The sequence below is a fragment of the Aptenodytes forsteri genome, unplaced genomic scaffold (genome assembly GCF_000699145.1).
Source record: "Aptenodytes forsteri isolate BGI_AS27 unplaced genomic scaffold, ASM69914v1 Scaffold273, whole genome shotgun sequence".
Taxonomy (NCBI): domain Eukaryota; kingdom Metazoa; phylum Chordata; class Aves; order Sphenisciformes; family Spheniscidae; genus Aptenodytes; species Aptenodytes forsteri.
In genome coordinates this window covers 4,385,631-4,440,165 of record NW_008795041.1, presented here as the reverse complement: position 1 = coordinate 4,440,165, position 54,535 = coordinate 4,385,631, and the positions used below count along the sequence as shown (strand labels likewise).

General features: G+C 40.6%; 2 protein-coding genes across 6 annotated transcripts; one reads left to right on the top strand and one right to left on the bottom strand.

Annotated features, from left to right (window-relative positions):
* The first annotated feature begins 4,651 nt into the window (after positions 1 to 4,651).
* On the top strand, positions 4,652 to 34,743 carry APOO (apolipoprotein O). Of its 5 annotated transcripts, XR_002086152.1 has the most exons (10): positions 4,652 to 4,787; positions 7,162 to 7,281; positions 10,018 to 10,072; positions 11,133 to 11,228; positions 14,049 to 14,140; positions 19,722 to 19,829; positions 30,836 to 30,931; positions 31,993 to 32,015; positions 32,481 to 32,509; positions 33,908 to 34,743. XR_002086152.1 is itself a non-coding variant. In XM_019471432.1 (8 exons), exons 2-7 carry the CDS (start codon positions 7,255 to 7,257, stop codon positions 30,902 to 30,904), a joined length of 447 nt encoding a protein of 148 aa, XP_019326977.1. In that variant the 5' UTR covers positions 4,652 to 4,787; positions 7,162 to 7,254; the 3' UTR covers positions 30,905 to 30,931; positions 33,908 to 34,743. The 5 variants fall into 5 exon arrangements, 2 of the variants coding, with proteins under 2 accessions (XP_019326977.1, XP_019326978.1); XR_002086153.1 differs by lacking the exon at positions 31,993 to 32,015; XR_002086151.1 differs by lacking the exon at positions 32,481 to 32,509.
* A 17,257-nt stretch (positions 34,744 to 52,000) lies between these two features.
* SAT1 (spermidine/spermine N1-acetyltransferase 1) lies at positions 52,001 to 54,481 on the bottom strand. The gene is made up of 5 exons (XM_009276916.1): positions 54,429 to 54,481; positions 54,256 to 54,339; positions 52,945 to 53,046; positions 52,818 to 52,858; positions 52,001 to 52,506 (listed from the first exon to the last, which is right to left on the bottom strand). Exons 1-5 carry the CDS (start codon positions 54,457 to 54,459, stop codon positions 52,336 to 52,338), a joined length of 429 nt encoding a protein of 142 aa, XP_009275191.1. The 5' UTR covers positions 54,460 to 54,481; the 3' UTR covers positions 52,001 to 52,335.
* Positions 54,482 to 54,535: the final 54 nt, after the last annotated feature.

Below are 54,535 nucleotides of genomic sequence, written 5' to 3'. Positions count from 1 at the left end.
GCTCTGGCCCGGCAGGGCTCCGTTTCTCCCGCTTCCCGTTTTAAAGCAGGTTTTAGTTACTCGGTTGGGTAGGCGCGGTAGCGAAGACCCTGGCCTTGTTACCAGCGAACGATTTTTTTCACGTTCGAGCTAAAACCGTTCTAACATCTGTATCGCCCGGCGGCAGCTGTACCCGGGGCGTTTTGGAGAGCGTGGTCTGTAGCTCCCGCCAGCTGTTCGACTCGCACTTGTTGTAGCTCCGTCACCTCTCCCTTTCAGATTTCAAAATTGCGTGCCCTATCTGCATCGCACAAAAAGAAGCGCACGAACGCCACGTTCCTTATTTAAAATTACTTCTTGAATACGGCAGCATGGAGCTGCGAGTTGGTGTTCTTGCAGAGTTTGGATTCCTACAGTTGCGAAAGCCCTCGTCTTGAAAGTCTCCCTTTATTGCATGTAGGGAGTCGGCGGAGTCTGTGAAAAAAGGGTGAACGTGCACGATCTGGGCTTAAATCAGATAATTGTCTCAAAGGTCTTTGCCTCTGATAAGAAGAGCCCCAGATCCCTTCAGGCCAAAAGCAAGCTGTATGTTTCAATCAAATTGTTGTCATGACTACTCAAGAAGCAGGAGTTTTTTGAAAAAATGCTGACACTTGGTTTTTTAAATTCGTTCTCTTTTGCACCTTTTTTATTTGTCAAATATTGATAGTATGTCGGTATATTGATAGGCTGAGCAGCCTATGCTTGCTTTACTGTTGTCGCAACTTCGTTTTTTTGGTACTGTAACGTTGGGGCAATTGCTGGAATTCTTACGTAGGGATTTTATCTCATAATCGTCGTGAATTCCGCAAGTGACGCTGAATTGTCATTAAAGGGGTTATGCGTGAACCCGTGGGTTGAGGTACTATGCATAATATTACTACTTTTATACAACCACTGAGGTTAGGCAGATTCCAGTGCTTCAGGCCAACCCGAATTTTTGCCTCTAAGAGCAAAAGGGGAGGTGGCTTCTTGTCCATGATATCTGTGCTTCAGGGAACAGCAGTGCGCGCAAGAGTTTGTTTTTTGGGGTTTTGGATTTTTTAGTTGGGCTTGAGAAATAGGGGAAAGAATGGAAAAAGAAGAGAAAAATGAAGCACCTTCCTACATGAGGGCAAATATCAGCCTTCAGAAAAGTATGATTAAGGATTTTTTTCCTTTTATTGCTTCTTTCCCCAGTTTTGACAGGCTGACAATAACAGTAACAAGTGAACTGAGAAACCACAGACGAGGAAAAAAAGACAAAAGTTCTAGTTAATCTTTAGCTCTTTTCCCCCCCGTTTGTATTGAGAACTAATATGGGATTTATTCTTCCCACAGGCATTTTTTAGTTAAGAACTTTGAGAAAGACAGTAAAGCAAGACAACGGAAGATGAAATGTGATAGTCTTTTTCCCTCCAGCTTTCAGATGGAATTTGCTTATGAGTGATCTCGTGTCTACAGATAAAGTTGAGTTCTTCAGCTAGAGAAAGGAATAAACTTAATATCTTTTTTTACTTAAAGTAAATGCAGAGCATTGCCTAGAGAGAAGAACGTCAGCTCTACTTTTTTGCTATCAACTGAGTGGCTGTAAGACAGGCAGACTGAAAGCACAGCTCAATCAAAATGTTTTACTAAACCAATTGGTTTAGTAATACGTGGTTAATACGAAATTAAGAAATGAGATCCTAAAGTGAATTTTGGAAACAGAAAGTAGAATGGTTAATCTTTTATACTACCGAATAAACCTTTTAGTGGTACTTTAGTACTGGTTGTATCTGTAAGTTTATGTGTCCCGCAAACTTAGCTGAGGTAGAAAACCATTGCAGTATAGCTTGAACAGTGCATTGAAGGAGAGATTATTCTTGCACTATTAGTGGTTAATTTTGTTTTGTTTAAAATGTAAAGATGAAACCTTTGGAAAATGTTTGCACTTCAGTGTTTTGATAATACGGTGTTTTCAGTATGCGTAGTTCTGTCATCACTGATATTTGTTTGTGAAACCAAGGTGGTTCCATTCTTATGCTCCGCTGTTTGCGTGTGTCTTTATATACAAATCTCAGATATTTACAGCATTTGGATTTACTGTTTCTGCTGGTGACATTTAGATAATTTTCAAACAATATAAATGGTGTTGAATAGCAGCAAAACCCACAACTGTTGTTTAACGCATCAGACTGGATTTATTTTTCCTAAACAGAGGTTATCAATAATGAATTATACTTTATTAAAGTATTATTTTTGATGTTGCTGTTGGGTTTTTTCTTTTTTTTTTTTTTCCTTACTGCAAGGGACACTTGTAGAAATGTTAAATAGAAGATGTGAAAACTCTGCACGTGTATTCATGTAACAAACTTTTGCCATATTCAGGAATTAAGTTTTAGACACTTGTCTCTGAGTGGCTCTCGCTGAAGTTGCGTTTTTTAGGGCTTATTTCAAAAGCCTTCTCTGCTGCTAACCTCTTTTGGGTGTAGTATATGCCACTGATTTAGTAGTTGCTCTACCAAAGCTATCTGTAGTTTTGGACTTGTTTGAAATTTGGGCTCACATGAAATATTTGCACTGAATGTGGCTGTTCAGGTAACTGGTAGCTGTAGTTTAAGTAAACTTGAAACTGCTTTGAGGAAAATGGATGGAGTCGTGAATGTCTTGATGTCTTTTCTAGCTGTGTGTTTCATTCCTAAATGTTCCAAAAATCACAGGAAGTAATATTTTACCGAAAGCATATTTTTCAGAATGAAAGTGCCTTGTAGATTTTTGCCTTTTCAGTGACAGAACAGTTTTGCAGTGAAAAAAGGAAAGAATGAGGAAATATATTCTACAGTTACTAATGGTTGGTGACGTTCACGTTTTTATCTTGGCTAATAAAAGTATGTGAAAAATCTTTGTTTAAACAAAGATTATTAAAGATTGTTCATGTCTTTCCTTGGCTGTGAAACAGCTGATCCGGTCATTGTGATGTTTCATTATAGTGCTGTAATAATAAGTCCGTAAATACAAATAAGGAAAAACTTCCATTTTAAGCAAGTTTTTCCATACCTTTTGATCCATCAGATCCCTTACGCCTTTCTGAAAATAAATCCTATGACCTAGTTCTTGTGTGCTGTTTCTCTACACGTAAATGAACATTTTCAGGAAGTTGGACAACTATAGAGTCTAGTTTTGAGTTTGAGAACTTTCTTGGTTACGTTTAATAAATATTCCACCCGCCAAGCAGTAGAAGAAATTTAAGCTGCAAATGCTGATCTGTATGCAATGAGCATATAGTCTGGATAATTTTAAAGCTATTTTCTAACAGTTCTGCAATGGGCAGAAACAAAGTTTCAGAGTAATTGTCCTGATGCTAGGTCAGTTATCATCGTAACAGCATGAAGGATGTATTGGTTTGACCAAGACTTCAGTTTCACAAGCAGCTAGGTCGATGTAATGTACCCTTACTATTTCTGAAAAGGAAGAGGGCTTGCTGCCTTCTCCTTTTTCATCCCCTCTTCCCTGGCCACACAGTTCCCCTGGTGCCTGTCAGGCTGTTTCATGGATGGGTTCGACTTACTAACCCCGCACAAAGCTCTCCGCTTCTTTTTCAGGATTAATCTTTGGCCAAATTGGCGAGGTGAATTGCCTCGCGGTGGAAGCGTCCGGCCACCAAAGCTAGGGCAATATGAGCAGCAGGACTTCTGGGAACAGATGCCACGAGCAGAGCCAGACCTCTCCAGTTTGGCGGCCGCAGGCTGTTAGATTCACTCACGCTGTAACTTGATACAACGAACCACAGGTTGTTGTAACTCTGCACGTTTACCTGAGCAGTAATGTGAATATGAGACATTGAAAGGTTTCCCATTGGAACTGCCGTTTCTTGAGTTAAACGTTGCTGTTGATAAGGATGTGCATTTGTTGGAAGATGCTTTCTGTGCATTCTTGATTTGCTACACAGCTAAGATTTTTATCTTCTGTTTTTTTGAGGTAAAGCAGTCTCTCCTGTTAAGAAATACAATTTAGTGTACGTCCTGAATATAGGAAGAAATATATTCACCTTACTCATGGTGGTTGTGTTGTATGACTGGATTGAATCTTAAGTATTCAAAAACAGTCAAGCATCTGTCACGATGCGCTGTAATTCATGTTTCTCCCAGAAAAGTAGGAGACATTCCTAAAATTCTTAGAAAGCAGTGATTATGGTCTGATACTTTCAACTATAGGGCTCATATTTTTCCTAAATCTAGATGCAGACAATAACTAGAAGTAATTGTCTTCTTGGTACTTCTTGGGACTAACTATGGAAAAATGGAGGTGTTGCAGACTTTCACAAAGTTGTTTAAAATATGAATATAATGTTGTTAATATCTATACTAAGAAAGTTGACAAAAGTTATGTTCCAAGTGAGAGAAAACAGAAGATCTTTTTGTGAGATGAAAACTGATGAGATTAGCATTTATACCTACTGTCTCCTTTAGCCTTGGGCTTTTCTAAATACCGTCTGAATAATTTAGGTGTTATCATTTGAGTGCCCGAGAGCATTAGATTGTGTACCACTGACTCTCCTTTCTCCTACCTTCTAAGCATCTTAATATATCACTTATTAACATATACGGGAACATAAACATTGTCTACATGGATGTGTTCAACCATGTTGCCATTTTGTTTAACTTAATGATTTACATCTCTTCCTGTAATGTTTGTAGGTAATTCGGCTGGGGGCCACCCCTGTTAGCCTGAGCTTGCTCTCTATCCAGGTTTATGCTTCCTCTTCAGAGAAGGAGACTTCCAAAAAGGAGTTGCTGAAAATTGAGGAGGTAAGTATGGTTAGAGCCCTAGTGCTGTTCTATCTGTACGGAAATATCTATGGAATTCTGAAAGACATTACATTTTGATGCGTGAAAGCATTTAGGTATGTCTCTTCACCCTTTGTATTCTTGCCTTTAAACTTGCTTCTCTATTTTTAGTAATAGAGATGTCGATATGGTTTTGCTTCTTTTACCTGAGGGTTGCATTTGATGCCCTCTGCTTGAAAGCGACAGGCTTGCTTGTGTGCAAGATCTTTTTCCTACATTAAAGCCTTCTGTTCATTCAGAAATTACCTTTTCATGTTTGTAGATTTACTTGTGATCACATTTGAAATCCCCAGGAATATTTTGTTTGCTTTTTATCCAGGTAACGCCATGTATTTTTTATTACAAGTACTGTTGGCAAATTCTAATAAAATTTCATTTATGCTCTCCAGTAAAACAGCAAATGAAAAGTTTTTATTTCTAAAAATATTCTCTTTTTTACAGGCAAAATTCTTCTCTGGCATTGCTTTGAATCCAATATAGTAGCCTACAGAATTTTATCAGTTTTCCTTTCTTTACAGCATTCAGACCTAAGCAACAACAAATACAATAAGTAGTGATAATAAAAGCCTGTTACTTTATTGTTTCTCTAGGGTGTTTCAAATGTCTTGGTTATATCATAAGTAGAGCTTTAAAACACCCTGTCAAACTGTAGACTCACCAGCATTGTTGCATAGGCTTTTAACAGTCTCCACCATTAAAAAAAAATAAATTGTAGTTCATAACTAAATACAGCTTTATATCCATGAGAGTTTGTAGATGTTTAGAAGTTTTAAGTGCGTCAAACCAAGCTGAAGTGTTGCTACCTTAGCAGTGAAACTAAATGAAACTTAATTTTTCCGTATACTTGGGTCTTTTGGATATGTCTGCATGTGCAGTTCACTTGCATAATACGAGACGAGCAATAGTTGAAGCAGTCTCCTGGCTTCACCCCAGTGAAGTAACCTTAGCTTGGGCCGCTGCGTGCCCTACACCACCACTGGCATGAGTCAGTAATGGGGCAGCAGTTACATATGTGCTGAATAATTGGCTTGCCCATCAGCTTCAGCAAAGCAGAATGTGCAAGCTGTGGAGTTTTGGCTGCTTTTCTTAAAATTCACAGTGTATGTTAGCTTGGATCTCTACTGTCAGCTGTCTAGTTTCATAAAATGTATGGGAGTTTCCTTATCTCTGAGACTTCTATCCTTGTGCCAGACGTGGCTGTTAGGTTGCCTAACAGGATCAAAATTAAACTGATTGTGACTATGATTGCCAGAGTTGACCAGATTTCTTAGGGAAATGAGACTTAAAATGCCTGTCTTTCAAAGTATTATGGGAAATCCAGCTGCACGAGTTACTGAATTATTTAACAAATTCTATGTCATTATATATTTTGTTACAGTTAGCGGCTTTTTTTATTATGATAGAGATACAGTTGTTTTCCAACTTACCTTGAAAAGAGGGCTAGCTACACTTTGATGCAACAATATCTGTAAACATCAGTTTATAATAAACTACTAAAGGTAGTATAAATGTGGTATAAAATATAAGCGCTTTATACTGAATATCAGCGTAGTATATAAACTGCTAGGATTTTTAACAGGCTTTGTTTTGATCTAAACTTTGCTGTTCATCTTCAGCAGTATAGACTTTGGTCTTTTTTTTTTTTTAATGGAATACAATTTTAAATAAGTTTAGGTAATTTTAATAAATAGGTTGTGAAGCTAAACCCTAAATACGGTCTTTTAGTATTTATTATGTGAAGATGCCCATTGCTCTTCAGGTGGATGTTACAGTTCTTATTTGCTCAGCCCCATGGTGCTATTAATGCTGTCAGTTGCTGATGTGGTTAATGACTGCAACATTGGGATGTTGTACCATTTTCCTGCTCAGTAACAGACAGACAAATTTGTATCGGATGCTACCTTTGTTAGAAGCTGCTTAGACTCTTTAATGATGGCTTGTGCAAATATAGGAAATGATCGATTGTGATTTCAGAGTTCTAGTACATTTAGCATGTTAACTGGGAACCAGAAGTGCTGATTAAGACAAGAAACATTTTTCACAATTATGTTTTGTGTTCTTATTAAACTAGTTTAATATTAATTTATAACCTGTGACTTGGATCATGTAGCAGCTATGGATGAATTGCATAGCAATTAGAAGTCATCTTCATCGTAGTATATAATTAAACTTTGCTCATAATGGTTGTCTCACAGCTGTGCCTGAATTTTTATTATGCATTGTTTATGTAGTAAGCCCGGTGTTAGCTGTTCTCTGGTTAGACTGTTCATGCCCTGAAGACCTACTTACACAATTACATCTTTGTTTTTAACCTCTTGTTTGCTAATATTCACAGCTGTCACTCTACTCCTCTCCAGCTCGTGAGACTAAATATGTGGAGAATCCACAAACCCAATTGGAAGAGGGGGTTTCGCGTTTACGGCATGTTATGGAACCATATACAGCCTGGTGTCAGGTATAATGGTTTTATATCACATCTGGTAGTGGTTCAGTGATAAGGGTTGAGCTGGGATTTTTTTTTTTTAGGGACAGAATTAATAGTTAGCAGCAAAATAAAAGTTGATAGCTGTACAAGCATTTTTCTAAAATGCTGCATTACTTAAAATTTTCCACAGTTCGGGTCATAATTTTTACCCCCTCCTCACACAAAAGCAGTAGTTTCTTTCTACTGATTTGCTGAACTAAACCCCTGCTTTTTCACATTTCGTATCCCTCCAAAAGAATTAAAAGAAAATTAACTAAAGCTTAGAATCATTATCTGAAATAAACTTTAAGCTTAAAGATATCTGGGGATATCTGGATTTGGTACTGTCCTGTGACTGAGGAAGACAGGAGAGTGATTAAATTTACATTTCCCATGCTCAAGGAGAAGGCCTTAAATTACCAAGCAGTGTGTTTTGGAGCAGCAATACCGAGTTGTCCTCACTGCAGCTTGACAAAACACAACTTTGCAGAAAATAAATCAGTATTTGCTGAACTGGAATGTTGAAGGAAGGAACGTGGCTCTCTGGAAGAGAAGAAGAATCCCAGGCCACTAGTAGTGGCAAACCTAGCCCCCAGACCTTACCCCAAAATTTTCTTATACGTTTTATTAGGTAGCAAGTTTATACTAAACAGTCATTAAATACAAAAATAGTCTTTGGAGCACAGAGGAACACCAAGGTCTTTGTAATCAAGGCCTAAATTACTGATATTAGATTGCAGAATCATGTGATGGCTTTCTTGCTCTTTCCTGACCCAGCGAATGTTGAGGCTTACTTTGGAAGCAAGGGCATCCTTGCCATCTGATTGCCTCTTGGCAACTTTAGGCGATTCTCTACTTTGCAAGCTGGCTGTTGTGAATCCTCTTCTTAAGCTGCAAGCTGGTTTTCCAGTTATCCATAGAAAGCCAAGCTGTTCAGATCAGGGTGTCCTTTCTGCCTAGAAGTTCTGTGTTGTGGTACCAACCTTTAACAGTACTGAAACATTTTTTCAGTCTAGTGACGTGTTTCTAAAGTGCCACCAGCAGGGGTACTGACTTCAGTTTTGAAGGAGAAGGGGGATTTTCCACAGTACAGTTAGAGCTCTGACCTCCTAAACACATGGGTTCTGTTTGGTTGCCTGTGGGTACCCATAACTGGGAATGAAATCTGAGATGAGGTTAAGTTGCCCAGTTGGACTGACTGCAAGTAAGCCTTGAGCAGTGCTTTATGTCTCACTGGCCTGTTGTCTTCCTATTTGCTTTCTTTTTTGTCTGCGTGGTGATCATTTACATAAGATGTGCTCTTCTGCTCACACACAACAAGCCATTTCCTGGCAGTGGTTTACTGACTCATTTTATGAAGTGGGCATGTAAACTGTATGGATTTGGGGTCATCTCGCTTGCTTAACTGTAGTCAGAGATAATTTTGGTTTTACACCGCCTGCACCCCCTGATATGTTAAAGAAAATAACATTTTAGGTGTGTCTCAGTTGTCTTTAAAATTAAAAACATAACCCAAGATAATGAGAATAAAATTGGTTAAGTTTGCATATCCATTTTACTTTTTCAAAATTGCTTGCTTAACTGTAGTGGAAAGTCAGTTCAAAACACAGGTGTAGAAATGAGCCAGTTATGTGTGAGCTGTGACAGAAGATCAGAGTTAGCCTCTGGGGTCTTCAGAGCATGTTCTTTTTTCATTGGCTTTTAATAAGACCAACATCCATTTAGAGTTATGTTGTATGTCACATGCTAACGCTTTTTTTTGACAAGTTTTTTTTTTAAGTCATTCTTGCCAGTGAGGAAATGAAAGTTCTAAAGATATTATCCCCCATGCAGTATCCTAAACAAATGCTTTCACTTCTGCACAGATACCGCTCAAGTGGTGTTGCGAGACCATTCTCTGCTTTAGCTTTGGGCATACATGTTTATGAATTTGTTCCCTAATTGATAGACAGTCTTACACTGTCTCTCCGAAGGATTATTAGCATAATAACAATTAGCAGCGTTGCTCTTACTGAGATTTTTTTTTTTCTACTTTGGTGAAAGGCAGTGTGAATTCTTTACTTCCTGCATATTTTCAGTCTGAGGAAAAAAAATCTAGAACTAGTTTGTGGGGTTGATGCAGTGCTCTTTGATTTACTTGGGACATTGTATGGGCATTGATGCAGTGTTCTTTGATGATTTGCTTTGGACATTGTATGGACATCTCATTTTCCAAGTCACTTCAAAAATGCAGTTTGTTAGCCTAAGATAGTCTCTTGGAGAGTAGAATTTATCACCTTGCAGAATGTGTCATGTACTCCTGTGAAGTGCTAGGAAGGAGTTTATTACAGTGTTGTACTTCCTTTCTTTGCATCAGCTCAAGTATTTTTGTGATACATATGTACACTGAGAAACCTGAGAGAATCCTGAGTTTCAGCTACCTGATCAGGAACTCAATGAAATATTGAAGTTGACTTCTGTGTTTTGAGGTACTATATTTCACCTGTGTCCAAAGACTACTTTGAGAAAAAGCTGTATGTTATGCCAAATGTAATGTTGAGCAGCATAGCCTTGTAGGTGAAGGATGGAAGTGGGAATAAAAAGATGTTATTTTAGGGACCCAACACTTTTTTTTTGTCTTCTTTTTTCTTTTTTTTTTTTTTCCCGTCAGGTCAGTTACCATCTGTAGTTAATATTTTACTTACTTGGTATCTATTTACTGTTGTTTTCTTTTCTTTTTTTTTTTAGGATCTTTATGCCAAAGCTATGCCCAAATTAGAAAAAGCTGTTGAGCATGGTAGAGGTAAATCAGTTTAGTTTTCTTAACTAGCAATTTAAAATGCAGGACTGTACTATATCTTCTGTTAAAAGGGAATTCCATTAAGCATCGTTATATATATAATTTCTAATGCATTTAAGACTACTTTATTTTCACTGTATATCTGTTTAAATTTCCTTTGTAGGTCATTATGACACTACATTTCTAAACAATTAAAATCTGAGACCTGCATCTATGTTGACCAGTGTCACTAAAAATGACAGTTATGCAGGAAAAGAAGGAAAAAAAGCCTCCCAATTTGTTCCCAGTCGGTAGTATTTGCTTGACCCAGCCTAGTAACTGAAACTTCCTGCAATATTTATTACAAACAAAAGACCTAACGCTTGCAACAAGTTATGTTTAGCCTTTTCATTTTGGTTTACTTCCTTGGATGTCCTAAGAAGTTTGAATTGATCCAAAATAACATGTATTTATTTTTGTTTTTGGAAGCATCTTTTCATACTTAAGCTCATCAGGACTGAGCATGGATGCTATCTAGAGCTCATTTCAGATACTTTGCCTCTCTTCCTTAAACTTAACAGTCTCAGTCTTTTGAACTCCTTTGTATGGAAGGTTTTTCATGGTTTTCCATTCCCCCATCAGACTCCCATCTTGGAGTGAGCTTTGTTTATGCTGTGTCTTCCCTTTGTTCTGTGATTTGTTTTTTGTACAGTGTTTTACTGAAACTAATTCATGTTAACATGTAAATGTATGAATCCATTTTGCAAAGGTGTTTATCACTAATTTGAAAAAGATATAATCGAGATGCAAAAGAGCAAAACAAAACAGATGGCCCAGGAGCAAAGGCAAAAGCTTCTATGAAAATTGGTAAATACAATACGATGTTCAGTTTCATTCATGTGTCACTAGAGAAGATCTCAAAGGCTTTGAATTTTATGCCAGCAGATCAAAAATGTGCATGATAGTTAAATGTGTTTTGATAACTCTTTATGTTTTGTAACAATTGCCAGCATGTAGTGATGATTCCTTATCACAAAAACACTTTCACATTACATTAAAGCACTTTGTTCTGACTTCTTTTCAGAGGGCTGTGAATTTCTCCAAAACCCCCCTGCTGGATTTTATCCAAGGCTTGGTGTGATAGGTTTTGCTGGAATTGTTGGATTGTTTCTTGCTAGAGGTAAGTGGGAACCTTTTGAACTGCTTATATTATGATTTGGGATAACTAATTTATTTGTGTTTTTTGGATACTAATTTTTAATTGTGACGCATGAGATCTGACTTAACTGTACAAGCATGTTTCTACAATGTTCCTCCAATTATAAAGAAACTTCATGTAAAAGGTGTGTAATAACCATCAATTATTGTTTATGAATACTGTATTTGTTAGTGGAATCTAGTCTTTGATCTTTTCCAGTTCTAGATTATTATAGCAAAAGTAGGAAAGGATTTTTTTTTAGCCTAAAAATCTTTTTAATTACTTAAGTTCTTGATCACACATGTCGCTGTAGAAACTGTAGAGGAATAAATTATGGTAAAATACAGAGGTTCCTGAACTATGATACGTGTACAATTAGTTGTATGTTCAAGTTCCTTCCAAGTATTGCGTGTCCAGGCACAGAGCTGCTGCAGATGGTGATATTCAGCAAAAATACGTCTGAACTCTGGGTGTACTATAAATACATGCACGTTTTGTGCTTTAGAAATGTGAGACAGTTAATTTCATCACACTAGTTGAAGAAACTGATATGTTTATGCTTTCATAGAAATAAATGTTGTTTAAGAAATGTTAATTGTGAAAAAATATTTTGTGTTTGTATTGAGATATAGTAACACAAGAAGAAAACTTGTAAAGAACTGTAAAGTTCTAGAATTTAAATACTAGTGAGGACTTGCTTTGGATAAAAATACACCTTTGTGGGGCCCGTACATGTTGAACAAACTGGAAGCGTGTGCTTGGCTATGTAGAAATGGAAAGCATTCTGTGAATATATGCACTTATATATGCACTCCTCAAAATATTTAATTTTCCAGTGAAGATGATGAAAGCAGTACTCTTTTTTTTTCCCTAGCATTTTTTTTTTTAATGAAAATCAAGGTCTCCAACTTCACTCATTTGAAGTTCTTTCTCTTCAAATTCCTGCTTCTTGAGTTACATTGTTATGAATGAGATCAGCTTCCAGCCTTTACGACTGTAGCAAAACTGGGAGAGGGGAAAGTGCAGTCTTGGGGCTGGATCTGAAAGATTAGAGGGTCCTAAGTTTAATAAAAATCCCTCATAATACAAATGTCTGAGTTGTGAGTCTTTTAGGATGGAGCCGTAATTTTAAAACTTTTTGTCTGTTTATAGTTTACAATACTGGCTGTACTTTCCAGAAAGTATTCAAACTGTAGAAGGAAGTGCCCCTTAATTTTGATGCTGCAGAAAGTTAGAACTAAATGTCCTCTTTTTTTATCCCTTCCCCCCCCTTGGTCTCACTGGAAAAATTGCCCTCTTGGAAGGTACAGATAAAATCTTCCAGGTCTAACCATAACACTTGAAGATGCAGCTGCCCACAAAGTAGAAAGTACAGTATTCAGAGTTGAATCATGTGAATACTGTGCAGTCGTCCAACTTGGTTTAAAATGCTGTTGAAGATAATTTGTTCTAACCTTGTTGAGTAGTACTGGAATGGACACGGGAGTATTCCTAAACTTCTCTCTAATGGGTTTCTCCAGCAGCTAGCAGCCTGCTGGAAGGCATTAATATCTTCAACTTTTACCTTTATTCCTGAAGTGATATTGTAGGCATGCTGATAAGCTATCGCTAAGGAAGATTTCGCCATTCCCAGAAATTCCAACAATAGTGTAGTTTTTCTTGTTGTAGAGATGCAATGAAGCTTGCCTTTTCTGTGCTTTCTTATAGCTAATTGGTACCAAGTTCCCTCTTCACAAGACTAGCAACATCGCTTTATGAATGTCTCGTTTACTGCGAAGTTTCTCGTCTCATCATGAGCATACGTTAGTGGAAACACTAAACACTTCTAATATGCATTTCCTCTTCAAAATTCATTATTCCTTTATTTAGAAGCATGTGTGGCTTCGCATATAGAACAGGCTGTTCTATGAGGAACAGAACTACTGCGCCCTGACTCCTGTACGTCTGTTCTATGACCTTTTTTTTCCTGTACTGCTTGCTTGTCTCCTTTACCTGCTCCCTTCTGTGTTCCTTTCTGACTGGATAAACTGCAGCATGCCCTGTAACGGATTCAGTGATGCGTATTGTCACTGGCTGGCCAGGATACACAACCTGTGGCCAGCTGTGATAAGAGGATGAACTTTTCAGGCAGTTAAATTATTTTAGACTTGTATAATTGAATAGAGAGTTCAAATTGATTAAAATGTTCAAAATTTGGTTGGGGACTCAGCAATAGGCATATAGCATAACTGTAAGTACTTTAGTTCAAAAGTACTTTCAAATGCTTTGCAAATTGCTATAGTGAATCAAGAAAAATTATTCATAAGAGCAGTTGTGGAAGAATCAATATTTGTGAGTCAAGGTAACTTATAAAGTTTGTATTGGAACGTCTCTTGTTCTGCTTGATGTATCAAAAGAATGCTATCCTAACCTTTCTTTGCCCGAGTTGTTCCTTTTAGTTTAGAAAAGAATATCAGTTGGTATAATTCTCTTAAATATCTCTTAACTGTGGCTTTTACTTCATTATTCAGTACTGAAATAAATTAAGTATTACTACAGTAAATATAGTTGTAAGGTAATTTTCACTATGGAAAGATGTTAATAAAAATATTCTCTTGAAAATGTAATAATAAAGAAAAGAATAATTACTGATCAGAGTAACCATGTTTCTTCAGAAACCAGTAGGACTGAACAGAAAATATGCTAAACTGTATTTAATAAAATTGTTTTGATTATAAATAAAGGGTAGGGCCATTCAGCTGTCCTGGTTAACATATACTCTAACAATGTTTTGGGTTTTTTGTTGTTGTTGTTATGAAACAGGCTCCAGAATAAAGAAGTTAGTATATCCTGCAGGTCTCATGGGTATTGGTGCCTCCATGTATTACCCTCAGCAGGCGGTTTCTATTGCAAAGGTCAGTGATGATACCTTTCTTTGGAGAAGTGTTTTTTACTTTGATTGTTGTCTCCTACCTTCAAATTAACTGGTAAGCCATTTTTAAAAGCCCTGTCAGTGTGCTTGGCACTTAACAAAATAATAGTTATTTTGTCAAAGAACATGCACTCTAGGCTGAAAGACAGTCAGATACTCTGTTTCTTTTACTGGCTGTTTTTTTTCCCCTGATATCTGCAATAGTGTCTTCAGTTTGAGGAACGTAATTTCCTTTCTGAGTCTCTCACGTAGTTATAAATTAATGTAAATATGCTTATAAGTGCAGTTTGCACGTTTCCTTACAATACTAAGGAAGCCTGAAATATCTTGAGAGCAAATGAAAACAGCGTTTGAAAGAAAGAAAGAAGAGAAAAAAAAAAAGGGGACATTCTATAGAGAAATCATAGGAACAACATTCTGAGGTAAACATTGTTATTGAAGTTTTATGCTTCTTGTTGGATAGTTTTTTAAGAAAGATAGCATGCACATTCTGGAATGGGGTAAGAATTCTGCTGCTTATTGGATGCCTTTCCTGTTTATGCATTTGTTGTTTCAGGCACATAAGAAACATGATAACTTACAGTTGCTTCAGTGGGTTTCCTGTGAAAGAAAGAAGTGAAGAGACCAGTCAATTGCTTACAGCCCCTACTGATGTCAGTTCATGTGCCTTGCTGTCCACACTTAATTGTACTGGCAGATTTCTCAGTTCTCCACCACGTTCTTTTTCAAATCCAGCTTTTAACCACTCATGGTGCACATATTTTAGTGTGTCAGAAATATTTTATATTTCAGGCTTTGGTAAATTGGCTATCCAGTTATTGGTACCTTGTGAATGACACTGAGATGACAGGATGAAAATGTGATTTTCTCAAGAACATATGATGTTCTTTGAAAACTGAAAGGTCATTGATTTAGGGAGAGTCAAAAACGCTGTGTTTGAACTCTGCCAGCATGGTGACACGCTGATCTTTGATGGAATCTTTTTTTAGTGCTTCCAGGATTCAGATGCTCTAAATACAGATAGTTCTGTTGACTTATTTTCAGGGAGTGAAAATTATGCAAGTGGCAGGAAAAAAAACATCAAAATTTAAGAAGCTTAGACATTTCTGTTGGAAACTGTGTATTGAAATTCTAGTTGCCTTCTGAACGGTGGAGTGGGAATTGATTGAATGGTGTTCAAACTGATGTTACTGTTGTTAAAGAAGCTCAGTTCAGTCTTAACTATGGATTTGCTACTAACAGCTTCACAATACCTTGTTTATTTTGCGAAAACTTTGAAGTGCATGATTGCCCTTTGATTAATTCACAGTTCTTAGTTTGACTGTAACAAAAAATCTGATATGAGACCATGAGCCTGAAACTTGACTGGAATAGGTTTAGCTTTGTTGACTTGGTCAGGACACTAGACATATGAGTTTGAAAACTTCTGTGGAGAGAGTGATATCCTAGATACTGTTTTGGTTCTTCTAATCTCTCTTGCGCTTTTCTTTTCTTAAAGGAGCAAAGTTTTAAGCATATCGGATCTTACTATCCATAATTTTATGCTTTAATCTGAAATTGGAAGCACTTTTATCTCTAGTAATTATTTTGAAATGTTTCATAGGCCTTTCAAAAAATTTCTGTAAGCCTAGAAAGGGATGCCGGCAGTGCAAAGCTCACTTGCCAAGTTAATAGAACAGTATAGGAAGTATTCTGGAACATAAATTTTACATTTTTTATTTATTCTTAGGTTCTTTTTATTTTTCTTCCACATTTGAGTACTTCATCACAGCTTTTCCATTTACAGTGGTATAGTTCCCTTCGTGTGGTAAACTTTCAGATTTGACCATACTTTAAAAGACTAAAAAAGTTTTGGGTGTTGTTTTTTGTTTGGGGTTTTTTTTTCCCCTTCCCACCTTTATTAAAGACTTTCCATTGGAGAGTTCGAAATAAACACAGCAAAATATATTTGCAGTTGAGGTGCAACACTTGATGCATCTGTCTGAAGAAAAGTTTTTTTCTTTAATTAAAATGTATGAGTTGCTGAGTGAAGTTATAGCAACAGAGTTCATCGTTGCTAATAGGTAGTTTTCAGACACTGTTCATCTAACTGGAGGTGGAAGAAATGCACAGACTAATTTTTTTTTTCCCTGCTTTAGTAATCATTCTAATAAATCACAAATTTGTAAGGGATTTATTTCCTCACTTCTAGTATTACTTTAATTTGTATAACTTTGAACAAATGGTCAGACTGTATATGTGGTAAGGGAACTGAATTTAAGACTAAAGTTTATTTTGTTCTGGTGGAACTTCAACTACTGTTTTGGAACTGTATTGCTTTCCAGCTAATCATAATACATTCAAAATATTTTGTATTTACTGTGGCTTATCTTCCATCTGGAAAAAACTTTCCATTATGAAGTTACTTAAATCAGTCTCTTTATCATTAGAATTAATTTTTGTTCCTTGTTATTAGAACTTCACAAATTTCCTAAAGTAGTATGTGTTATGCTTACCTTCTTCTTGAAAGAAAGAAAAGCTTCCTAATACGTGTTTCTTTCTTTGACAACAAACTAAATTATTTCTGTCTTTTGAACCTAGACCTCATCCCTTGCCCAGTTCAGTCCATAAGGCATAAACAGTTGTATTGGCACAACTGAGAGCGTGACACGATTACAGGAACTGTGGGTTGAAAAGAAGGAGTTGGAGTCACTTGGTCCATGTTTGCTGCAGAATGAAATGCTTGTGAAATTGCACTATGACTACTTTGTTAACAATATAAATGTAGAAAAGCCAGCAGATTCTCAGTTTGGTTTCTCAGCATGCAATGTAGATAAAGCATTGCTAGCCATAATTCTGCTTGATGATCTTGACATATAACGTACGGTATAGTCAATATTATATGTTTATGGTCCTGTGTGGAATTAAAATATGGGAGCTTGTTTACATGCACATTAGGCCTTAGAGATGGCTGATGCTACCCCAGTAGCGCCTAGTACGCGTGTTTGTGGCCCAAGGTCACTTTCAAACTATTTCAGAGTCCCTGCTGAGAACCACTCAGTCTGACTTTTGAACTTGTTTGTTCAAATTTTAGCATACAAACTTACTTAGTGTTGAATTGAACAGAGGTGGTATTTTAGCATGTTGTAATTTAACACAAACAAGCTGGGAATTGTTACCTTCCAGAAATTAAGAATTCCAGATGACTGAATGGAAAAACTTGTCCCTCTTTGAAAGGCACTCTTTGTATGAATGTTGAAATGAACACTTTGAACAATTGAATGAACTGTTTGTATTACGATTGTTCCTTTTACTTTTCTTGGTTGGAACTGCCACTCCCAAGAATAGTGGTGGCAACTGCAGTACCCACCTGCTTCCTCTTCAACTGCACCATGAGAAAGAGAGGTATAAAACACAAGCCTAATGCATGACTCTTGTGTTGTGTTCATGAGAGGATGCATTGGTTGGTTATAAAAATTTCTTGGCTGTGTTCCTGTTGACCCTGTAACTTGCAGCTTACAGTCTGTCTAGAATTGTATTTTTCAACCCACGTGAGCTGTGAATGTGTGTGTGGGTCCCAGCTGTTGGGAGGTGTGTACAGTGTTGAAACATTGGTTGACTGTGGCAGACTAAACTATCTGGGTTGCCGTACCTTGTGATGTAGCTACTTTACTCCAGCAACGTGAATGACTGGTTTCTCATTTAGTGCAATTCATAATTCACTTGGTCATATGACTCCTATAATAAGAATATGTTTAAGTTTATTCTGTTAGGTATTTAGAGTGTTTTTAAGTATTTTAATGGAGTATTTTTAAGCAGGAACAAGAAAAGGCTTATGGATAGTTGTTGGTTTTTCTCATTTTGTGTTGATAGCTGTCCTCAGTAACACTGCAGACAAAAAGCACCTCTGTTTGTTTGTTTGTTTATTGTGGTGGTTATTCAGTCCTGGTAGGTTTGTACTGCTTGCACAACTGATAACTATTTTTCCAGATGAGCCATAGGCTCCTCTGACTTTCAAAACTAGTTTGTTGAAGTACTTGAGAATGAACACTCCTGATACTGAAAAAGAAGGTAACTGTTTATACCTGTAATGTTTGAATTGAGGGATTTTGGAGATTTAACACATTCATTGCTGGAACAGTTGGTGTGCTTTTTTCTGATGACATTTATCACCTTCAAATATAGAGAAAACTCAGTGCATCATACAGACTTGTTTATAACCAAAATACAACTGTAATTGTCAGATGTGGTGACAAATATGCTAGCTCTTCGTATTTAAAACAGCCTACGTTTTGGATTTAGTTGTGACTCGGAAATGTAGTTGCTGATTTGGGTTTGTTTTCTTTTAATTCTGATTATTAAATAGCCTCTTCTGTAAGGTAGTAACACGATCTCTGCCCAGAAGCGCATCTCTGACCATTGTGGTACGTAACCGGTGTACTTAATTTTGTTCAGACAAACAAAGGGAAGTGGTTCTTTGTACCATGTGTGCCCAGTGGTAGAACTCCTTGGCACAGGATGTTGTGGATGCTAAAAATTTGCATGGGGTTCAAGGGGAAGTGCAACAAGTTCATAGGAGGGAAATTCCTTGGGCATTGTTACACACACAGAAATCACCTCTGGCTCAGGAAATCTCTGAGGAGCAAATTGTTGGAGACTGGAAGAAACCTAAAAATTTCATTCAGAAACTGTTTCAGAAACATCATTTATGCTTGCTCTGTTCTCGTAGTTTTGGTTTTCCAGCTTTGCCTGCTGTGGGAGATAGGGTGATACCTTCTTATTTCTTGATTTCATAAGTTTTTTAGTTTGATAGCTGTCTAGCTGGGCAAATTGTCCATTTTTGCTGTTCTTCATTTGTAAGAAAACTGATAGTGATATGAAAGTGACCTGAGCCTGGAGCTGTAAAAACCTAACACTCCGGAGTTTTAAAGGATGCTATGAATAGTACAGTTCCTATATCATGTAAGGGGAAGGAGATACTCTTTTGTTAGACTTAGGGATTTTTCCTTTTGTAAAATTACCTGTTGGTGTAATATAGCAAACACTGTCTTTCCTAGCTGTCTTCTGTTCTGAGAGTTGACAGCTGGTTATTCATTACAGCCATCTATCAGCAAATTAGGTCTTTCTTCTAAATAGCAAATAAAAAGAAACAAAGGGGAGTACTCTTACTGTTCTGTCAAAGCAGTGAAAATGTAAAATTGCAAAATAGTGACAAACTAAGTAGGGGATTTTTTTTTTTGGTCTTTAAAATGAGTATGGTCAAATTAAGAAATAATTTGCATATGTTAAATCTGTTGGAATGTCGAATACTAAGAAAACCAGAATTGTTTCCATGCAGCATAATTCCACCCCTTTTTATATAGATATATTTTCAGGTAGTCTTCAAACAGTTTTTTAGCAAGTTGGCTTTTCTTATTCCTCATGTGTCATTTTTTTCAAGATGTTTATTAATGCTGTACACCCTGAGCTTGAACAGGAAGATGTTAAAGATCTTGTGTTTTGACACGTTTTTCACTTAAACAAGAAGCAAAATAATATTTCCCAGATTATTAAGTTCATGCTTTCTAATATCTTGTGTTTTGAAGGTTGCTGGTACACAGCTGTATGACTGGAGTCTTCAGGGATATATTGCTGTAGAATCTCTTTGGAAGGATAATCCTAAGAAGAAGAAATCTGGGAAAAAAAGTGATAAGGTAAGAAGTCGGAGGAACTTGATTTCTGAATTTAGCACTGCATTTTCAGACAAAGAATATACGAACAATAGTGGTTTTTTTTCCACTCTAACTCAGCTTTTATTTCTAAGACAAAGATTTCATTCTATCTTTCTAAGCTGTGGAAAAATATTACGCTTATTTCAAGTTGAAGTTTCAGAAATGCTGTTTGGAAGTTTTCTTTAGTATAATCTGTTAAGTATTTAATAGGAAAGCTGGGAGTATTGTGGTTGGAATGCTAGGGATCAAGGCTCTTACAGTCTTGATTATTTTAAAAAATGAACTTTTTTTTTTTAAAAATAATTTAATTTGACAAGCTCCATCTTAAAAATCTGGAATAACTTTTTTTTTTATTAAATATCTCCTCTTTGAAAGAGAGAAAATAGAATCTTGTTTCCAATTTATTCCCTTTTTGTTTTTTTCCTTTGAATGTTCATGAATATTTGCTCTAGCATGATGATGTCATTGTGTGCTGCTCTATTAAATGTTACTATCTTGTCATAAAAACAACAGTTTATAGGGATATGCAGTTCTTAGGGTTTTAGTCATAGATAACTAGCTGTGTGGTTTAATACTTACAACCCTATTTTAGGAAACTTTGGTTTAATTGGTTCTCATCCAGAAGACTGCCAACAAAAATTGAGTTCTTTTGAATCTGATTTGAACTGGGCATCCTGGTGAGGTACCAAGTGCAGTCATTGCTGAAAGTTTCTGCTTTCTAGATTTCCAATTGTTAAACACTGTATGAGGGGTCAAACTTTACAAACCATGTTTTTTTTTTTTTTTTTTTTTTTTTTTAGAATAACATTAATCTTTTTCTGTTCTACAAGTCCCTTTTTTTTTTTGGTCTGGCATTACTGTTCTGTGTTAGGCTAAGCAGACTGATGTCTTGCCTTAGAGATGCTTGCATCTGATGACAGAGCAAATGCTAACATAATGGCTTTGTTTTCCAGAGTTTGGCAAGCACTGTGGTTTCTTTAAAACAGCATTTTTGAATTAACGTTGCTAATACAACTAAGTGAATGTCTGCATGCTTATTTTCAGTTTTAGAATGGAGCAGCTTTCCTTATTCCCCCTACAGAGCAGCTTTCCCTAATCCCCCTACACAGCATCAATGATACAGTATGATTTCCTTGCGTACTTTACTAGAGAAGGGAAGCCTTTTTTTTTTTTTTCAGCACTCCCATGGTCCATGCTTATACAATACCACCATTTTAAGGCATGTGTGCCTTTAGTTACTTTAAATCTCGATATCTCAGCAAGTGTGCTCTTCCATAGTTGATTTATAGTTGTCAAAGTAGTTGCTCTATATTTAAGTCATATTATTCAGTGTACATGAATGAATTTATCCTTGGTTTTGAGTTAGTGTTTGTATTGGTATCTAACTATTTGCTTATATGTTTGTGTGCGTTAAAGCAGTGTATATTAAGACTTTATATTCGATTTTTTATATATATATATAAAATGTATATTATGTTTCTATATAAAACCACAAAATGGTTGAGGTTGGAAGAGACCTTTGGAAGTCATCTGGTCCAAGCCCCTGCTCAAGCAGGGCCACCTAGAGCCAGTTGCCCAGTACTGTGTCTAGATACTTTTTGAATATCTCCAAGGATGGAGACTCCACAAATTCTCTGGGCAACCTGTGCCGAGCTCAGTCATTCTCACAGTAAAAAAAGCTTTCCTGATGTTCAGAGGGAACCTCCTGTGATTCAGTTTGTGCCCATTGCCCCTGGTCCCATCACTGGGCACCGCTGAAAAGAGCCTGGCTTCCGTTCTCTGTGCACCCTCCCTTCAGGTATTTCTATACATGGATGAGATCCCCCCCCGAGCCTTCTCTTCCCCAGGCTGAACGGTCCCAGCTCTCTCAGCCTGTCCTCGTAGGAGAGATGCTCCAGTCCCTTAATCACCTGTGTGGCCCTTTGCTGGACTCTATCCAGTATGTCAATGTCTCTCTTACACCGGGGAGCCTAGAACTGGACACAGTACTTAAACTTTATCTGTAAACTTTAACTTAAACTTTGATGTTTGTCAAACGTGATACACTACTGTAGTGAATTGTAGAGTTTTAGTTTTGTATATCTATAATTGTTTACTTCTACAAATTGCTAGATGTTATGACTGGATAGTAATGTCCAATAGAGCAGTACCCAGTGACATCATTATGTTAGAGCAAATATTCATAAATACTCTCCCAAAAAAATCCTAAATAAGACTTTATTTTGCTGCTTCAAATGCATTTTGCATTCTACAAAATGCTACCAAGTTTCAAAATCAGTGCAGTGTGATTAATGATATTAGCTGAAGATTAGCACTAACTTGTGAAGAAATGGGAACTTGTTTTAATGAATCATTTCGTTATGTAATGTCTTGATCATAATTTATAACCTGCCTGAAGCTGCTGGAGTTAAGTATCTTAATGATGTTTTTGTTTTTCATCTACTAGACATTTCTGTTACCCCACAGGAGCAAGCTGTCTTTGTAGTTGTACCTCTCTGATACAGATAAGCAAACTGACTTCTAGGAAATATATGTAGATTGCTCAGTGAAGCAGAGTGTGAGAGACTGCAGAACTGTGCCTGTTGATTAAATGTGTGCCAGGGAGAGCCTGTAAGGTTTTTAGGGAATTTTTTTAACTGCCTCTTAAAGAAATAAAAGTTCAGGTGCGTAAGGTAAAGCTTCTGTGGTTTTAAATTCACTTCTAAACTCACTGCATCTTTAATTCCTGATTTCTAAGCAACTATGCTTGTTCTGTTGATAAAAACTGCTGCCCTAGCTGCAGACTGCTTCTCATCTCTTATTTCAGTTGTTTAATGTAGCCTTGCAAAACTAACAGGTGATTTGAAAACGACTTTGAACCAGCCGAAAGTCTTGGTCTTTTACTGTGGACCTCCTGATTGTGCCATAGCTCACAACTGGTAACAGTTCATACTAGGTTGACAATGATGTATGGCTTCCGGGCTGTTGTAAACCAGAAGTCCTATCTGACCAGAACATGTTATTTTCAACCCAGAGGCCTAAGACATAAGGGGGATAGCCACTGAGAGAGAGATGTTTTGGAGAGGCAATTGCACTTGAGTAGACTGCAGGTATGGGACCGGGTTCCCTAGGTAGGTCTAGGTGTGGGACTAGCTCCAAACAAGCTGGGTTGGAGAAATGCTCACGTGTCCTGTCCGTTGCTGAGTCTTATGAGAGTGGAGACTTTCATCAGTGGATACGCGTCCCGTATTGGCCCTAGGTGCTTCAGTAAATGCACTTGTATAGCTCTTTGAATAAACAAAGGTTAGTTAATCATACTGTACCTTTCCTAAAACCTAGGCTGTCAAAAAGTATCTCAAAAAAATAGGCAACATTAAAATATTTCAGAAAGACAAACTGACAGCATCAGTAAAAATTAGCTGAGCTTTTTATTTTATTGTATCCCAGGCTTTCAAAGGGAAACATGTGGTTGTTATTGGAAGGCAAAAACTTCTGAAGCTTTCATCTTATTATAAGGCTTATTCAAGCACTTGCTACCTCAGCAGAAAAACAAACGACATGCAAAACTGCAGAGACCACTAAGTAAACACACTTCTTCCTCCTTGCAGAATCTTTAAATCACACCCCTTAGTTGCCAAAATATGTTACTTGCCCAAAGGAGTGAAATGCCACTGGGTGGTTTCCTCCTGAAGTTCATCGAATTGATCAGGTATTGTTAGTGTTAACTGTTGCTATTTAACTTCATGGATTAGGCAAGGTACAAAAATCCTGTGACTCAAATGAAGAAGCACTATGCACTTGATGAAATTGCCTGCATTTCAGATGTTCAGTGATTTCTTGCCACTGGAGTATGCAGCCTCATTGTTTCTTTGTCCTCTGAAGTTGTTGAAGAGAGGGTGTTGCCTCCCTGGGGTCTAGAGAAGCTGAACAGCAGTTGTAAAAAGTCACGTGCTTTTGAAGTCACTAGAATGTGGACTGAAAAGTATTTCTAATGGAAGAAGTCTGCTCTGAAACTTCCTTTTGGTAAAGCAGAGTAAAATACATAGTTGAGAATTTGGGAGGGTAGGGGTGGGTTTGGGTTTTTTTTGTTTGTTTAGTTGTTTTGTGGGTTTTTGGTTTTTTTTTCTAAGATAGTTTTACAATGTTCTATCAGGATGTGGTCAGTCACAGTTAATAATGAAAACCTCTACCTTCTTTTATGCATATAAGCACTGGTGTGTCCCTAACATGAGATATGAGAGGTGAAGTTTACCCTAGAAAAACTTTTTCAGTCTGTCTCTAATGCTGTGTAGTTATACTAGTGCCAAAGAGTACTTTTTGTTCATACAGATGATTAGATCCTCCAAATCAGTATCAACTTTTCCAGCAAAAGAATTTCTGTTATAAGCTGTATTTTTATTGGAGCTTTTATTGATACAGAAGTGTCATGGAAGAAAGTAAATACGTCTAACTATCATGCACTAAAATTAGCAAAGCATTCTAGGAGAGATTCTGGGACTTCTGTCTTAATTTGACAGCCCTGTGACAGAACTGGGTTGTTTTTGTATATTTGTTTCTTACTGTCGTACTAGGCAGCTAGATTCCTTAACTAGTGAAAGCAAATATAAATGTTATTCTTGAGTTGTTGTTTGTCCTGATTTCGGCTGGGATAGAGTTAATTTCCTTCCTAGTAGCTGGTACAGTGCTGGGCTTTGGATTTAGGATGAGAACAATGTTGATAACACACCGATGTTTTAGTTGTTGCTAGGTAGTGCTTACACTAGTCAAGGACTTTTCAGCTTCCCATGCTCTACCGACTGAGAAGGCTGGAGGGGCACAAGAAGCTGGGAGGGGGCACAGCCGGGACAGCTGACCCAAACTGGCCCAAGGGATATTCCATACCGTGTGACGCCATGCTCAGTACATAAACTGGGGGAAAGCTGGCCGGGGGGGCCGCTGCTCAGGGACTGGCTGGGCATCGGTCGGTGGGTGGTGAGCAATTGCACTGTGCATCACTTGCTTTGTATATTCTTTTATCATCATCATCATTATTATTATTACTATTTTATTTTATTTCAATTATTAAACTGTTCTTATCTCAACCCACGAGTTTCCTCACTTTAACTCTTCGGATTCTCGCCCCCATCCCACCGGGGGGCAGAGAGGAGTGAGCGAGTGGCTGTGTGGTGCTCAGTTGCCAGCTGAGGTTAAACCACGGCATCGTTACAGCAGATGTAACCCATTTCGTGAAACCATGCCAGGCAAAAGATGTTTTTTTTTTTGTTTTTGTGACATTCACTCTAGCATTTTCCTGTTGCTACACAAAGGATTCTTGCACATAGTCAAGCAATATATGGGTGGCTCTTCTTGGCTTGTGTTAATTTGTTATGTTGCTCATAATTTGTTTGATAGTCATAGGTACCACAGCTGTGCATAACTTCATGTTTGTGCAGCAATATGTCATTAAAATAGATGTGGTATGTTAATTTTCTGAAGGTTTTATGGAAAAAAAAAAAACAAACCTGTGCCAAATTGAGGTCATATCAACTGCAATCTAAGTTCTGCCAAGAAAGATGAATTCCAGGACCTTCTGCTGCTACGTTTCAAAACACTGTGGCTGGAGCGCCTCCATAGACCAAGTCTGTCTGATAAGGTTTTGAATACGCTGTTTACAGTATAGCATTCTGGTATTGTGAGGCTGGCTTGTTGAAGGAGCCAGCTCTTCAGGATGTCGGGATGAAAGCCCTCTGCTAAAGCTACACAAGTACCATAAGTAAAAAATCAGTGTTCACATTTGTTATTTCCAGAAGGATGAAACATTTTCCTAATACGGGACAGCAGGAGTAGTTATTCAGCTTCTGCATACTTTATCTCGATATAAAGTTGACAACTTTTCTACTTCTTCCCCCAGGTAGAGGAGATGGTAGAAGAAATGTAACCATCTTGTTGGCGGGCCAGGAATATTTTAAGGGTTTTATCTTCTGAAAATCTTTCGCTTACTTGAGTGATCTTTACTCACAAGAAGTAGTTCCATAGAAATGAGTGGAACTGGTGTTAACATTTATATCATCAGGTTGTAAATCCTTAGGGGAAGCGATAGTGAAATGGAAGATGTGTTCCTCAAACCTTGTTTATCTTAAACTTAGTTTGCAAAATTTGTAGAGAATCATACCAACTTACGCCTTTATGAAGTTTTTTAGAATGATGCATCTGAAACCCTTTTGAGTAGCCTTTAGGCGGCATCAAACTTTCATTAATGGGGTTTTGCAATTATGAAAGCTAACACCCTGCATTGCCTTCAGCTAGTCTTTGTGAGTAACTGGTCCCTCTGCTCTGCCTAATAAGATCATAGTTCGTGCAAGATCATACTTTTCTACATTTCTTTTCTGCTACACTTTTTTGCCTTCCAGTGCCTACAACAGTGTTGAACTAGCTGAACTGTTAAGCCAGTGAATTGCAGCTTCTTTCATTTTTCTTTTCTTGTTCGCAGCGATCTCTGTTTAATACTGGCTGAGTTTATCAGCTTTAATACCTGTTCTTAGATCAGAGGGATGGATGAACCATAGCAGCTTGAAGATTTTGTGCAACAGCGTGAAGTTAAGGACTGTGGTTTTACATACAAAGGAGTATAACTTCTTTACAAGAAAACTGCTTAAAGATCAGTATTTCAGAGCCACAGTTCAATATGTACCACCTGTAAGTTTCTAACAATCAGGTCCTGTTTGTCAGTCAGCTCATTTGATGTTTATTTTTATGAAATGCAGCCTTTTTGCCCTTCCTCTTCTGCCTCTGGTTTGGATACTTCCATAATTTGTACTGTTGTATTGTGCTGTAGGGTTGTTAGCTCTCATACTATAATGACTTCGTCTTCAAGTGACAAGGGCATGTGTTAGGGCACCAAGTCACTTAAACCCAGATTTTATTTCAGCCAGTGAGCTAATATGTACTGAAACACATAGAAAAACAGGTTTTTTGGTTTTTTTTCAGTTAGTTCTCACTTTGTCTTGTCTTTATACCGCTCAAAGACTTTTGCTGTATTTTCACCTATTCTGGATTCTTTCTCTTCCCCCAACACGGAATCAGGCACCCATTGTTTTCACTGAAGTGGCTGAAATGTGAAAAACCAGAACAGCACTAGAACTCTAAAAACACCCTCCTTTTCAGGTCTTGTTCCTTTCTTCATAGGTGTGCTCTTTCGCACTTTGGTCCAATCAGTAATAAGATCTTACAGAAAACTGATGGTTTTTTTTTTCTTTTTTTCTTGCTGTTCATTTGGTTGTTTAAACAGCTTCAGAGATTGAGAGAAACTCTTGCAGCTTATTGTTAGGTTTTCATTCCTGCCCGGTCTGTTGATAGAAATCACCTGTGACTTACCAATACTAATATATATTTTTAACCTCTCTCTATATATTTATTACACATATAAAAATCTATAAATATTAAAAATATAGCTATATCTATATAGCTATCTCTGCGTATTTTATTAATTGTTAGCTGGTGACAGAGTGCTGCCAAGTGCAAAGACTGCTCAGCTTTGGGCTCTTATTTCCTGCGCTTGCTGAGAACAAGCATCAAGGAAATTGTGGACCTGGCTTTTCCTCACCTGAAAGCTCTGGTGGAAGTTGTGCTGTCAGTGGCTGACTGGGGAGCTTTACCATAAGCATCGTGGATTGTGACCATAGCAAACCTTAAATTGTGTTTGAAGAGGAGAGTTTTTAAGTCACGTGTGTTTTGAGCATCTTTCAAAACCCAGCATAAGCAGCTGAGAGAGCTTCTTTCTACAGAATGCTTGTAAGACTTGTCTTTGGTAGCTTCTGAACAGACAAGCAAAAGTTTGGTCATCTGAACTAAAAGATAAATGTCTACTTCTGACAGAAAATACTGTTCCCTGTTATACGCTCTCCTTTTATTGTTTGGTAGTAAGAACAACAACAGAGTAAAACTTGTAAAATTGGATCCTTAGTTTGGGCTGTGGTGAATTTAAATGTGTTAGAGGTAGGAAAGACAGAATCTACTCCACAAAGTTGAGTTTTTTAGGGCAACTTAAGAGTAATATTTTTAGAAGTGCTTCATATTTCTAAGAGAGTTAAGTTCAAGCTCAGCTAAAAATAAAAGATGGAGAGTAAGTTATTGATTGACTAGGGAGGATGAATAAGGTAAACCAGTGACGTTCTCTTTATTCTAAGCAATACATTGCAAACAGAAGAGGACAGGAAAAAAGGTAAATTATTAATCTGTGAGCCCAGATGAGCCTTTGTTTTTCTTTTGCAGCTGTTGTTTTTTTTCTGGTGGCCAGACTCTACCTTTCAAGAGTTTTCCATAAGCATAAGAGAGATGTATACCTACCTTTGGAGTTATAATTTCTAAGGTTAGGTGCTAGTGTAAAAGGACCTGGCCGTCTGCAAGACTTTCTCAGAGGGAGCAACAGAAACTAACTTCTGCATTAGACTAGGCTGTAATGTGAGAAAAAAGCCACGCCACATTTGGGTTTTTGACATTAGGCTAAGTTGATTTTGGGCATTTTTCTCCGTATTGAAGGAAAATTTTCACAGAAATCATTGCATTTTTTTTTCAGTTTGTAATTTCAAATTGAGGTCTCAATGTATCTCTGTTAGATACTGTGAGCTAAGTTGGGGTGTCTTTTAACCACTCATGTACTGAAACCTTACAAAAAGCATTGTGTACAGTCGCCTTAGTTCCAATATTATTTGCAATTTCAAATAATGATTTTTTTGAATTTTTTTTTAATCCCATGGAATCCCAATGTATTGAACACTTTACTAATGAATAAGTTATGGAGATTTCTTATCAGTCACCTTTTGGTTGAAACTGTCAGATGCGTAAGAATGCTGCAAAATATTTCCCCTTCTGCTGTGGGATAGAGCTCTGATGCATGAACTCCTCTGGCCACCCAGATATATTATGGGGTGGCTGTGTTGAGCCAGAAAGTAGAAAGACCATCTTGAATAGGTGCCTGCTTCTAATGATGAGAGGGCATCGTGGCACAGAGGCGGCCTGTCTTCTGGGTCATTGATCTAAACACGTTTTTTACTTCTGATCTGGTTTTGAGTGTGACTAGAGGACCTTGACACTTTGTTGTAAAATGAGGTGTGTTTATGCCCTGTGCTAGCTCAAAGGACGTCCTTTTCTGGCTACCCATATTACTGCTTGATCAGTCTCACTCAGGCTCACTGTTTACGTAGTGGGCACATACAGTGGGTGGAGTTAAAAGAACTTCTTAATTGCTAATTCAGCAAATGAGTTTGTGTGAGGGATGACCGTTTAGCAGTGGATTGACTTGAATTAAATAACTCGGGCTTAATAGAGCTAGTGAAGACAAGCCCTGTGATGAGATCTACTGAGCTTACAGAAGCAAAGGAACTGAGCAAGACCTCTGTTTTCCTGTACGTTTGTGTGTCTGTGTGTGTTGCTCTAGGGTTTTTTCCCCCTTTCAGGACAAAAAAAAAAAGCTTACCTAGATGGTATTTGCTTTTTACAAGTTAAAACAAGCAAGTGGAAAAACATAGAAAACTCTGTGAACAACTTATTTTTAGTTCATTTGTTCACGATTGAGTAATCCCTGAGATGAGGCATTGTGAGTCAGATTATTCATTATAAATTGTAGTAAAATGTCATAACTTGCAAGTTCCTGTACAAGAAAATTACGGAGTAGATCATTATTTTGAAATGGGTGTGGTTTGTGGATGTGATTTCTTATACTATGAAATATCCGGGATAGTGATGAAAACAAAATGAGTTTTTGAAAGAAAGAATTACCTTTTAAAGGTCTTGCTGGGCATATTTTGAAAAAGAAATTTAAGAATTATCTTCATAATTGAATCTTGATGTATTGAGTCCCTATCTCCAGCGCAGCATATGCAGGGTCTCATGGACTCGGTGCCTTATTCGTGGTGTTTAATTTGTGCTGGGACAAAAATTTGACCCATCCTGTGAAATGTTTATGCTTTCCAGTCTCTTCTGGCTTCTTTTGTTACACTTTCCATCACATTTAAGTCATATTGGTAAAAATATCTTTTTACAATAAAAAGAAAATGCCATTTAATTTTCACGTGTAGAATTTAAGAATAATTGAGGCTGGGCGCGACCTCTGATCACTTCATCCAGCCCCCTGTTCAAAGCAGAGACAGCTTCAGAGTTAGATTTGGTGGCTCAGGCCTTGTGCAGTCAAGTGCTGAATATTTCCAAGGATGGAGATTGAAAAAGTTCTCTGGAAAACCTGCTCCAGTGCTTGATCAGTGGTGTGATACATTCCCCCCCCGCCCCGCTTAGATCTAATAGAAATTTGCCATGCTTCCGTGTCCTCTTGGTGTGAACCTCTGAGAAGAGCCTAGCTCTTCCAAATATGTAAATGCCTATTAAGGAACTGTGGATAGCAATTAGGTTCCCCCTTTGTCTGGTCTTCTCCAGGCTGAACAGACCCACGTCTCTCAGCCTGTCCTTGTATGTCATCTGCTTCAGTCCCCTAGCCATGTGTGTGGCCCTTTAAGTATTTTCTTTTATTGATAAGTATTTAAAACTATAACCAAATGCCTGTTCATTACAGCATACTTGGCAAAGAGATAGACCAGACGCTCTAACAAGCCTCTCTTCATTCTTTGATTTCTATCATTTATTTTGGGGAAAGTGTGAGAACACTCTCTCAAAGGATACGTACTAAAAGAGACCTATTGTATAAATCCACACAGAATTCAGAGTATGCAAAATAGCAACTACTCTGTGGGAATTTATCCTCTGTTACTAGTGCAGGCAAGATGAGTCAATTAAAGCATTTCTGTTGAACTACTTGTTCTTTCAAATCCTTTAATTGCTCAGCTAACTACAGGAAGACGAAAATCTAGAAACCTTTTGGGAGAAGATCATATTTGAGTATATTATACTGAATTAGTCTCATCAACCACTTGATTTTGCAAGTTTTTGTTTCAGCTTTTGAAGAGGGTTTCTGTTCTAGCAAAAACATTAATCATGGATTGCCTCAATTGAAATTTTGTGCATATTTTTCCCTCCTCAAGGGTGATGCAGATAGTGACAAGCCCTTGGAAATCCATGCTGCTTCAAATGAAGAGCGAGCCCCGAAGTAGAACACCAGATCACTTGGCATCAAACAGGTAAAAGATAAAGACTGATAACAGTATGTGGCTACAGCAGCAAAATAGCCTGGAAAAGCTGAACATTTGCAAGTTTGACTTGTAGTTGTCTTCATATTGATGAAGAAAGAGGGGAAGAGAAGTAATAATTTTACTCATCTTAACATTTCTCAAGAATATGAGCGCTCCTTAACGCTATTTAACTTATCTAAATTCTTCATCTTTAGAGCATAGCAAGTAAATTTATGTCTCTTCCAAGGGTTCTGAGTTAATTTAGCAAGACCTTGATAATGTATTGGGTTTTTTTCCTCCTTCCTGTCCCGTTTCTGCCCCCCGTACCAAAAACCTCTTTGCCTTCTTTGTCACACCTGTGCAGGTATGAAGGGGGGGAAGGAAACCTTTCTCTAAAGATTTGTCAATGCCAGGGTACAGCATTATCTTACAGCCTGTAACAGTCCACGATGTGTTGACCTTTCATGTTGCTGCACCTCCCTAATGAGCATTCTTCATCAGTTGGGAACGAATGATGGAGGAAATGGAGGCAGCGTTTCCCAGTTCTCCGAGCCAGAAACTCGAGTTGAGAAGCCGGTTTTGTTTCTGACTTGGCCGCTGGGCTGCTTTCTAAACTCAAGCAAGTCCCGTGATTCTTACAGTTTCTAGAAAAGCAAAACAAAAACACCTTCTCAACTTTTTTAAGATGGCTCAATTTCATAGGACAAAAAATGCTCTTTATTTGAGGCTTGTTATTACTAATGATAATGTAATTGGACATAATTTGGTACAAAATCAAATGTCTACTCTGCTATCGGTTGATAAAGGATGTCTTTTCTGAATGTGTTTTCTAGTTGCTTGTCTTTGCCCTATATTATTTTCACATTATGTTAAAGACTTATTTTTCATCAGAAAGTAATCCTAGCGTTGTAGGGACTCCTCATTAATTTTGTATGCAGTGTTCCATTTACCAGTAAAATTCTTTCTTTTCCTAACTGCCAACTGTGTAAATAGAGTCTGGATTTAGCAAAGTGCACCGATTTTTTTTTTTTTTTCTTCCATGCATCATCACCGGTCACAAATGTTTGCAGATGTGATGGAACGTACACATCTGGTGAGCAACAGCATTCCACTGTTACACAGTCGGCTTTAAAAGCAAAACTAGTTTCTAATGTTGTGTTTCCCTTAATGTATTTTTAATTGTTTATAGCTAATTCTCACAAGGGCAGAAAGGTATGTTGGCTGGCTGATTTACTGACTATATTAGTTTTTCCTTCAGACATATGAATATAAAGTCTTCAAGAATACGTGTGTTTTCATTATAAAATAGCCATGTAAAATAAAAATTTTAAAAAATAGGAAACGGTTTTGTTTTGAGTAAAAATACCCAGGAGAACCAAGAGGAAGAAAAGCTTCTCTAAAATTCACTAAAATATTGTGCTTATTGTGAACTAGGACAGAGCTACTAAATGACAAAAAGCCAGGAAAATTGAACTTTCATTTATGTATGTGGGACGCTGTACAAATATCAAGGTGCATTAAAAACAGAAACCTGTAAATGGCTTTTATTTTCTTTTAGCATTTCTTACTACGTGAATATAATTTCTGGTAGGTCATTATTCACTTTCTGAAATGCTAGTGCTTTTTGCTTAAGGCACATTTTCTTTTTAAGGGGGGGTGGGTGGAAGGAAAGGAAGAAAGCTGTCAGGAAGACTTATACTAAAGTTGGTATCCAGACCCTTTGTCGTCAGGATTTTAATCACAAATATACTCATGCTATATAAGTAAGTTTTGAGGAGAACCTCACTAACAGCTGCTGTCTCAGATGTTCTACTGTCTTTGTTTTTAAAGAGTTAAGATAATTGCTTAGGTGCTTAAAGTACCTGGGTGCTGCTGGTTTTGAAATCTGCTTGTTTTGCCACATGTTTCTGGAGGAGATGCATAAATGCAACTGCTAGATTTTTGACCTAGAGAAACCAGATGGTGAAAGTTCAATTCAGTATCAATTTTCAGCTGTTCTGCGGGGGTGGTGATTTGTTACTTCTGCTTGAAATCAAATCCAGTTATTTAACTCCATACCCAAGTCCAGATGTTTTGTTGGACTTGGGTGATCCCAAACGTTGGAGAATGCTGCTGTGATCTTTGAAAAGACAGATTTGTTTATTCTGAATGAGATCAGTCCTGAAAGTCTCACTGTATTTTCAACTGTTGGCAATATTCCTAGTTGAATCTGCTTACTAAAATAAATACAATCTCATTTTCCTCATAAAGTTTTGCCACAGCATGGGTCTTTGATTTGTGAATGGTCAGCCAAGGACAAAATCACTTTGGGTTGGAGACAGTAACATATTTCTCCATTCCAAAAAACAGCAGCTTTGCAACTCCTTTATTATATTACATTTGTCATCAATAATTATATGCAAACTACAGCTCAAAGCACATCACATCATGGGAGAAGCAAGCTTTAATTTTATCCAGCTGTTGTGCTGAAGAGTTGCATGGAAGTGACGTGGCTTTGTTTTTCCATGAAGACAGCATATCTCACTTTCACTGTGTTCAGGTTCTATATTTATGTAATTCCATTTCTTCGAGTTAAATTACCCTAGCTTTACACTAGAGTCAGTGAGATTAGGAAAAAATGCAATTGACGGGAATTAAAAAGAATTCTATTTGAGAAAGTTAGTTTATTACACAAGATTCCAGTTGGTGTTTTGTTGCTATGAAGTGTTCTTTCTCTTTTATATTTCCATACAGTTCAATGAGTTCTCTAGAGCAGACATAATCATTAGTGCTCTAATGTCAGTAATATGAAGAGTTAAATCTCTTTACTAGAAGTAAATTGGTATTGAGAATTTTCTTTGACGTGGCAAGTTGATCAAAATCTGTTTGAGGAACAAAGTTTTAATTGCACTTTGACAACGGGGAGAAAAGGCCTATGGTATTTAATTCTGCTTTCTTCCTTCCTCCCTCTCCCCCTTATCCTCTGTCCCCTCTCCTTGCTTATAGGTAAACAAAAAATATAGATATGAGCAACAATTTCCCAAGAAAAAGAGGAAAACCGTCTGAATCCGTTTTGATTTTGAATGTGACTAATCTGCCTTCTGCCTCAGGAAAGACTGACAGTGTGCTGCTTGGGCTTCTGGTGTGGAATCTGTGAAAGGACACTAAGTATTTTGGGTCAGTCCTGAGACCTTGTCCTCAGTTCTGCAGTGGGACTCAAGTCTGCCCATGCTTGTCCCATTGCAGGATCAGCGTTGCAAGTAGCAAGTCTCAAAATTCCTCGGTCTCTTGTTATTATTTATATATAAAATAAAATTCCAGTTACACAAAATGGTCCTTTTTTTTCCTCCTCTTATCTTCTTTAAACTCATGTATGTGACACTTGCACAATACGTGAAAGGTTCTCGAGATGCTGTTGACAATGCCTGTATTTTTTAACAGTGAGGAAAAGCTTAAAGTAGCATGATGTTTTGGCTAACATTAGTTAATAGAATTGAGAATGAGAAAAATTACAATGACTCTTGTGTTTTGTCTGAGTCGCCCCCTCCTTTCTATACAAATCTTCTGCCTCATCAGTGCCAGCGGGAGGTATATAATGAAGCATCTGTGAGTTCCTGTCTAGTAGATGGATGGGAATGGAGCTGTTAACGTTCTTGTTTTTGCTTGAATGCACAGCTCAGTGGGAACCAGAACGTTACGGTGGTGGGAACCAGCTATAGAATAACTTGGCTGTTTCCTTATTCCCAGCTAGGGGAGGGGAAGCAAAAGTGAAGCGAAGGGAAATACAAAAGGATTTCCAGCATTTTGAAATCTCTGCACAATAAAACCCTTTCATCATTTGTTCGCATTTCCATGAGTCTCTCTTTTTGGGGCGTGATGCTTCACAAGTTACTGTAATCCAAGTAGCTCAGAGCATTTAAAGCTCTATTGGTGACTCTTAAATGTTCCTAAATTAATCAGTAAATATGAGGACTGGGGGAAGGGTGGAATTAAATGTGTGCTTGTATGATATGTTAACTTTCTACAAAGAACAGGGAAGAAAAGACAAATCATATTCAAAATGCTTTTAAACATCTTTGTTATTACTTGGTTAGGTATTCTGGCTGAGCATATTCCACAAACCTTTAGAGAAAAACAAACAGACCTTGGCAATGCGAATACCAGTCTGTGTGGGCATTATAAAACAGGCCAACTCTTTTTTAATACAGGCATAAGGCATGTGATTGCCTCAGGCAGAAGAACAGAATCTCCCAACGTGTTCAGTGCATGTTTTTGATTGTTTTAGGCTGGTAAAGATGGGTGTTGATTTAGGAAAGGGAGCAGAGTTCTTGCGTGGGGTTTGGGGTGTGTGTATGTTTTGGTTTTTTACTTTAGCTTCGCCAGCATAGTTCAAACAGGCTTGGGAGGATCAAAGTAGTGTTTTTGTCAGTAGTGGAAAGGAAAACTGGGAGATATCTGTCATAGCTGTAACTGCTCTGTTACACCACTCTTGCAATACAAGCATAGATTTGTTTCTTCCCTTAAAGATAGTCCTTCACTTACGCATTCTCATATCCTAGAGAAAATGATTACCATTGAGTTAGGAATACAGATTTAGATGCCTGTATTTTTTTCGGTAGTATTTGGCATATGCCACATTGGTATTTAAGAACATAATTACTTGATAATGCGGGTATTTTCACTCCTAGACTCCACCAAGATGTGCTTTCCTCATTCTCCTTTTTGATGCAGTTGTTAGCCGTTCTGTTTCTTTTTACTGCCTCTGAGGGCAATGTGAAACTTTTCATGTCCAGGCTGTTTCATTAGCTAATCCTCATTCAAACACAACAGCTTTTAATCTTTATTTGTTTACATAGACATGTGTGTGCGTGTTTAGAAGATCCTGGGTTAAATAAGTATCACTTGACTTAAATGCTTTTTACTCGATCACATCTTCATACTGCATATTTACACTGCTGCTTAAAAACGTCCCAAATGATAGACATCAAAACAGAATGCTTTTATCTAGCAGGAAGTGACTGCCTTGGAGCACCTGCATACACACATGATGAGGAGATGGTTCCAAAATGTGAGCAAGAGAGCCCTAACTGAAATCCTTTCCGTATGTCTTCTGGTTTTTACAAGTACAGGAAATAAAAAAAAGTTTCATGCTGGTAAGAGTGCAGGAGATAGTAAACATTCGACTCACTTGGCACAGACTTTCCTAATGAGGAACAGGAGAGCAGTTGACCACAGTTCGTGTGTGTGTGTGTGTATATATATATATACACACACATACGTATGTACACATACACAGATGCATGGACTAATTTGTGCATGCATATGTTACCCACAGGCAAAGCCTGGCAAAAGATATTACAACGTAAGCTAAAAATGGTATATTCCCCACCCAAATTTCACATCAACAGTTTGGTCATCGTTCCACTCGAAGCCTTTCAGCTCAGTAACTGGAGTCTGTGCAACTGAGGAAATAGTGTTCTCATCTCAGCGTCCTCAGCCATAGTGGCCGTTAGCAGATATGTTGGGGCCAGGTTGCAGTACTCTCTGGTAAAAACACAATCTTTAATCTCCACAGCATGTGAAAATCATAGAAGTGGAGATCATCAGGCTGGCCTATGCAGCCCTCAATGCTGGGATGACAATTCCTGTAGGTAGTGTTAGTTAGGTCTGAGTAAAAGCGGGCAGCGTAGCCTCTCCTTTTGCTAGAAAGAGCATCACCAACCCGGAACAATCCTGTTAGCCCAGGTGAATATGCACAATCTTGCAGCCTTGAATAAAACCACAGTATTTTGCCACAAGTGTTTATTGCAAAAATCTGGGTTAGACTCAGTGCTCTAACTGTAGAAGGCCCCAGACACAGACTTATTAGCAGAGGTTGTAACTGAAATGTTTTGGAGCGTTCGTCATTGCATCTGTCACCTTCGAAGAGAGCTATAACTGCAGTACAATAAAGAGCAAGATTGATATGGAGGGAATTGTATTTTAGACCTAGAGAAAAGAATGCCCTGGGAGTTCAAGGGGCTGGCTACCACTCTGTTCATTAGCCCTGGCAGAAAAATCTCAGTGTGAGCACGTTTGCTTCAGAACAAATATGAGCTCCTGCTGCATGCGTTTCTTTTTCCCTTTTTTTGTTTTGTAAAGGTTATTTCCGTACCTTCCCATAAATCCCAAGCTCCTTGTAAAGCCAGTTTTATCACAATAAACCGCTATTGACAAGGAGCGTTTTGGCTCTTCAGGTGTGCTGGGGAGGCCTGCATGACTTCCTGCTGGACCTTCCTGGATGTAGCATCCCAAAGCAGGGTCGGCTATTGCACCTGGATGGCCTGGCAGCTGGCTAGGTCAACCCCGCTGCGGAGTGTTTTTGACAGGTACAAAAACTTCTTGTTTACGAGGAAAACCTTTGATAAGAATATCTTAACTACAAAGCAGACCAGCAAAACAGAAAGGCCTCCTGGCCTTTTTTTTTGGATGCATTTAAAGGTCTAAATCAAACTATCACACAAAGCCAGTCAGTCACGTGGGCCACGTCCAGCTGTGGCAGGTAAGCTGGATGTGATGCTCCCTCACCAGGCCCCAGTTACTGAGGCATGAGCTTGTTATTGGTAAGCTTTGCTGGATCTTCTGGAGAGAGGAAGGTAGATCCCAGGTGACTTACTACTGTGTGCCTGGGAACAGCCATGCAGCAGCCTGAGCTGCGCTCGGACTCACGATCCCAGACTCTTTGTGCCCACCATGAAAACAGCAGTGGGGGCAATGGGACAGCTTGGTCAGGGAACTTATCTTTTTGTTTATAGTGTGGATATAAACCTGCACAAGACTCAAGAATTTAGTTTATCATAGAGACTAAAGCTAAAGGATGTGCTTTACATGTAGTCTGAGTGTCCGGATCTTGTTCAGCAATACCAACCTGAAGTTCGTCAGACAGCCCCATGAAGTAACAAGGTGGGTCACTTGCTACGCACTTTTTGGCAGAGACGACAGACGCTGCGTCGGGAAGGCTGTCGCTGCTGTCCTTTACCACTTGGGTTCATCAGTCCTTCTACCCAAGGAAGGTGGCCTGCAGCCCTGAGACCGCTGTGCAGATGAGCGCTGGAGAGCCCTCCATTTTAAGGTAGTAGTGAGATCAGCAACGGCATGCCTGAATATAAGAATAACCTCAAGAGGAGAACCTCATTTCACGCTTCTTTGGCTGTTAACGGTGTGAAGGCTACAGAACCGTACCACCCCCTGTACTGAAATCTTTCTGAATCTGGTGGTGTGTGTTGCGCTGCATCCGAATCTCCCAACACCGAGTCTTAACCTGAAGTACCCTCGCTCAACTGCAGGGCGCAGCACCCGTGCTTTTGAAGAAGTAATCTGTTTCTTTGAACTGAAATTGAGCCGCATCCAGCGCTTGGCCAGGAGTGCTCAGGCACCCCGCGAGCCTGCTGTGCCCCGGCTCTGCAGGCAGCCGGCTCGAGTGGCAGAGGAGGAAGGAAGGATGCCCCGAGCGCAGGTGTGCGGTGATGCTCCCTCTGTGCCAACTCACAGCTTTACCTGAGGGGCGTAGAAAAGCGCTCTCATTTTCCCAGCGTTGGGGGGGGACGCTGAAGCATGAAGCCAGAAGAGTCTTCGTGGCTGTACGCACGCACCAGCTAAGGGTCGTAGGCAGGCAGCTGCGGAGGCAGCCCTCACCGCCGCAGTTTTAGCCTCTTTACTTTCTTTTTTTTGTTGTTAAAAATTGGGTACAGAAACACGTGGAGTTAGTGTATCAACCCACAGTGAAAGAAAAGGGATTATTCCCTTCCCCCCATCCCCTGCCCTAGATTAAGTTCACGAACGTCCTCTCTGTAAATTTAGCAAGCTTCAGACTCACTTCCTTTTGTAAGGAGACCTGAAAGAGCCATTTCCTGATTCGTACAGTGCTCTTGTATGCGCCCACTACGTGCTCATTCATGCTGTGAATCATAAAGGTAACCTCCGGGCACTGGATACTTTGGTGTTGTACAGAAAAAAGAGTTTTGTTATTCAACACAGCACGCTGAAGTCATCTTTGCATTTACTGAGGAGCTGCACCAGTGGGTTTTTTTTGATCTTCTGTCTTAAAAGCATCGTTTACAAACTGCCTGAACTAAAACGGGCTGGTGAAAGCACCAAAGCCAGCCCAAAGGAATACATTTACTATCGTGTGCCAGGCTTGACACATTTTCCATATCCTGCCAGAGATGAGGAATGGCATCAGGAGCTGTGAGTGCCCCGCACGGTGCTTACACAGCAGCCTCACCGCAAGCCCGGGCAGGCTCAGGACTCAGCGCAACCCTTCGTACGCTAAACTGAATGAAGATGCTGGAGAAAACTCAGCTGCTACCAGCAGCAAAGGACTTATTTTCCTGTCTCTGGTTCGGTGGCAGATCAATGAGGCACGGTCTGTTGTGTTTATCTCTTCTGTGCTCGTTTCCAGGTTCATCTGACAATAAAAAAGAGGAGCTGTTAACTGGCTGGTGGAAGAAGGAAATGTGCATCTGTTCGGCTCTCCCCCATCTCTGCCAAAAGAGAGAGCGAGCCAATTCATACATAATATTGGAGTCCTCTGCCATTTAGCAGCTTTTGCATGGCATCCAACTGTACAAGGACATGTCCCTGGGGCTAAACAACCTTTGGCTGTACTTTTGCCTTGATGGAGTAAGATCAGTACGATCTATCCTTGTACAAGAGAGCAAAATACACAGATGCTAAAATCAGCAACCATGTTTTGACCAAGAAGAAAACAGTAAAGGGGAAGAAGTCTTAGCTTGTGGAAAAAAGAGGTAACTCCACGTAAATGTGAGCACGTCCTCTTTTACTACCACGACCATTCTCAAACTCTTCAAAAAGCCAGATATTTACTGGTTGCTTTTTAGCATTATTGTTTTTACACTATTTTCCTATTTGTAGATGATGTTAGGCTGCTGAGACTGTCTTGTTTGAGGAATGTTAGAGGAGCGGTGGTGTAAAAACAGCCTCAGCCCTGAGCTAGCCAGTGACTCACACCTGAAAGTAACAGAACTATGAGAGCAAAAAACCCAAGTTATTTCAGGTTCCGGGTGGGTAAGCTTAAGGTGTAACATAGATGTGCAGAACTTGTTACATACCTCAGGCCACAAGTCTCTGAGCTAAGAACATGCTGTGCTCGGAGACTGATTTTTTTCCTGGAAGGCTACTGGGTTAACTACCATTAATAAACTCATAGCCATCAATCATAAGTAAAATGCCATAAATAAAATCATAATCATTAAGGAGGTGCATTAATAAACTCATAGCCATCAATCATAAATAAAATGCCATAAATAAAATCATAACATGAAGTGGTAATTTTTAATTGGTAATCCTGCGGGATTTCCTGTATGTTTCTATTTTCCTCGCGGAGTGAAAGGCATGAGGGGACCAGTTTTATTTGCACACGAGTTCTCCCCTCTCCCCCTGCAGCTGAAAAACTGCTCTGCCTGCGGGAAGGCTGAGGAGCATTGTGTGAACCACCCAGCTTACCTGCCAGCCCCGGAGGGGTGCTCCTGGAGCACAGGAGAGCTCAACACCATCCCTCCCAATTGGAAAAGAGGGACCCTTTCTGCCCACGTCTGTGGGGACTCAACCCTGGGGTCCCTAGGCAGAAGATCCTCTAACGTTTCCATATTTGATTGCTGACTTAATTCTCTGCGCCAACTTGTTTTCTCTCGCCTTTCTCCTCCTGCTGTGTTTGTGACCTCTCTCTCTCTGGTGGACTTTCCCGGCTTTGCCTGGAGTGCCTCCCTGGCCCGGGGGCCCTGCTGAGGTCTTCCCAACATTTTTCTCTCGCCTCGGTAATTTTCTTGAGGAATTCTGACACCTCATCACCCCTGCTTTCAAGGTTTCTCATTTATGGATTCCTCTAGCTCCTTCTCATGTGTAGTTACCGCTAGCAGCTTTTATTACTGATTTTGAGACAGTGTTTCCTTAAATGCTGGTCAATTATTATTTTGAGAGCTGGAGAACAATAAGGTCACTCTTTTTTTAATATAATTTATTTTAAACATCAAGGTTTTGAGCCAGGTTAATTTTTAGCAGTGACGGCTGTGCTGGCCCCATGGCCTCATCTGACCCAGTACGGGGGGGGGCGTCGGCTCTGCGCCGGCATGTCTGGAGGACTCCTGGTGTCCCCTGAGCCGTTATTCATAAACACATGGTGTGCAAGGCCATGGCGCATCATCCAGTGCCGATGTGGGTGCGTGCAGGTTGTCTCCCATGCTGGCGCAGCAGCAGCCTCTCCTCCCTTACGGGACACGCTGCAGATCTGGGCAGCTGTCCCTAAAGGCCTGGCAACAGCAGCTTTGCAGCGCTTTTGGCACCCTGCAGCCAAAACCATCTGAAAGGATGTTACAGCATGCCTTGTATAAAAGGGATGTGTTTGAAGGATATCAGTATTCATTTATTAAGATATTGGCATTGCATTTGTTTTCCTAATGCTCAGTTTCCTGCTCGTGTGAAGGCAGTTATGGGGGACAGCCAGCCCAATGGTGGGGGACATGGTGGTACCCATGGGCAGGTGAGCTCCTCGGACCTGACCTTCCCTCCATGCTGAGTGCGGGGACGAGGGCGATGACAAACCAGACAAAAAAGAAACATCAGAGCAAGGGAGAGCAAAAGTGTGCAATGTGATCGGAAAAGATGCAGTGAAAGCATGCAAAGAAACTATGGTAGATTTTTTGTATGCGTGCTCTCCGTTATTGCCTTTCTACCCCCACTAGTAAGGACTGCTTTCCTACCTCTCCTTTCTCCCCTTTCCTATTCCCAGCTCAGCAGTACAGTTGGAGGGGGGGCCGCACTTCTCCCCAGGTTAAAGCTTAAGGGATATTTTTGTGGGTGATTTCCAGCCGTGTAAGAAGAAAACTTCTTATTTCTCCAGGATGCGATGGGCCAGGCACCCAGCGACACAGCCCTCCCAGCCCTGATTTCACTCAAGGTGCTACAGTAGCCCTATAAGTCTTGTTACAATCACTTTTTCCAAATATACCCTTGTAGTTGCAAGGGGTCTTTACGTTATTTGGTTTGTGGTAGGGCATAGCGGAGGCTGAGTGCTAATTTGTGTGCAGAGGATAAACCCTGCCTGCTAATAAATCTAGGAGAGTTTTTCTCCCCTCCTTAGGTGGGATTTATTTTTTACTAGAAATAGCAATTCTTCAACAGTATATTGATAACAAGCGTGAGAATCAGATCAAGTTTTAAGTGCTGAAAGGGAATGCTCAAAGACATATTTCATGCTGACTTTCCTTTTGATTGTTCTAGGTAATATATTCTGTAAACATTTTGACATTTAAACATTTTGGCTTCAGGAGAAGGAAATTAATGTGAGATCTTTAAAAAATTCGTAGAGAACAATTTACTTGTAGTAATGTGTGCAGAAGAGCTGCTTGCTTCTCCTGGGATGGAGATTTAGCCATTGATTTATTCATCTGATGTATTTAATTTGTCCTAAAGAAAAAAAAAAGGAAGAGAGAAGCAAAATTGTACTTCCAACAAAGAGGAAACTATCTGGGCCTGTCCAAGCATGCCTGTGCAATTACAGTGCCCTAATTCTCTTTATAGATTATCAAGCTTGAGCCATCGATTATCTTACTGAAAACAAAAGTAGACACCCTGAAGTAATACATCATATGATAATCCCAGTCCGGTGGTGGTTTTGGATTAATAAATGTTATTAAACGCTTTGCTGAAAAGTGCGCCAGATGTTTTTCCTGGTGCATGCTTGAAGGTTACAGCTGCGTCTCGTAACCTTTTAGCAGCCACAGCAGAGGCGAGGATTTCCTGCTGAGCGCCGAGTTGCCTGGGCATTGTTCACATTCAGATGACTCAGTGACATGAGGGGTTGTGGAAGGGCAGGAAAGGACAGATAAAACCGAGTATCGCGGAGCCTCTGACTAAAAAGAAACTGGCGGGATGCGTGACCGGTATTTTTAGGGCTCACTTGCAGGAAGCTGGTATTGCAGGCAGCGCTGGCACAAACCCACGGCGTCAGGCTGCACCGAGGCCTCTCGCGAGGTGACGGCCTAAGGAAGGTGGTCCTGAGGCGATGCTGACACCCTGCGCTCCGCACGTCAGGGCAACATGAGTGGCCCAGGGGCTCGCCTTAGGGCCCCCTGCCCTTTTGCCAAAATGAAAGGCAAGAAGAAAAGCCCAAATGGCACCCAGCCACCCCCTGCCCTCCAGGAAAAGAGGGGAGGTGGGCTCACTGTAAGCAAACAGGACTGCACCAGAGATGTGGCTCAGCCATTAGTCATCCACAGCGTGGGGCTCAGCGGGATGTGGGCTCTCCTCCCATGCCAAAGAGCCCCGTAACACCTCCAGGGAGGCAGCCGGCAGGTACCGGCCGGGGCTGGGGCGCTCTGGGGCTGCTGGTTGTTGCTGTGGGGACCAGCTCCTCGCCCCGCTGGGATATGGCTGGGGACACACTGGGGCTGCCGGGTGGAGCGTGTCTTTCTTGGCTGGGCAAAGGCTACACAAAATATGGCAGTTGGTTGCAATGGGCAGCAATTCCCAAAACAGAGGGCGTAGTACGCACTTGTTACTGGTGGTTGTAAAAGTCTCTTATTTAATGCTCTAATAGTACCGTTGCTTGTCTCAAGAATAAAACACTTAGAATAAATTACTTTATACATAAATGCAGCGTTTAGTGTCTTCAGCACAATTTCTGTAGGCTTCCTTGCGATATGGTCATTAGAAGTTCACCATTACTCCTTTAATAGAAATAACACAAAAATGCGTCATGACCAGGTGCAACTTATGCATTATTTATGCATGTTATCACTCAGGTACTGTATTTGCTGGGAATTAAGTAAAATTCTACTATATTTCTGTGGGAAAAGTCTTTTAACGATAGCTTTAACGGAGTAAAAGAAGAGGAACTCATGTACATGTGCTCACTCACACATTATACGAGTCACACATAGCTATGAGGCTCTGTGATTTAATAAACTACATTGAAGAAAAGGGTATTTAGTTAATGGTGGCAGCCCTGCCGGATGTCCCTGGAGGTCGTTGGCAGGTGTTGCAGTAAGGTCTGATTCAAGGGCAGCCCTGAACATCCTCCTGGCCATACTCGCCTGGCCCCAGGGACACCCTGATGCCTTCTCAAAATGCATGCGTGCAGGCCCCAACGGCCGGCAGCTGCCTGGCCGAGGCGGCAGCCGAGTTTACAGGGGTTTGGTAGAAGAGGCTCTCTGGAAACAGTTTCATGCCAGCTGTGTTGCAGAAACCTGTTTTTGGGAATGCCTGCTGTTTCGCTGCAGGGGACTGTAGTTCTTCGCTTATAAAACTCGGTGTATGTTTTACCAAGTGTTGTGCTGGGCAGCAGCCTGTGAGGCATATACCCAAGCGTGCATCCATGGCCCCATAACACACCCTTTGCATATCACATTCAAGTCCAAAAATCTCTTCAGACAAGACACTTCCTTGCCTGAAGGAGGAGAAGTGTGAGCTTCCTCTCCTCCATGATGTAAAATGGCTGCTGAGGGAGCCCGGCAGCAGAGTGGAGCTGCTGCCGGCCCTCCTCTGCCCTTGGCACACCTGGGCCTCCCTGCCAGCTGGTTAGGTGCCCAAACGCCTGAGGAGGGACAAACCCACGTCTGCTCCCCACATCTTCCCATGTTTATCTCAGCAAGTTTCTCCTCTGTTGTGCTCCCACCGCAGACCACGGCGAGCCCATGGCCACGACTCTGGCTTTCACGTCCCAGCAGGCGCTAAATTTCGGCTGCTGCAGCTCAGCCCTACTGCAGAGAAGCTGGCTGGGATATACCTGGGCTCTTCCCAAATACTGTTTGCCATGTCATGAGATTGCTGGGGCTCAGCCTCACCTGAAAGGGACATTGTTTTGGCTTTGGCTGGTGCTCACGTGGTGTGTCAGCAGGCTCTGAGCCTGCAGATGTTCCCCACACTGCAGCCAGGCAGGTTTTGCTGGCTGCAGTAGCACCAGGGACGACACTATGAGACTTTGACACTTGGAGTTGTCTGTGATCATTTCCCCAGGCAGCCAGCTCTCCTGTGGAGTACTCGGCAGGACCTTCAATGCAGGGCAAGTGCTTGTGCACCAAGGGGTTGAGGGCTTCCAGCTGCTCATGGCCATCTCCATGCCCCTCCATCCTGCGCCAGCTCCCACAGAAGCTCCTCTGAAACACGTACCGCAGTGCCTGTGATGGGTTTGGTGGGGGGACGCGGGTGCTGTTTGGAGCTGTGTAAAGTAAGACCACCATGGCTGAACTTAGAAAAGATCATGAAACAGAAGGACCAGCTGCAAGTGTCACCGTCCCCATAACACTGGGGCTATGAAGCGCATGGGGCAGCCCAGCCAGCTGAGGAGCTGGGGCTGCACCCCAGCAAGTGGCGAGGGCTGGCCCAGCACAGCCCGCAGCATACTTGTGTTTCTAACCCTTTTGTTGCAAGCTGCACATGGCTTTAGGTAGGTTTACATTTGTTTTACGTTCTTTACTCCTGCAAACAGGAGCATCTGATGCTTTATATTTTAAATGAAAGGACCATCATTTCTTGGATCCCAAAAGCTCAACAGCTTCTCTAAGAACAAGAGATAATGTCACATCCTTCTCTACACCTCATGAACTCTTCTTGCTTTTAGATCTGTGTTAAGAGGACCTTTGACTTTCGCAGTCCTGTGCTTTTTCCAGAAAATACCCTAGTTGAGAAACCAGACGTAAGCATGTGTAAGGGAAACGCTAGCTGCCTGAACCATGCTGGAGAGGCACGTGGCTATGGGTGCATAGAGGCAAACCTGGTCCTGCCTGGGAATGAAGCAGGGATGTCTGAGTACATTGAACTGCAGGGGTGAAAAAGTACTTTGGCTTTTAGCGGCAGAAAATAATAGCTTGCTAACGCCAAGCCCAAATGGCAAGAAAAGGAGCCCTGGGGTTCTGGCCATTGCACAGCTTCCTCACACACACAGGGTTTCCCCTGGGCATGACTCCCCTCAGAACTTTGGTAATCAAATTTCAGTCAAACCTTGGTGACGGCAAACTCAGCATGGAAATGCAGGATCATTTTATTACTTCCCTGTGCTGAGAAGGTAGTCAACTGTTGCCCATAAATCCTGAGTATTTGCTTATGAAAAGGTTTTTTTTTTTTCCTCTGGGATTCTTTAACCTTGTCCTCACTTCACCGTCATTTGGACCAGCTGTACTTTGTAATGTGGTGGACTTTGTTTTATCAGTCTTATTTACAGTCTGACAGCTTTCAGAGATATGTAGTTACATGAAATGGGTGTGCTTCCTTGCCTGGCTAAGGAACAGCATACGCTGACTGCCATTATCCCTTGAATTTTCAGCTAGTTTTGTTTAAAACAGGTTTAATATAGTGTTATTTCTTTGATGCTAGCACTTGTTGCTGCCTCTATCTGCCAGTTCTGCCTGTTGCTCTTCAGCAGCAAGTAATTCCTGCTCCTGCACCACTGAATCCAGTGCTTGCTAATCCATTGAGTTATGGCTAATGAGATTGATGGGAGGTAAAAATAATCCAGAAAGTATTAATGTATCCCAGGAATTTACCTCTGAGACTTCCGATTTTGCAAAATAAGAGTCTTCTAGTTTCTTCTGATTACATTTACTTGGAAAGAATAAAGCCTAAACCGTTTCCCTTGATGACACTGCCTCCGTGGGGCACGTGGCTCCCCGTGGCAGCCCACGTGGTCAGCCCCTGCACCTGGCATCCCTTCACTGCTGCAGACCTCTCCTCCTGCCTCCTTTTTTCTTTACATTTTCTGCCCCAATGGCAAAGCAACAGCTCTGTACAGAGGTTATTACCTCTAGGAGTGGTGAACGCAGATTTTGAGCCTTCCCTCCACACTGGCTCTGAAAAAATGGGGAAAAAAGAAGACCCACATGCCTGCAACTGTAGCTAAAACACATTCAGGCTGTGTGGTGGGAAATGTTCTTGTACATTTGTGTTAGCCCATGGTAGGAAGTTGGCTGGGGGAAAAACCAAAATTCTACCATATGAACTGATTGCAAAAGGCACAAGACTATAGACCAAAACTACAAGTCCTTTCGTTTCCTTCTGTACGAGCTGTGCAGTGGTGTTTCTGTGTCGGTGACTGGAACGCGTCAAATGTGAAAGTTCAGGGAGATTGTGAAGAGCCCAGACTGGAGTTTGCTCATCATGAGAGCAATTAGAGGAAGACTGTTCAAAGGTATCTTTGCAGTGGTATCTGGGTGCCTAATTATAGTAATCAATCAGCTTTGACAAATCTCACCCTGCGCTTTTACCAGTGTATTTTGAAAACACCACTGCAATATCCAGGTTGCTTGGAAACACCGGTGGGCTTTCATGTGGAAAGCTACCGTCTCTCTCATGCTTTTTTCCCCAGGTGGAAGAAGGTTTCTAGTAGGAATTTCGGGGGTTCGTGTCTCTTCCTCGCATGGTGGGCTCCTGGGGGGTGATTTGGAAGATGTGAAGCCACCTCATCATGCTGTACAGCAAACTTTCAGGAGAGGACAGGCACCTGGTTTCATCTTACCAAAGCCTATTCTTTTTAACATGTTTTGGTGGAGAAGGGAAACAGAGCGCAAGAAGATGGAGATGCCTTTTCCCTTTGAGTGAACGTGACAACCTCACACCTGCTGTGTGAACAATAGAAATACACAAAGGTCCAAATGCAAATAAACAAAACTATTTAACTTAGAGGAGTTTCTACAACCGGTGTTTGTTTTTCATCCTCATGAGCTAAGTATCCCCTGGGGCTTTTTATCTCTTGCTTTGGCCTCTGGTAAATCTGTGAAATGAAACCGAAACTGGTTTGAAGCTGGATTTCTTTTCCCCCCGAAACTGGTTTGAAGCTGGATTTCTTTTTTCCCCCTCCCTATTTTCAGTAGAGTTGTGTACCTGTACTTTATTCTGTTATCAACCACAGTGAGTGTTTCTGATAGCAAAAAAGCCAGAGCGCAGTAGGGCGAGGCCCGGGGAACCAGAGAAGTGCACCTGGCAGTGCTGCACCGGTGTCGGCCTGTGTTCCTACCCCAGAGCCCACGTCCACCATCTTCAGCCTTACAGCCTCTCCTCCACGAGCTCCCTACGGGGAATAGTCTGAGTTCCTGATGGGCTCTAAAGCCCCCCATCAAGGTTGCACTTACCAAAAAAACCTGCTCGACAGCGAAAAAGTTAGCCAGGTCTTGGGGGGAGAAAGAAGAGTCCTGGGAGGGAGTCGCGCCTGGATGGTGAAGTTACGGCCTGCTTTGAGTTTGCAGTGAGATTAAACATTAGTGGCAGGCATGCTAGTCGTGTGGTGTTTTGTTTCAGACAGCAGCTAATGCCATTATTTAAATTGCGGCCACTTCTCTGAAACCTGAGTTCAAAAAAAAAAAAAAGCATTTAAGCAATCCTGCCCAGGCAAGCAAAACAACTGGGCAAAGCCGAGTCTGTTAAGTGAGGTGAATTATTTAAACCAAGGCAAACAGCTGGACGCTGCAGGTTTCATCGGCGCTGCCATCAGTCGGCGCGTGCCCGCGTGCGTGTGTGTGCTCCTTCAGCTCAGCTTTTGCTCCCCCGAGGCGCGTGGAGGGAGAGCCCAGGGGAGCGAGCGCTGTGAGGAGGAAACTTGTGCTAGCTGAAGGAAATAAAACTGGTCAACTCAAAGAAAGGGAGGCATGAAGCACATCTCTGAGCTAGCCTCCAGCCTGAGGTAATGCTGTGCAGCAGTGAATTACGCAACGGTTTCCTGAGTCCCTGCTCCACACGTAGCTGGTGTTTTCCCTGCAGCTGCGTCAGCGAGACCTCCGCATTCAGCTGGCCAGGCTCCAGGATGGCAAGTCTCCCAAGACAAAACTCAGTGTGCAGGAATGCATTAAGCACCTATATGCTCTTTGGGGGAAAAGATTGCATTGGCTTTTTGAATTACGTTGAAAGCAAAGGCTCTTTAAAAGAAGAGGGGAGGGGGAAGGGTTGTTTTCCTCGCATATATTATGTTTTAACTCAAATTATGTAGACAAAAAAGCCTCCTTCCGTGCTGTCACTATGGCTACAGCTCAGATCATTGTGCGGGAGCCTGCGAGCAGGAAAACGCCAAGCAGAGGGGGCGGCGAGCCCGGCGCTCCTTCTTCTTGTAGCTGGGTATGGCCCTCCACCATGTCCTCCAGCCGCAAGTTTGTCCGAGGCCACCTTTCCATCCCCACCCGACGGGAACGTGGAAACGCTTCACTTGCGAAGTCTTCTGCTGGCTGGCTTGGCATAAGGAGAACTTCTCGAGTGATGAGCCTGAGAGTGAGAGCAACAAGGTTCTTTGCACCTCACCTCCCCGGAGATGTTATCAGTGCTGTCATAACACCCGCTCTCTAACTCTTCCCCAGAGGCAGGCACACTGCGTCGAGGAAATAGGGTAACGCAGAAGGCTGACATACCTGCAGGCCCCACGCAAGCCCTGTGCCTGTGCTGTGATGGATTCCCACTGGTGTGATACCAGTGACCAGCTCAAAGCCTACTGATATTGCTTAGCCCCGATCATACGCTCGCACTGCAGCTTGGTGGTGTGATCATGATCCTGGAAACGAAGAAAGTCAAGCCGGGTGAGGTTTCTCCCATGTCTAAACTGGTAGAAAATACTCAGCTGTATGTCTTGATTGTAGTTACAGAGTCACTTTGGTCTCCTGGTAGCTTGAGAAAACGTTATTGAGGGAATTAAAAATGATCTTTTCTTGAGCCATGGCATTACATCACTCTGTTGGAGACTCTGTACCATAACTGTGAGAATATTTCTGCTGGTTTTAAAAACCCTACCTCTTAGTAGGATCTCAGTGAAAGTCACATCTGAAAGGTTAGTCCTTGTCTTTACTTTCACGTGTGAATGTTTAAGATTATCACAGTTGGCTAGAAAAGGTCTTCTCATTTAGCACTGCCTCGCTTGTTTTCTGTGACTCCCTGAGAATCTATTTCAGCAGCGTTCGTTTAGAAAATGCGGTGGTAAACTGCATTGGCAGAAGAAGATGAACAAGATACGATAAACACTTTTAAATTGATTGAAAATCTGACTAAGCTGCTTACTTTCCTAATTATAATGCCTAATTAGTTACCTTGTTCCATTTAGTCATGCAGCTTTGATAGCCTTATTGTGCTCCAGAAGTCTGGGGCCTGAGATTTAAGCAGTTCTGTCCTAGATATCTAATGAACTGTTAGTTTGAAAATAAAAACATTCTTAAACTGCTCTACTAGTAATCACCTTCTGGACTGATATACAGAGCCAAAAGGACCAGCTTAAAACAACCTCAAACCAGATTCCACTATGACTGCGATGCACGAGTAGGTTACTGTAGCTCACTGGGTTACCAGTGAAGTTACTGCAGCTTCACCGATGAGAAGATGAAACACCCTGAGGCTCAGCGAGAGCTGCTGGAGACCAACTCGTCCTTCCCATTCCGCCTCCAGCTCTAGTTACTGGACCGGTTCATCGAGTGGGCTTACTCTCATGTTTTTTGGCCTACTGAATTGCAGAATAGAACAGGCTCAACAAGAGCAAGTATCAAACACCTCTGCAAGTGCAGGGCGGTTCATAGCCTAGCAGTTAATCTGCTGTTAAGCAAGAAACACAGATTTCTGTTCCCCTCGGGCAGGAGTGGGATTTGAGCCTCAGGCTCCTGCGTGTGATATGAACACTCACAGCTGGGGTGCTGCGCAGACACGGGGAGTGTCTGGAAATGACTGTTTCTTATGCAGAACCTGATCTGCTAAATCAGGGTAATTTACGCGACAGATTCTGGGCTCAGTCCAGCCTGTGTTTGTCTGGACAACCACTTGGACACATGCTACCTCCTGCTCTCTTCCAAGAGCTCCTGTATTTCTTATTGGTTTTCTCATTCCTGAGGCAACAGCCGACAGCCGTATCTCACACCTGGGCAGAGCTGGCACACTGCTGCCTACGCCTTAGTTAAAAACAAAAACAAAACAGAAAACAAGAGGAGTTTCATGCTAAATGCCCTGCACAACCTGCTGCTGATGCTAGGCAGAGGGACGTCTTGTTCTTAAATTTAGGTTAGGGTTACCCATGGCTGAAGCAGTCACTGCCCACTACTCTCTAGGATGAGAAGACATCTTCTAGATGACACATGATTTATGCAGCAATCAAAATCAGTTTAAAACCTTGTTTTATTTAAACCCGTGCATGTTACAAGGCAGGTAAGTCTCTTCTCTTCCTTTGAAGTGAAAGCAGTGCTGGCCAAAAGAAGCCTTTTATTGTGGGGTTACTACAGAGCAAGAGGAGAGCGGCATAAAACTTGCATGCACCCACTTTCACCATCGACTTATGAGAAAGGCAAACACAGTATTGCAAAGTTGGTAAGTTTGTTTCCAAGCTGATTAAAAAGTTCATGAGCAGCATTGTTTTCATTTACTGCTGTACAAAGGTTTGAACACACAGGATCAGAGTTTTTCACTGCTTAACACAGCACTTAATTTCAGGCAGCTCACCACTGCCACTGACTACACAACACCGAAGCACGTGAAAAACTCTGTACAGTATCTGAAATCACGTACATAAACCCAGATTACCAGAAGCATTCAAGTTTGATGTTTTAAGACTCACATAAGGGAGTTTTTTTATGGTTTGTAAAAATATTCTCCTACTCCTGACCAGTCAAACCTATTTTTGTGATTTAGGTTTTGAAACCACAGCTAGGTGCATCTTCCCCTTCAAGGCTATGCCCTCCTGACTGAGGTGCTCTGCAGTTAACTGAAAGTCCCAAGGAGGCAATGCCACAAGCTCCAGTTTTTCTGGAGCTGCTTTCTAGAGGGCTGAGAGCAGCAGCCTAATTGAAGGACTCCAAACAAACCAACTGTAACTCAAGTTTAGTTCACTTGCACAGAACACTCGCTGGACAGGACGCTCTGTGCCACACAAGCAGCAGAGACTGCTCTCAAACCCCTCCAAATGCTCAGCTCCAGCACAGGTGCTCAGAGCCTCACCACTGGGTCCTGCAGGCACACAAGTGCACTTTTTATCACTCTGGGACTGTGGCAAATCATGCTTCACTCATGAAAGTGCTTGGGTGAATTGAAGAGTTTTATTAATTTGCATGTTATCTAACTGAAAACTGTATGTGAGAATTAAAGTCAAAACTACTGCCATGAAGTGAAAACACTATTTATTTTTATAAAAGGCAATAATTAAAACAAACCCTACCAGTGTGTACATTGTACACATTTGAATGACACTTACAAGAATGAAGTTTCCATACACGAACATTACAAGCCCACACTGGTAAAGGACACACACAAGCAACTTCACAGATGCCTCAACTCCAGATCACAGTACCAATTACTCTATGACCACACCTGCATAGCATTTTCATTATTAGCATCCACACTACTTTATTCCACTACAAACTGTACACAGAAAGCAAGGAGGAGTTTATTCAGAGAGCATATATATTCGCAGAAAGAATTTATTTGCTGGAATAATCTCATTCTTCTGTTGCCATCTTCAAGAGATATTCTTTGTCAATTTTGAAGAGCCTCCACCCCTCCTCGGTGGACAGATCAGAGGCGCCCCTTCTCTTATAGAACCTGATGGATGGTTCGTTCCACTCTGCAACGAGGAAGTGCATACTGCTGCAGCGGCACTTCACAGCAACCTGCAAAAGTGTGCAACAAGACATGTTTCGAACAACAGCCCCAGATAAGCCTATTAAGAACTGGCGGGACTATGCAGCAACTGACTGTGTATCACCAGAAGTCATCAAGTTCATTCTGTCGGTCACTTCAGCACTTGTCACTGTTTAACAGACTCTAGGCAATGTTTTAAGTCACCTAGTGTCCTGTCACCTCCTTTAATTTAATTCTGAGTAGTGCTGAAGAAGCTCTCATGCAGTTCACAGAAGAGCAAGAACACTGCCTTGCCTTGTGTCCTCAGCCCTGCTTGTTTAGACTTATCACTTAGACATACCTGACTCAAGTTCTTCAGAATTTCTGACCCAATGCCAAGCCCTAAAAAAAAAACCACAACAAGAAATTAAGTTTTAATTTTAAGGAAGCCCTATAGGAAGCAGCTCATCTAATTTTGTAATACATACCTCTATATTCAGCCATCACATAAAAATCTTCAAGATACAGCAGTTTTCCAATCCATGGATCGTAAGTGAAGTAATACATGGCAAAGCCCACAATGCAGTGTTCTGAAACAAAAGGGTGCAACTTTAGCTAGTCTGAACTTAAAAGGCAAAAATATTAAGTCTTACATGCATGTTTAAACGTACAGATTGTCTTTCTGTGACATGCAGACATTTGCTATTAGGTTAGAATTAAGAATGAAGTTTGCAAGTAAGCACACAACTGAAAATATGAGTTCTCACGAACTTGTATCAACCTAACAGAACGAAGCCTGCCCTTGCCATACTATCATAGTACTTTTGAGGATTTCAGGGTAAGTGCTGAACACAAGGCTTTTATCTACAAACAAATGCATACCCTACTGATTTATCAGTATTTCCATTCTGGAATACAAGTGACAACTTTACACAGCAGTTCACAGTCTAGATGATTGCCCCAACTCTGCTTCCTTAGCAACCAAAACAGTATCAAACTCTGAAGTTTGAACACTGATCTTTCAATGTATATTCCTCAGTATCTACACTGTGCGAGAAGGCATGCTCACAGGCCACCTTTACAGAAGCATTTCCAGCACCTCATCTTATGCTTCCACTGAGAGCATCACGCTGTTTTCTTTACCTTCAGCACCATAAAGTCAAGGTAAGTAAAGCTGCAGCTTCAATTATGATTCTGTGGCTCAGCAGGGAAGAGAAACCAACTCTTCCAACAGCAGCCCACTCAAACCTAAACCTTGAGTATTTTAACTACATCTGCCATAACACTCTGCACATACTGTAAGAGAAGCGTGCAAACAGATTTCTGATCTACTGTGTCTTTGGTAAAGGTTTGGGACATAGCACTCGTCCCTGTAGACCTTACCTCATATTATGATCATCTACTTTATTGTGTAACGGATCTTTTAGTTACCTCCCCGCCCATCCATGTACACAGAAGGGCCATGTACATGGCGAAGCTAGAGACTGTAACCTGAAGATTGGGGACAAATTAAAGAAAAAAATGTGATTCAACAGGATTACATAAAGGTAAGTCAGGGTCAAACAAGAAAAGCCATTTAATTAACTGGAGTCAAGCACATCATGTTATACCTGATCTTCCCACGCCTCCAGGATTAGCAACTACTTCAGCAGAGTATCACTATATGTTACTGCATTTAACAGTTAACCTATTCCTCCTACCCCAATTCATTGGTGGAACCTCACGTATCATCGCTAACATTAAGTATAAGATGCCTCTTGTGTATTTAGCGTCTAAAATTAAGTATCAGGAAGTCTCACCTTCAGACGACCAGTGTTCTTTTGGCACTTCTGCAACCAGACAGTGGTAGAACGGGTGCTCGCCAAAACCATCCTCAAGCAGCTCTAGAAAAGCAGAGTAAATCGGCACCTGAGCTACAGACACTGTCACAAGGCTACCAAGGTCACAAGGTGAGCAGATGCCGCTTATATACCTTTCTCAGTTAGCACCACTTGATCCTCCATGTCCTCGTATTTCGCTAGTTCCTGGAAGGGAAGGACATGTAAGCAGGCTCTCCCCGCAGGTCCCCGCGGCCGCTTC

Coding starts and splice junctions, on each gene's coding strand:
- APOO (XM_019471432.1), top strand. CDS start 7,255: ATGGAACCATATACAGCCTGGTGTCAG. Junction 7,282..10,017: donor CATATACAGCCTGGTGTCAG/GTATAATGGTTT, acceptor TTTTTTTTTTAG/GATCTTTATGCCAAAGCTAT. Junction 10,073..11,132: donor AGCTGTTGAGCATGGTAGAG/GTAAATCAGTTT, acceptor ACTTCTTTTCAG/AGGGCTGTGAATTTCTCCAA.
- SAT1 (XM_009276916.1), bottom strand. CDS start 54,459: ATGGAGGATCAAGTGGTGCTAACTGAGAAAG. Junction 54,340..54,428: donor AGTGGTGCTAACTGAGAAAG/GTATATAAGCGG, acceptor CTGCTTTTCTAG/AGCTGCTTGAGGATGGTTTT. Junction 52,507..52,817: donor TTCTGAAGAACTTGAGTCAG/GTATGTCTAAGT, acceptor ACACTTTTGCAG/GTTGCTGTGAAGTGCCGCTG.